Source organism: Neoarius graeffei, chromosome 11 (genome assembly GCF_027579695.1).
Source record: "Neoarius graeffei isolate fNeoGra1 chromosome 11, fNeoGra1.pri, whole genome shotgun sequence".
NCBI classification, from domain to species: Eukaryota; Metazoa; Chordata; class Actinopteri; order Siluriformes; family Ariidae; genus Neoarius; species Neoarius graeffei.
Window position 1 is genome coordinate 18,931,186 of NC_083579.1, and position 72,089 is coordinate 19,003,274.

At 42.7% G+C, this 72,089-nt stretch overlaps 1 protein-coding gene across 3 annotated transcripts; it reads left to right on the plus strand.

The window, feature by feature from the left end:
• Positions 1–9,513: 9,513 nt before the first annotated feature.
• On the plus strand, positions 9,514–25,989 carry LOC132893778 (uncharacterized). Of its 3 annotated transcripts, none has more exons than XM_060932912.1 (5): positions 9,514–9,556; positions 13,768–14,039; positions 17,794–18,357; positions 23,921–24,064; positions 25,186–25,989. In XM_060932912.1, the coding sequence occupies exons 2-5, from the start codon at positions 13,851–13,853 to the stop codon at positions 25,276–25,278; spliced, it is 990 nt and encodes a 329-aa protein (XP_060788895.1). In that variant the 5' UTR covers positions 9,514–9,556; positions 13,768–13,850; the 3' UTR covers positions 25,279–25,989. The 3 variants fall into 3 exon arrangements, with proteins under 3 accessions (XP_060788895.1, XP_060788897.1, XP_060788896.1); XM_060932914.1 differs by having other exon boundaries at positions 17,797–18,357; XM_060932913.1 differs by having other exon boundaries at positions 9,540–9,556; positions 13,837–14,039.
• The last annotated feature ends 46,100 nt before the right edge of the window (positions 25,990–72,089 follow it).

A 72,089-nucleotide genomic window follows, 5' to 3' on the forward strand; every position in this document is an offset into this window, starting at 1 on the left:
TAAAGACGTGTTACTTCTGTGGTAATTAAATTCAGCTTTGCAAACTGTGCAAATTGCCTTAGTTTTGTCCAACGAGCTGTCGGGCAACTTTTTAAAATGAAACTTTCCCCCTAAAAATTCGCCCTTATCCATCTTTCTGCCATAGACTCTCCTTTAGTTAGGATAGCTGTTTCTGCCCGGTTTTCCCGCACACGTAACCAAAGGTTATGGGTCAGCCACCACCGGACATAAAGAAAACCAAGTTAATTGCGTTAATTTTTTTTAATGCATTAAATGTTTAAAATTAATTGCCAAAGTGAACATGTTAACTTTGACAGCACTAATATATATATATATATATATATATATATATATATATATATATATATATATATATATATATATATATATATATATATATCATCTCACTATCTCTAGCTGCTTTATCCTGTTCTACAGGGTCGCAAGCAAGCTGGAGTCTATCCCAGCTGACTACGGTGAAAGGCGGGGTACACCCTGGACAAGTTGCCAGGTCATCACAGGGCTGACACATAGACACAGACAACCATTCACACTCACATTCGCACCTACTGTCAATTTAGAGTCACCAGTTAACCTAACCTGCATGTCTTTGGACTGTGGGTGAAACCGGAGCACCCGGAGGAAACCCACGCGGACATGGGGAGAACATGCAAACTCCGCACAGAAAGGCCCTCGCCGGCCACGGGGCTTGAACCCGGACCTTCTTGCTGTGAGGCGACAGTGCTAACCACTATGAATGAACCCTTTATTATCACTGTACCAGTGAAATTGACCATCAACCTGTCCTTACATACATACATACACATAAGAGGGGAAGTGGACAGGACAGGAAGACAGGGAAAAAAGAAATTTTAGAGAACTTGAGGAAAGGAGAGGAGAAAAAAGCAACCCCCACCCTATGCGAGGAGTACAGTGTGGGAACATTTAAAAAAAACCTCAGCACATAAGCACAAAAAACACAAGTACACTTTACAACATGAAAACACGGGACTTGAGGGGGGAAGAGGGAAAAGGGGGGCGATCAGGGGAGGGGGAAGAGGAGGCGGTAGAGGTAACCCAGCACAAGCAAGCAGCCGTCCGCTCCTGCAGCCATGAGGGCGCTGGTCACGCACCCGCTTGTCACACTGGGGGTGAAAGCGGCGACTGCAGGAAGTGGGGGAAGGAATACGAGGAATGCGAGAGCGTCTCACAGCAGTGACCTTCAGGGGGAGATGTTGTCCCAGCAACGGCCTCGGCCAAGGCTGGTGCTGTCTCAGGGAGCCGAAAGTAGATAAGATTGGGATTGTTTGGTCTTGGGGCGAGCAGACGCATTTTTTGCACTCTATTCATCCATTTCTGTCCATTCTGTCCATTTTATCCAATTTGGTCTCTGAAATACTTTTTCTTTGCAAAGCCGAAAGCTTCTCCAGGATGTCATCCATGTTGTGGATCAAGTTCTGAATAGCCACAGTCTGAGTGCCAACAGCTCTGCCCACCACTTCAATCATATCAGGCAGCTTTATGGGGCTTTGTCTGATTGTCACCGTTTTGTCACTGTTGTCTGATTTCCTCGATAAACCAGGGCAATGCCTAATCCAATCAGCAAAAGTCCTGTAATCATGGTTCCGAATAGGTAGATGTCTTCAATGTCCTCCACAGAAAGAATCGCCTGGCACACGACCCGCCACCGCTCCCACGCATCCATCATGTAACCAGCCGCAAACGTTCCGGCAGGACAGGTGGGTTCCCCCGAACCCAGACTTCTTGTCGAGAAAACTGTGTCAATTTCGTTAGGAGACCAGTTTATCAATTCTATGATTTTTTTTTTAGTTTAGAGAGCAATGCGGAGAGAGTCTCTCAAAAGTATAGACAGACGAGATGAAACAAAGGAGCACAAGCAGAGAAAAAAAGGAGGGAGAGGGAGAGCAGAGAAAAATGCGACCGCCTTCCGTGAAAGCACAGAGAAGAGCTGTGGTTTCACCACTGTGCCGGCCCCTGTGTGTGTGTGTGTGTGTGTGTGTGTGTGTATATATATATATATATATATATATATATATATATATATATATATATATATATAATCTCATCTCTAGCTGCTTTTTCCTGTTATATATATATATATAAAATCAGCTGGATAGTACAGTGGTAATGCTCACTGACTACGATGCGGGAGATCGGAGTTCGAATCCCGGTCGGGGCAAAACATCATCCAGTAAGGGTCCTTAGGCAAGACCCCTCATGATATATCAGCCTACCTCAGGAATGAGTGAAGACATAACTGATAGAGTCATACTGGCTCAGACGTCGCCCGGGTCAACAACGCCTGTGTACCAGTTGCTAGGGAACCAGGGCAAACTGATGAGAAATGGGCTACTGGAACAAGACATCGATGGACGAGGACAGAAAATACGGATTTGCTGGAATGCTACTATACAAGCAATCCCAGAGAGAGGGGATACATGCAGCGAATGTGGGACCATTGGATACTTTGAAACCCACAATCAAGGCTAACAAAGAAACAGCTATTAGCCCAGTGTTCCAACATACTATCACAACTAGAGATTAATGAAATACGGCAAGGGGGAGCCAGGAAGACAGGTCAGCGGGGAGATGTCATCATCATCCCCACAACCAGAGATTGGGTATCAGGCCCCAACAGCTAACAGCCTCAACACAAGAGCTGCTGACCTGAGAAGGAAGATCGTGACCCAACTGGAAACCTGGAGCCCCCGACGAATACAGAAGCTGAGTTGCCAAGTACCTTCAGAAGATCTACTAGTAGATCTACTCTGATCAATCTCCACAAGAACAATCTCCACAAGAACCATCACTGAGACCAACAAGCTGATACACAGTACAGCAGTAATCATGGAGATGCTTGGACACAAGCTCGGGACATAAACATAACATGGAAGAGATGATTAGAGGCCAAGATAAAGGCAGCATGGAGAGAAGTTAGCCAGCTAGCTGAACTACAGAAAGGGAACATGGTGAATAAAGGGGCACCCAGGAAGTACAACTCACTCGAAACTGCCAAACAGCGACTAACAGCTCTGGCCACCCGGTTGAAGAGATACACCAAGGAGGGAGAGGCCAGGAGAATAAACAAGCTGTTCTCCACTGAACCAGCCAAGGTGTACTCTCAGTGGCAGGGGAACAACAACCGGTCAGACCCACCAAGAGTTGAGGTGGAAAAATACTGGAAAGACATATGGGAAAGAAAGGCATCACACAACACCGATGCCCAATGGTTAATGGACCTAACAGCTGACCACAGCAACCTCCCAGAACAAGAACCAGTAACCATCTCAATGGCAGACGTCCAAGAGTGTCAAAGATGAAGAGCTGGACAGCACCAGGCCCCGATATGATCCATACGTACTGGCTGAAGAAGCTAACTGCACTCCATGAACACCTAGCAGCACAGATGAACCAGCTGCTGAGGGATGAGACCCACCCAGAATGGCTAACCCAAGGCAGGACAGTCCTAATCATGAAGGACCCCCAGAAGGGACCCATCCCATCCAACTACCGGCCAATTACCTGCACAACATGGAAGGCCCTGTCAGGCATCATTGCGACAAAAATGAGTAAGCATGTGGCTCAATACATGAGCGAGGCACAGAAAGGGATTGGCAGTAACACCAGAGGAGCCAAGCACCAGCTACTGGTCGATAGAACAGTCGCCCGAGACTGTAAGAAGAGACAGACCAACCTGTGCACTGCCTGGATTGACTACAAGAAAGCCTATGACTCAATGCCACACACATGGATACTGGAACGTCTGGAACTGTACAAGATCAACAGGAACCTAAGGACCTTCATCCAGAACTCAATGGAAATGTGGAAGACAACCCTAGAGGCCAACTCAAAACCCATTGCCCAAGTCAGCATCAAGTGCGGCATATACCAAGGAGATGCGCTATCACCACTGCTGTTGTGCATAGGCCTGAACCCCCTCAGTCGGATCATCACGAAGAGCGGCTACGGGTACCGATTCTGTAGTGGGGCAACAATCAGCCACCTGCTCTACATGGATGACATCAAGCTGTATGCCAGGAACGAGTGAGAAATAGACTCGCTGATCCACACCACCCAGATCTACAGCGATGACATAGGGATGTCATTCGGATTGGACAAGTGTGGCCTGATGGTCTCAAAGAGAGGCAAGATGATCCGGACTGAGGGGATTGACCTACCAGAGGGCAACATAGGTGATATCCAAGACAGCTACAAGTACCTTGGCATCCCACAGGCTAATGGAAACCATGAAGAGGCCACAAGGAAGTCAACCACAGCCAAATACCTCCAGAGAGTAAGGCAGGTCCTGAAAAGTCAGCTGAATGGTAAGAACACAAGGTCCGAGCCATCAACATGTACGCACTACCAGTCATCAGATACCCCGCTGGTATCATAAACTGGCCAAAGGAGGAGATAGAAGCCACAGATATCAAGACTAGAAAGCTCCTCACCATGCATGGAGGGTTCCACCCCAAGTCCAGCACCCAGAGACTATACACTAAGCGGAAAGAGGGAGGCCGAGGGCTAGTGAGCGTCAAGACCACGGTCCAGGATGAAACATCGAAAATCCGAGAATACATCAGAAAGATGGCCCCAAAGGATGAACTGCTAAGTGAATGTCTCAGGCAGCAGAACCCTGATGAGAGCGCAGAGGAGGAGGAGGAACAGACAACCTGGAGGGACAAACCCCTACATGGCATGTACCACCATCAGATAGAGGAAGTGGCTGATATCATGCATGATGTATGATATTAGATTGTCACGTGAATACATCATGATTTGTCACAGAAGTAAGAGGGGTCATTACTGGAGTCCCGCTATCCATTACGGAGGAGGTAATGAAATCATACATGGAAGGTGGCACACTAGAGAAGGCAACTCGATTTAACACTACTATTGAGGGGAAGAAGGTACCATCAACAACAATACTGTTGAGCTTTAGTGATTCATGTCTACCCCAGAGGGTTATGATAGGATTTGTTAGTTACCCTGTTAGGCAGTATGTTCCCGACCCGTTAAGGTGCTTTAAATGCCAGCGACTAGGACATGTGGCTGCAGTGTGTAAATGGAGGAGGAGATGCTGCCGGTGTGGAGGGGATCACGATTACGGGAAATGTGGCGAGGGAGTGGCACCCAAGTGTTGCAACTGTGGAGGGGCACATAGTGCAGCATATAAAGGATGCGTAATTCAACAGCAGGAGCAGGAGGTACAGAAATTTAAGGTGGCTAAAGGGTTATCATACGCAGAGGCAGTTCGACAAGTCAAGAAAGTACAGAGTCCTGGAACAGTCGTGGGAATGACAGAAACTCAGCATAGGACATCAGGGGGAGAGGGACCCCTGAGCAGAGGCCAGGTGGGACCAAACACAATGTTGGTGAATAAAACACATTTCCTTGCATTTCTTGCATATGTGATTAACGTCGGAGCCCTAGTAAAGACCCGTACTGAACGCATTGAAGCAATTGTAGCTGCAGCAAAGACATACCTAGATATGACTGATGTGACAATAGAACAGGTTACAGGAGCTCTGCAGGGGGGGCAAGAAGAAGCTTGCACAGACAGGTGAATGACATCAAAACCATTGACAATATTACAGTGGAACGCAAGGAGTTTGGTGGCTAATGGCCAAGAGTTTAAAAAATTTGTCTATGAACTCCCTGTACTCCCTGACCTCCTATGTATACAAGAAACGTGGCTGGCACCACAATTGCAGTTTAAAATTCCAGGGTATATGGCAGTACGTAAAGATAGAGTAGACGGGCACGGAGGTGGTTGCTGCACATTTATAGGAGAAAGACTGGTATATAGGGAACTGCAAGTGAGGGGCGAGAGTGAATGTGTGGCTGTAGAGGTGGGGTGGACAGGGGGGGTGAATATTGTGGTAATGAACTTCTATAACCCATGTAAAGAACTATCTAGGGAGCTCCTAGAAGGAATAGTTGAAACAGGTAGGGAAAAGGTGGTGTGGTGTGGGGATTTTAATGCGCACAACACGCTGTGGGGGAGTGAAACCACTAATAAGAATGGTGAGGCGGTAGAAGATTTTTTGGATAACCAGGCACTAGTATGTCTGAATGATGGAACGGGCACAAGGATAAATAGCAGCACTGGAGCCCTTACAGCCTTAGACCTCACATGTGTATCAAGTTCAATAGCTGGAGTGTGTGAATGGGAGCTGTTAAGTGAGTCTACAGTTGGTAGCGACCACTTCCCAATAGTGTGTAGAATAGGAGTGGATGTTGGTAAGGAAGACAACTGGTACCCAGGGAGGTGGTGCTGGGAAAAGGCAAACTGGGAAAAATTCAACCAAATGTGTGAGGCACAGGTAGAGAATATCACAGTAGGAGAGCAGGTGGACGAAGTGGCAAGGGCTTTAGCGAATATGTTACTAGCGGCCACATCAGCTGCTGTACCAAGGTCGACAGGGAAACAAAGGAAGAAAGCAGTGCCATGGTGGACACAAGAATGCACCGAAGCCATACAGACGAGAAACAGAGCATTCAAGGTGTTACGAAGGACACTTACTCCAGAGAAAGTTTTAGAGTACCAAAGAACAAGAGCAGTAGCAAGGAAGGTAATCAAGGATGCAAAAAGAAAATGCTGGAAAGAATACTGTTCCCAAATAGGGCAGGAGGTAGAAGTACAAGAAGTGTGGGGCATGATCAAGAGAATGATGGGGGCAAGTAAAACAAAGAAAATGGCAGTGTTAGTAGAAGGGGACAGGGTGGCCAGCTCCACTAAAGAAAAAGCAGAAATGCTAAAAAATGCTTTTGTGAAGGCACATAGCTCCGCCAATTTAGGCGCTAAGTGGGCAACACACCGGCAGACACTAATAAGGCAGTGGGGAGATGTTTGTAAGAAACGAACTGAGTTCGAGAGCCCTTTAGATGCCAAGATAACATTGTTCGAGCTTAAAAGCGCCTTGGCTAGCACAGCTCAGACATCGCCAGGGCAGGATGGTGTGTGCTATGTAATGCTGAAACATGTGTCTGATACAGTGCTAAGGAAGATACTAGAGCTGTACAACAAAGTATGGGTAGAGGGTAGGGTCCCAGTAACATGGAAACATGCACTGATAGTGCCCATAGCCAAGCCAGGGAAGGACTCATCTCAGGCAACTAACTACAGGCCGATTGCACTTACTTTGAACATGTGTAAACTTATGGAGAGGATACTGGTAAATAGGCTGTCATACTATATGGAGAGTAAGGGTTTGTTTTCCAGCTATCAGTGCGGATTCAGGAAAGGATGGTCAACCATAGATGCAATGGTAAGACTAGAAACCGATATTAAGAAAGCACTGGCTATGAAAGAAGTGATAGTGGCAGTATTCTTTGACATACAAAAAGCATACGATATGCTATGGAAAGAAGGACTCATGATGCAGTTAAATAGGCTTGGGGTGGGGGGGCGCATGTACAACTGGATACTGAGCTTTTTGTTTGGACGCACAATGCAGGTCAGGGTAGGATCAGATCTATCATCGGTTGTAGAGGTAGAAAATGGAACTCCACAAGGCAGCGTCATTAGCCCAGTATTGTTCAACATCATGATAAATGACATTTTTAAAAATGTAGGTTCAGATATAGTGGTCTCACTCTACACAGACGATGGAGCACTGTGGAGAAGGGGAGGAAATGTTAACCTGGTAGTTAACAAAATCCAACAGGCTATAATGGAGGTGGAGAAATGGGCAGGGGAATGGGGGTTTAAGTTCTCCATATCAAAAACGTGCTGTGAATTTTTCACCAATAAGAAGGTGGGCAGCAATGTGAAGCTGTATTTGTATGGCAAGCCACTGGAAAGAGTGGAGGTTGTGAGATATTTGGGGCTATGGTTTGACAAAAAGCTGACATGGAGAATCCATATAAAGAAAGTTGAGACAAAATGCAAAAGGGTAATAAATGTCATCAGATGTTTAAGTGGACTGGACTGGGGGGCCAATAGAGCCTCCCTGATGACTATGTATTATGCATTGGTACGTTCAACAATTGATTACGGGTGCATGGTTTATGGATCAGCAGTGACCACACAGCTGAAAATACTAGACAGAGTCCAATCTCAGGCACTTAGGCTTTGCAGTGGAGCACTGAGGACCTCCCCTGTGGTCAGCCTACAGGTGGAACTGGGGGAAACACCATTGGCATTAAGAAGGAAGAAGCTAGCCCTAGCTTATTGGGCAAATCTGGGGGGGCCATGAGAGGGAACACATTGCACAGACAGTCCTGGAGCAGTGCTGGGAGTATGTTGCAAAACGGGGCTGGGGATTTGGGTGGAGCATAGGATCCTGGGTACAAGAGTCAGGGCTCCAAAGAGAAATAATTGCCCCAACGGTTCCAATATCTCCAGTCCCGCCATGGTTCTTTCCTCAACCAACAGTTGACATGGCAATACTGCAGTATGTGCATGAGGGGACAGAGATGGAAGTAGAGTCCTTGGCAGGATATGTCAATCAGTACATTAAAGACACACACCATCCTTGCACTGAAATCTACACAGATGGCTCTAAGGACCCAGTAACAGGGCGAGCAGGGGCCTCCATGGTCATCAGGAGAAGGGGAATTAGCCTGATGTGGAGACTGACAGATGAGCTGTCAGTCTATGCCACGGAAATGACAGCAATAATTAAAGTGCTAGAGTGGGTGGAAGAGGCCAGGCCAGGAAAGGTAGTTATATGTTCAGATTCTGCTGCGGTGATAAACAGCATACAGTCATCTAAGTCATGTAGGATGGACTTATTGTATGAAGTGTATATGGGTTTATACCGTTTGGAAAGATATGAAATCACTGTAATATTCATGTGGATTCCAGCACATGTTGGAGTGTGGGGCAATGAAAGGGCTGACAACATGGCCAAAGAAGCGCTAGAGAGACCAGAACCCGACATAACAGTCCACTTGGGCCGGGGGGAAATGAAAGTGCTAATTAAGAGGGCAGTGATGAAGCAGTGGCAGATGATATGGGACAGGGAGAGTAAGGGAAGGCACTTGTACAATATCCAAAGGGAGGTGGGGAAAGGAGTTAAGGTGAGTGGTAGCAGGAGAGATGAGGTGGTGATAACTAGATTACGGATAGGCCACTCTTTACTGAACAGCACTCAGTTCAGATTTGAAAGAGTGGCATCAGGGCAGTGTGAAGGCTGTACCTTGGAGGAGGAAACAGTCCAACATGTTTTGTTTGAATGCCTAGCATATGAGCAGGAAAGGAAACATTGGAAAGATGAGCTTCTTAGAGAGGGTAGAGCTGACTTTAATCAGGCCGCAGTACTGGGAAGGGAAGCCAAAATAAGGGCAATTCTGAGATATTTAACAACAACAGGGCTATATGCCCGCATTTAAGTAGTAGAGGGTAGCAGAGTCTCCCAGGAACCAGTAGGTGGAGGTATGCGCAAACTAAGCGTAACCCTCCAGTAAACCCAAAAGAAGAAGAAGAAGAACCAGCCAATCAGGAGACTTAATCAAACGCATCCCCGCCCACTTGTGTCCGCGTCTGAGACGTTGAATTTCCATAGAAGGAGGGAAGAAGTTGACTGAGGTAAGACTGTGTGATAAATTAACGAACGAATAAGAGAGGAATTTCAACATATAGGGCTTAAGTTTGTTACCGTTAAATAAGCATTGCTTGTACAGTAGCGTTATGTCGTTACAACATTGACCCACTTTTAACGTGCCGAGTACCGACTGTAGCCGCTAACATGCTAATTAGCTTGCTGTCAAGTTTTTCCTTTGTCGAGCTTTAAGCGTAAGGTCATGGATACTACTGCTTGTTCCTGCTGTAATATGATACGTGATATGAACCTAACTATAAGGCACTCACTGACCGTGTTCAGTCACAGCCATCACATTGACTCGAGTTGGGTGATGAACTGTAACCTCTGTAGCATGACAGCAGTCACTGGTAGTAGTATCACTGCAAGTTCATATTTGTCTTTATTGTGTATGTATGGTTAAAGAAAATCAGTTCATGTTGAATTGAAGTTGTCATTTTGTCACTTAAGTTACAATTTGTGATATCACTGTTGTGTTGTAATTTCAGTTGACAATTTCCATTTTATGTTGCTGTGAAATTAATTAATTTAGTGTTACAATACAAACAAGACAGTGCAACTGATGTTAACAGTTCAGCTTTCTCATAACAATATTATTCGTTGATATTAATAACAATCTGAGTCATTGGTGGTTCATTCATTCTGCTCACTACAGATATAGGCCTATATATTTTTTGTGTATAGTTAATTTCCATTGTATGTTGTACTGAAATTAAGTAATTTAGTCAGCTCTCACAAGAAATTAAAAAGTTGGACCAGGGTCTAAAATCTTATTCAGTTAAAATTAGGCTAAATAAAAAGCCTCAACTTGAAACAGTCTAGTCTGGATTTATTTTTCTGTCAATGCTTCAAGGGGTAGATCTTGCTTGCCATCTAGGCAGAGGTTAGGGATCTCGGGCATAAAAAGGTTGGTGACCACTGCCATACAACGTTTGGTTCCCTCTGGTGGATATATGGAACCATTGACAGCAGAGATAGTAAGATTGACAGTGTAGCTGCTGGCTGCTATTATAATATTCAACGGCGTTCCGTTACAAACTGCTAGCTGCTACACTGTCAGTGGATGGAACCGATGGCTGGGCAATCTGGTTGCTAAGGAACGTGACTCCCGGGCTTTTCCTCAGATAGGTGTGTTCATTTATCAACTTGCTGAATTTCATCTACTAGTGTGTATTTCTTTGGAGCCTCAGTGACTGGGAGTAAACGATCAGCATTGAAGTGGAAGTCATTTACTCGTCTACAATCAAAGTGTAAGTGTTAAAATAATTGTGCATATATATATATATATATATATATATATATATATATATATATATATATATATATATATTAACTTTGTCTCTCGTAACCTAGCCTCCTTCATCTAACCATATTAGCCATGACCTATCCTTGGGGTAAAAAACGCCTGAAAAACGTAATGTTATTTGAGGAGTTGCATGATGACTGTATACAGTGGTGGGCAAAAGTTTACATACCCCAACAGAATGTTTCATTTCTTGCCTATTTCTAAGAGAAATTGAATGATAATACACAAAAACCTTTATTTCACTTGTGGTTAATGGTTGGCTGAAGCTATTTATTGCATTCATTACTGCGTTTACTCTTTGAAAACAACAAAAACTACCTAAATGACCCTGATCAAAAGTTTACATACCCCTGTGAATTGGCCTGAAAACCTGTACACAATTTGACATAAACAGGACTGAATGGCAATTAAAGGCAACTACCTTCACCTGTGATCTGTTTTCTTCTAATTAGTGGGTGAAAATAAAAGTCAGTAAATTGCTGGACTTTTGAGAGAACCTTTTATTCCTCATCCAGTGCTGCGCGTCATCTTTGAGATTGAGCCATGGGAAAATCAAAGGAATTGTCAAAGGACCTGCGTGAAAAGGTAGTTGAACTTTATAAATCAGGGAAGGGATATAAGAAAATATCAAAGCAATTAAAAATGTCAGTCAGCACTGTTCAAACAATAATCAAGAAGTGGAAAGTCAGGGGCTCTGTAGACACCAAAGCCCGTTCAGGTAGACCAAGAAAAATTTCACCCACCACTGCTAGAAGAATTGTGCGTGACGTAAAGAAGAAGCCCCAAATAACATCTGTTGAACTTCGAGATTCTCTGAAACAAGTTGATGTGGATGTTTCAAAGAGTACAATTAGGAGACTCTTGAGAAGAAATGGGCTGCATGGAAGAGTTGCCAGAAGAAAGCCCCTTCTACGCAAATGCCACAAAGAAGCCCGTCTACAATATGCCAGACTGCACAGAGACACACCCCAAACCTTATGGCAAAAAGTTGTGTGGAGTGATGAGACCAAAATTGAACTTTTTGGGCACAACACTAAACGCTACATCTGGCGAGGAATCAACAAGGCCTATGATGAAAAGTACACCATTCCCACAGTGAAACATGGTGGTGGATCTCTGTTTTGGGGATGTGTGAACTACAAAGGCACTGGAAATTTGGTAAGAGTTGATGGCAGGATGAATGCAGTCACTTATCAAAAAATACTGCAGGAAAATCTACACGCCTCAGCCCGGAAGCTGCGCATAGGACGAACTTGGACATTCCAGCACGACAATGATCCAAAACACAAGGCCAAATCAACTTGTCAGTGGCTACAACAGCATAAAGTGAAGGTTTTAGAGTGGCCATCTCAGTCTCCTGACCTCAACATTATTGAGCCATTCTGGGGAGACCTCAAACGTGCAGTCCATGCAAGACAGCCCCAGACTTTACAGGAACTGGAGGCTTTTTGCCAAGAAGAATGGGCAGCTTTACCATCTGAAAATATAAAGAGACTCATTGACAACTATCACAAAAGACTTCAAGCTGTTATTGATGTTAAAGAGGGAAATACACAGTGTTAAGAATTGGGGTATGTAAACTTTTGATCAGGGTCATTTGTGTAGTTTTTTTTGTTGTCATAATGGTTTAACCCTTTGGTGACTGACCCCTTGAAAATGGTTCCTCCAGGAACCATGACGTTTCAGTTGTCAAGACAACGGAAAAACTAAAATACAAATACAAGAGCATTTTGTTTTGTGCACAAGAGCATTGTGACGTATCTTTCTGTTTTTGTATTTTAGTTTTTCCGTTGTCTTGACAACTGAAACATCATCATTCCTGGAGGAACCATTTTCAAGGGGTCAGTCACCAAAGGGTTAAAAAGAGTTAACATTTTCTTGACAATAAATGGCTTCAGCCAACCATTAACCACAAGTGAAATAAAGGTTTTTGTGTATTATCATTCAATTTCTCTTAGAAATAGCCAAGAAACAAAACATTCTGTTGGGGTATGTAAACTTTTGCCCACCACTGTATGTTCTCAACGTAGTGTCTACATGGGTTAATGACTATTGTTTTTTGTTCCTAGATAATATTTAAGTGCCGTAATACCGTTCTATACGTGCAAGAATTGGTCTTATTAAAGCTTGTTGCTGTCTGGCTTAGTTAAAATGCTAACCGTTAGCACCCGACTAGCTGCCATTTTAGAACATCGAGTGATCAAATGGTAATGTGTAACCCATGTGTGTGTTATGAGTTTGTGGTGCATACATCCATCCGTGTTAGCCACAACATTACAGTCACTTAGGCTGTCTAAATTAAGCAAAAACATTGCTCTTCAGGAAGTGCCAAAGAAAAGGAAGAAAAAGGAGTAAATATGGACTGACTTTGGGGTGGGGAACTGAAGATGGATTGGGAACTGAATTAATAATAAGTAATAGTAATTAATAAATGTTCTGTTTTGTTGAAACTGTTGTCTGACTGATATTTTGTGTGTGGGGGGGGAGGGGTCCGCGTCGCCGCGCTACCTCACTCTTTTTTGACCATGGTTGTTTGCATCCCTTATATATATATATATATAATATTCTCTCTCTCATATATATATATATATATATATATATGTATGTATGTATGTATGTGTGTATGTATGTGTGTTTTATTTTGCCCTGCAAGCTTCATATCTGATCTACAAGGAAGTAAATTCATACTTGTGTACCTTGTTGTGTCATGTGTGATCTCAGTCCTGCTGCACACCTCTAGTTTTAAGTTGATGCTCAGTGAACTTTTCTGGCAGTCTTTGTTAGGATAATCTTTATACAGTACTAATGTACTGTATATGGTCTTAGATATACACACAATACATACACACACTTGGGCCTCATTTCTTCCTATTGTGTGTTCTCTACTCCCAGACTGTGAAGTTTGCAAATCTTTCTTCCTCAACAAATGTGAGGTTCATGGCCCGCCCCTTTTCATCCCAGATACTCCTGTTCCCATGGGAGTCCCTGACCGAGCCAGACAAACTCTTCCTCTTGGGCTAGAAATCCAGAAGTCTAGTATTCCTGACGCAGGCCTGGGAGTGTTTAATAAGGGGGAGACTGTTCCAGTCGGTGCACACTTTGGATCCTATCAGGGAGAGCTGGTCGATGGAGAGGAAGACGGGAACGGTGGATACTCCTTGGTTGTGAGTTTGTCATGTGTTTTATTATAAAGAATGCATATTTTTAAGTAACAAAATGTTACTACTAGATGAAGGTAGCTCCAATTAATATCAGTTTCTTCTTGCCAATGATATTGGAGTAGTGGTATAACCACAAGTTTGATCACAATGCAATCCTATAACCTTTCTTTTAGCTAGTGTAGTAGAAATTTACCTGTCAATAATAGAAACATGAGAAACACCTGAATAATGCTTAAGCAAATATTTCTTTATTGCATAATCTAATTATTCATGGCAAAATCACACTGTGGTACTCTTGTTTGGCGTGGTGGGACACTGAGTCACTGGGACAGGTGGGTATGGTACAACCCCAATTCCAAAAAGTTGGGACACTGTAAAACACAAATAACGAGAAGACCGAGTCATCTATATCCCCCACCCTGTATACCAAGTTTCAAGATATTATTTGTCACATTTTTCAAGTTTTGCTGCAGGAAACCAACCTCTTTACACTGACCTCAGCAGCCCATGACATAAGCCCACTGGACCTTTGGTCCAGGTGAGCTAAAAATTAAAATTTCTCACATTTCTTCATATCAAAAGGCACATGTACCAACTTTCAAGACCATACCACTCATAGTTTAAGTTCTGCTCCAGAAACAAAACCTACCCTTAAGACTGAGAATGAGAATCTGAGAAATTAAAATTTTTCATGTTACCATGGAAACAATTTCAGACTTGGTCTATCAGGGTTTTTTTTGTGTGTGTGTCAGGGCTTTTCATTAGCACCCACCAAATGCGGGTAAAATTCGGCTTTGACGGGTAATAACTTTAGTCTCACTAGCCACTTTGGCGGGTGGTTTATTCTGTGGTATGACAATATATTTAAATTGTAGTCTTCTCTGAAGGCATATGATATAATAAATGCATTGTAATGTAATATTACGCGCCTACAACTCCCATGAGCACCTCAGGGTCCTTAAAGTCTTTAAATTGAAAAAGTTAAATTTAAGGCCTCAAAAAGTCTTTAAAACACCCATATTTTTGTCCTTGGTCTTAAATTTTATTTAGTCAAGTCTTAAACTTACATTCTTTCATTCCCGCAAAGTGTTGTCCGCAGAAAATAAAATATTAAACACCATAGAACTAATCATAAGTTGGTTGTATTTTTCTACGTGGTGATAACGCAATGGGATTTGTAGTTTTATCACTGCAGGTAGGCAATGGCCCAGTTTGTCCACTAGGCTACCTGCCCGCTGAATGTGGGCAGTAGCAAGTCAAGGTTGTCAAGCACGTAGGCTAGGCTACATTAGTCTCAAAGAACATGGGGAAGTGTGTGTTCAACAAAACTTGGCTCGATAACGGTGAGTTTTGCAGCTGGTTACAAGCTGTCCCCAGCAGTAAATATGAAGCTCGCTGCAAAGTATGCAAGAAGATATTACAGTTAGGAACATTGGGTGTGAAGGCGCTTGAGTCTCATGCCAAAGCGGACAAACACCAACTTGCCATGAAAAGCCTTCAGCAGAGTCAAAGCATCACACAGTTTTGTTCCCCATCCCAGCCGTCTACATCATCGTTGATGCTTGGCCCCTCCGGACTCCAGGGCAATAATGTTACAGCTTTGTCAAGTAGGCCTAGGCCTAATGATCTTCGGTCTACTTTCGGGTCCACCAAGACCTCAAAATCGGAGGTACTTTGGATTCTCCACACAGTGATAAGACATATGTCATATAACAGTAACAAAAATATCAGTGACCTTTCCCAGGCGATGTTCCCCGACTCGAACATTGCGAAAACGTTTACGTGCGGACCGAACAAAATCGCTTACATAGCAAGATTTGGTATAGCGGACTTCATTAAGAGAGAACTAATAAACGCCATTAGCGGACAGTATGTCTTGATGTTTGACGAAAGCTTCAACTCATCCACCAAATCCAAGCAGCTGGACTTCCATGTTCGTTTCTGGAGCAATGGAGAGGTGTGGTCGAGATACATGGGATCTCAGTATATGGGACAGCGCAGGACCTACTGAAGCGCATCGAAGTAAGTCATGGCCTACTTTATGGGCCTTGGATTTTTACTGAGCAATTTGTAGATAGTAGGGATGTCCCGATCAGGTTTTTTTGCCCTCCGATCCGATACCGATCATTTGATTTTGAGTATCTGCCGATACCAAGTCCCGATCCGATACTTCTTATAATCCATAAAAAATAAAGACGAGGAAAGAAACGGATCCAGGATGTTCCTCATTTTTTATTTAACACCTTATTTTAACATCCAACAACTCCGTTAGCAAACAGAGCACTTACGTGAGGCAGTTTGAACAATAAATAACAAATTTAAAAAAATAACCTTAAAATAACTGGCAGGAATGTAAACAAATAAAAAATAATAAAGTGCCACAGTGCCGGTAATTTGCTTTTAAGAACGCATCTCACAGTGGTGTACAGTAATTTCAATTAAGGAAATGAACATTTTTCTTGATGAAAACAAGCATTTCTACCCTTTCAGGTTTGAGCCCGTTTCTTTTGTCATCCAACTAAAAAAAAAAATGATCTCATGCTTTGCTTTCCACTTCGAACTGCTTCCGTGTTCAACTTTGCCGGCAACAGGCAGCCAATAACCAATAGCGTCTCCGCTACAAAGTGATGTCATGCCGCACGCGTTGATGTTGCTGTGTTGAGACAAGAGGTCTGGTCTCACTCTGTGCCAACGCATAGCTATTGATGTGTTAAAAATGAGAATATATTATATAGATATATATCCGATCCCTGATCGGGAGGCAATGCCCGATTCCGATCGAGTCTGAAACCATGTGATCGGGCCCGATTTCCGATCACGTGATCGGATCGGGACATCCCTAGTAGATAGGCTAATGCAATAAAAATAATGTTAAACCTGCATTTGAACATCATGTCAAAGGCTACCCATCTAGAGGAATATCTCATCTCATTCTCATTATCTCAAGCCGCTTTATCCTTCTACAGGGTCGCAGGCAAGCTGGAGCCTATCCCAGCTGACTACGGGCGAAAGGCGGGGTACACCCTGGACAAGTCGCCAGGTCATCACAGGGCTGACACATAGACACAGACAACCATTCACACCTACGGTCAATTTAGAGTCACCAGTTAACCTAACCTGCATGTCTTTGGACTGTGGGGGAAACTGGAGCACCCAGAGGAAACCCACGCGGACACGGGGAGAACATGCAAACTCCACACAGAAAGGCCCTCGCCGGCCCCGGGGCTCGAACCCAGGACCTTCTTGCTGTGAGGCGACAGCGCTAACCACTACACCACCGTGCCGCCTATCTAGAGGAATATACCATTACAAAATTGAATGAGCTATAGTCTATTGTAATGTGCATGTCCTGTGATCAGCTATTTTCTACCCTACGGAAATGAAAGCCTAACGTTAATGATTTTTCAGTTGGCATATTGTCCACACATGGGGTGAAAATGAGTAGCCTATTGCATTCCAGATTCACATTCAAATTTGACATGTTGGTTCCATTGGGATAATAATTAATTAATTAACTAGATAATGTAGAGGGAGGTTCAAATAGGCTAATTTAAAATAGTTTTGATATGACACCTGTGGAGAGAAACTCCTCAGCCTCTCTAAAATTTGTTAATTTTGTGTTTTAATTTATTTCAGTAATGTAGACTAGCCATTGTTGAATGTCTGTTTTATCAGCTGCATCAGCTCCATAATAGAAGCAAGGTTGCTGTTTAATGTATGTTTGATTTGAATCTTTTTATTTCTTATTTTCCATAAGGAGGCATTGCATCAATTGGACCACAGCAGGCTAATTTCAGTCTCCATGGATGGGCCCAATGTCAATTGGAAGCTTTTGGACCTACTCCAACAAGACCATGCACAACTGGTGTCCGTAGGCAGCTGCGGACTCCACACACTTCATAACTCCTTCAAGGCTGGATTTTCGATGTGGAATGTGGATAAAATTTTAAAGGCCATGCACACTCTTTTCCATAACGTTCCTGCAAGGAGGGAGGACTACGAACAAGTCACAAAATCTACATGGTTTCCCAAGCCATTTTGTGGCCACAGGTGGCTTGAAAATCTCCCAGTTATTGAACAGGCTCTGGAAGTCTGGCCATCTCTCATGCTGTATATGGATGCTGTGCACAAGAAACAGCTCCCAAACCCCAAGATGTCATCTTTTGACACCATCGAGGCAGCCATTAAGGATCCACTTATGACTGCAAAGATGCACTTTTTCATGACTGTGGCCAGGACCTTCCACCCATTCATGAAGAAATACCAGACCGATGAACCTATGATGCCATTCCTTGCCAAAGATTTAGCTGAGTTGATCAAGGTAACTATTTTACTGTATATGCATATTATGATTTGTTGGAATGAGCTTCTCATTGTATTTGTTTATTAATGCATCTGTGAGGCTTTTATCCAAAATAACAAAGTACTGTATTTTTGGGACTATAAGGCGCACTTAAAATCCTTAAATTTTCTCAAAAATTGACAGTGCGCTTTATAATCCAGCGCGCCTTATGTATGATTACTTGTTGTGCTTACTGACCGATTTTATGTGGTACAATGAGCTCAAAAATTTGTCGAAATGTTTAAGTACTGCCACCTTATTGTGGTGGAGGGGTTTGTGTGCTTGAATGATCCTAGGAGCTATGTTGTCGGGGGCATTATGCCCCTGTTAGGGTTTCCCAAGGCAGACAGGTCCTAGGTGACAGGCCAGACCAAGAGCAGTTCACCAAAACCCTTATGGAGAATAATCAATCAAGGACCATGACGTCGCCCGGTATGGCGCAGCCGGGCCCCCACCCTGGAGCCAAGCCCGGGGTTGGGGCTCTATGCGAGCGCTTGGTGGCCGGGCCTTTGCCCACGGGGCCCGGCTGGGCTCAGCCTGAAGCAGTGACGTGGGCCCGACCTCCTGTGGGTTCACCACCCACAGAGGTAGCTGTAGGGGGCCGGTGCAGTGTGGATTGGGCGGCAGTTGAAGGCAGGGGCCTCGACGACCTGATCTCCGAACGCAGCGGCTAGCTGTTTGGACATGGAATGTCACTTCACTTGGGGGGGGAGCCTGAGCTTGTGCGGGAGGTTGAGAGGTACCGGCTAGAGATAGTCGGGCTCACCTCCACGCACAGCTTGGGCTCTGGAACCCAGCTCCTCGAGAGGGGCTGGACTCTCCACTTTTCTGGAGTTGGCCATGGTGAGCGGCGGTGGGCTGGTGTGGGCTTGCTTATAGCTCCCCAGCTCAGCCGCCTTGTGTTGGAGTTTACCCCAGTGAACGAGAGGGTCGCCTCTCTGCGCCTTCGGACTGGGGAGAGGGCTCTTGCTGCTGTTTGTGCCTACGGGCCGAATAGCAGTATCTGGCCTTCTTGGAGTCCCTGGAAGAGGTATTGAGAGGTGCTCAGACTGGGGACTCCATTGTTCTACTGGGGGACTTCAATGCTCACGTGGGCGACAACAGTGACACCTGGAGGGGCGTGGTTGGGAGGAACAGCCTCCCCGATCTGAAATCGAGTGGTGTTTTGTTATTGGACTTCTGTGCTAGTCACGGTTTGTCCATAACGAACACCATGTTCGAGCATAGGGGTGTTCATAAGTGCACGTGGCACCAGGACACCTTAGGTCAGAGGTCAATGATCGACTTTGTTGTCGTTTCATCTGATCTCCGGCCCTATGTCTTGGACACTCGGGTGAAGAGAGGGGCTGAGCTGTCAACTGATCACCACCTGGTGGTGAGTTGGAGCCGCTGGCGGAGGAGGAAGCCAGACAGACCTGGCAGGCCCAAACATATGGTGAGGGTCTGCTGGGAACGTCTGGCCAAGCACTCTGTCGGGGAGGTCTTTAACTCCCACCTCCGGGAGAGCTTCTCCCAGCTTCCAAGGGAGGCGGGGGACATTGAGTCTGAGTGGACCATGTTCTCTACCTCCATTGTAGACGCAGCTGGTCGGAGCTGTGGCCGCAAGGTCTCCGGTGCCTGTCGTGGCAGCAATCCCCGAACCCGGTGGTGGACACCGGAAGTAAGGGATGCCGTCAAGCTGAAGAAGGAGTCCTATCGGGCCATGTTGACCTCCGGGACTCCTGAGGCAGCTGACAGGTATAAGCAGGCCAGGTGTGCCGCAGCTCGGGCAGTTGCGGAGGCAAAAACTCAGAACTGGGAAGAGTTCGGGGAGGTCATGGAGAAGGACTATCGGTCGGCCTCGAAGAAATTCTGGCAAACCGTCCGGCGCCTCAGGAGGGGGAAGCAGTACTCTGCCAACACTGTTTACAGTGCGGGTGGGGAGCTGTTGACCTCGACTGGGGACATTGTCAGGCGGTGGAAGGAATACGTTGAGGATCTCCTCAATCCCACCGTCATGTCTTCCATTGAGGAGGCGTAAGATGAGGACTCGTCCATTACCCAAGCCGAAGTCACTGAGGTGGTTTGCAAGCTCCTCGGTGGCAAGGCACCGGGGGTGGATGAGATCCGCCCTGAGTATCTCAAGTCTCTGGATGTTGTGGGGCTGTCTTGGCTGACACGCCTCTGCAACATCGCGTGGCAGTCAGGGACAGTGCCTCTGGAGTGGCAGACTGGGGTGGTGGTCCCTCTTTTTAAGAAAGTTGGAGTGTGCTCCAATTATAGGGGAATCACACTTCTCAGCCTCCCAGGAAAGGTTTACTCCAGGGTACTGGAGAGGAGAATTCGGCCGATAGTCGAACCTCGGATCCAGGAGGAACAATGCGGTTTTCGTCCTGGTCGCGGAACACTGGACCAGCTCTATACCCTTCGTAGGGTGCTTGAGGGTTCATGGGAGTTTGCCCAACCAGTCCACATATGCTTTGTGGATCTGGAGAAGGCATTCGACCGTGTCCCTCGTGGTATTCTGTGGGGGGTGCTTCGGGAGTATGGGGTTTGGGGCTCTTTGCTAAGGGCTGTCCTGTATGAATGGAGCAGGAGTCTGGTTCGCATTGCCGGCAGTAAGTCAGACATGTTCCCAGTGCATGTTGAACTCTGGCAGGGCTGCCCTTTGTCACCGGTTCTGTTCATAATTTTTATGGACAGAATTTCTAGGCGCAGCCAGGGGCCGGAAGGAATCCTGTTTGGGAACCACAGGATTTCATCTCTGCTTTTTGCAGATGATGTTGTCCTGTTGGCTTCTTCAAACCAGGACCTTCAACATGCACTGGGGTGGTTTGCAGCCGAGTGTGAAGCGGCTGGGATGAGAATCAGCACCTCCAAGTCCGAGGCCATGGTTCTCGACCGGAAAAGGATGGCTTGCCCTCTCCAGGTTGGTGAAGTCCTGCCTCAAGTGGAGGAGTTTAAGTATCTCAGGATCTTGTTCACGAGTGAGGGAAGGATAGAGCATGAGGTTGACAGGCAGCTCGGTGCAGCCTCCGCAGTGATGCGGTCGCTTTACCAGTCCGTTGTGGTGAAGAAGGAGCTGAGCCAAAAGGCGAAGCTCTCGATTTACTGGTCGATCTACGTTCCGACTCTCACCTATGGTCATGAGCTTTGGGTAATGACCGAAAGAACAAGATCGCGGATACAAGTGGCCGAAATGAGTTTCCTTCGCAGGGTGGCTGGGTGCTCCCTTAGAGATAAGGTGAGAAGCACAGTCACTCAGGAGGAGCTTGGAGTAGAGCTGCTGCTCCTCCACATTGAGAGGAATCAGCTGTGGTGGCTCGGGCATCTCTTTCGGATGCCTCCTGGACGCCTCCCTGGGGAGGTGTTCCAGGCATGTCCCCCCAGGAGAAGACCCAGGACACGCTGGAGGGACTGTGTCTCTTGTCTGGCCTGGGAACTCCTCGGTGTTCTTCCCGAGGAGCTGGTCGAGGTGTCTGGGGAAAGGGAAGTTTGGGCTTCCATGCTCAGACTGCTGCCTCTGCGACCCAGCCCTGGATAAGCGGATGAAGACGAGACGAGTTTAAGTACGACTTTGGTAAGCAACGAAGCCGCTCTGCTCAATGGATATTCGGAGCATTACGGTACGCTGTGTACCATACTACCTGATCGGCCCCGTAACAGGACCCCTGAGCAGTCTGCAAGACTGCCTGACTGTAATGTTATGTTTCAATTATATGCACCAACTAGGTCTCTAAGATCACAAGAGAAAAACTTGCTAGTAATACCAGCTGTCAAAACGAAGTGTGGTGAAGCAGCCTTTAGTTGCTATGCTGCTAAGCTTTGGAACCAACTTCCAGATGATATCAAAAATGCTCCTACTGTTGTTAGTTTTAAATCCAGCCTCAAGACAAAGCTGTTTTCAGATGCTTTCACTTGATTAATTTTTACCTAAGTAATTAATTTCCTTTAACATAATTTCTTTTAATTTTGATTTTAATGATTTTACTTTCTTTATTTTAATTTCTTTTTAATCTTGGATTTTAATGATTTTACTTTTACTTTAATTCTTTGTTACTGTGATCCTCGTAGATTTTGTCTGCGGGATGATTTTTGGTGATCCTCGTAGATTTTGTCTGCGGGACGATTTTATTTGGTGATCCTCGTAGATTGTGTCTGCGGGACGATTTTTGGTGATCCTCGTGGAAGAGCCACGGGAAGAGCGCGCTTTATGTGATATTTGTGATCCTTGTAGATTTTGTCTGCGGGATGATTTTTGGTGATCCTCGTGGAAGAACCACGGGAAGAGCGCGCATTATGAGTTAAACCCATAATAATAATTAATCTCGAGGCTGATTAACTTTATTTCATTTTATTAATTTCATTTCTACTATTGTTTAATTCTTATTATTTTTCTTCCCCAATTATTTTATGTAATTTTGTTTTCTATTGTTTACTGTTCTGCTTTTACTTCTGTAAAGCACATTGAACTGCCACTGTGTATGAAATGTGCTATATAAATAAACTTGCCTTGCCTTGCCTAATGTCTAAACTAGAAGTGCATATTCATGTAAGGCAGCCTGGGCCCAGAGTACACACTAGCAACAGTAAACCAATCAGAGAACAGTATTTAGTACGCTTACCCCCGCCACTTTTTATACGTAATACGTACTGTGCTTCAACATTATATTACAGTACATTTGTGTGTACGTAAAAGGACCCCCAAAATGGCACCTGTTAAGAGGCATGCTTACGAAGCAAGTTTCAAACTCCAAGCTATCAGCTACGCAGCAGAACATTGGAATGAAGCAACCGCGAAAGAATTCAACATCAATGAATCAATGGTATGGAAGTGGAGGATAAAAAAAAGAAAATAGGTCTGCACACTGCTGGATACGCTCCAAAAAATAAACTTTATTTAATTAAAACAAGCAACGTTTTATGCCTGATGAAGATCCAGGGTGATCGAAACGTTGCTTGTTTTAATTAAATAAAGTTTATTTTTGGAGCGTATCCAGCAGTGTGCAGACCTATTTTCTTTTATTGTCTGACATTTTTGTCTGGCACCTGCAAAGAGTTTTTGGATGTGCGCACCCTACTCAAACGATGGAAGTGGAGGAAACAAGAAGATGAATTGCGGCAAGTAAAGAAGACCAAACAGAGCTTCCGCGGGAACAAAGCAAGATGGCCACAGTTAGAGGACAAAATTGAACAGTGGGTTATTGAACAGAGAACAGCAGGTATTTGTTGTTACAACTGAGTGGAATAAAGTTTGATTTACCAGACTGTGTTGTTTTGCTTAATGCGCCTTACAATCCGGTGTGCCTTATGTGTGAACATAGACACGTTAATTCACAGTGCGCCATATAATCCGGTGCGCCTTATTGCCCGAAAAATACGGTATTTGTCACATTTTGGGGATCGCATGTAAAAGTTGTAGGGTTAGTCTCCTAATGTATTTCCAGGATAATTGCAGTCTTAAATTCACAAAATCCTAATGAATTAGATTAGAATTATGATGTGATTGTGTGCAAAATAAAAGGAAATTAAATGGGCTAATGGTACTTTTGCTTACTGACAGAGTCTATTGAGACGCTGTGTGAAGAGAGAGGTCCTCCAGTACATCACTCCCCTTCAGCTCACCAAGCTTGATTTGTCCAACAAGACCTTGCTCCTCCTTCCCCACAAGACTGATATCGGCTTGGGTGCTGAGACAGCAGTCAAGGTATCATAGTTTTGTTTATTAATTATGATCAGTATGTACGCTGCAAGTATAATTTTGCTAAGCATACTAAACAAAGTTGTGAACTGTTTGATTTTATTTGAAAATACTGGACTGCTTATAAAATGTATAACTGAAGAGGTTTTTTTTCTATTCTGTGCATTTCCAAGGTTGTGCGTACAGACCAATATGGAACCTATATTTTTTATTCCTTTCTCCTTTAAAGCAATGCATTTTGGATAGTGATTCCCTATAATGAAGTGTAGGTTCACATAGATCATGTGACGCACAGCAAATAAGAAATTGTATGACCTCATTGCATGAAGTTACATAATTGGCCAACGCTTTGACTTCATGCCATGTGGTAATTAAACTCCATTTTGATGTTACTGATGTGACTCTTTTATTGTCCAGGACAGTAAAAGTGCAGAACTAAGGGTCCTTGAATTTAGAAGGGATTGTATGCAAACATCGTAAGAAAAGCACAGGAGAAGAGCCCCTTGAAATATGCAACAGTTAGGCAGATGGAGTGTCTGGACCCGTCTCTCATGTTCAGGGACCCAGACAGATGCAAAAATCAGATGAAGGCTCTTGTCCAGACATTCCTGAAGAGCAAGCACCTGACAGGAGGTGTACCTGCTGGTAGGAGTAGTTTTGGAAGGGGTTATGATCCAAAGTTTGAATACCATGCTCAACTATACTTTGTTGAATTTTTTAATTGGACTTTATTCAGAACATTATTTGCAGACATTTAACACTTTTCCTATGTCCTTTCAGGGTATTAGTTGGGCATGGATGTTTTACTTTTGTCATTCCCTCTTCTGATGGTCCTGTACCTGTTCTGTGTGCAGTGGCTCAGATGCATTGAATAAGTTCCATCATGTTATACATAGGAATTTGTTGTTATTGCAGACATTTAGAGATAGTCTTTACCTACTGTAACACAGTGATTTACAACCATGGGCAAAAATATTGCCACCCCTACATATTTACAATTGTTTTTTGGTTAAATACAATTGGTTTTGGTAAAATACAAAAATGCAGAGAAAACAAGACAGAAGTGCCAATATTTTCAGTCATGACTGCATATTTGACTGACCTTATTTTCTTGCACTTTGTTGTAGGGGATGCCATCGTCCAACAATTTGAATCTTTCCTGTGTGTTGAGGCAAGGAATGAAGAATTTATTGCCTTCCAACCATTTGAAAGACGCTTAGACACCTTCCTGCTTGAGAGATTAAGCCATCCCTACCCTGCTGCTTGGGATTTTTGCCAGAAGTTATTGCTGCTTTCACATGGCCAGACCTCTGTTGAAAGGGGTTTTTCTGTCAACAAGGAGGTGGAGACCGAAAACGTGCAAGAGGACACAATTGTTGCACAGAGGCTCATATGTGACTTTGTTGCAATGCATGGGGGTGTCACTCAGGTTCCCCTCACCAAGGAACTAATGGCATCTGTGGGTGCAGCCCGGTCAAAATATTCTTTCTCGATCAGGAGCACATCAGAAAAGAAAAGGAATCCCAGAGCCAGAAAAGAAAACTGGCTGAGCAGTCTGTGGAGGACTTGAAGAAAAGGAAGACAAGCTTAGATGTGTCTCCCTGTCTTGCCAGGGAAGCAGATGCACTTGCAGAAGAAGCTGAGAGCAAGGCTGGCTCCAAGATGGCTCAGCTTCTTTCCAAGTCCAATGCCCTGAGAAGGGCATACAAAGACAAACTTGCTGAACTGAAAGCCCTTGAAACTGAGATCGGTGCTAAAGGGGATGAACTCGGACATATGTAGGGTTAGGATGTATATAGCCTACTAGTGTTGTGTTGCAAATATGGATGTCAGGAAGTTCTGTTATCACCAATCCATAAGTACTTTATCTGTTTTATGAGTTTATTTGATATTTTTCTATAACTGAATCAATAAATGGAATGTTTTGAGAATATCTGGGATAATTTGAATGTTTCTAGTAATGCGTCGTGTTGGTCTTAAATTTTTACGCATAATGGTCTCAAAAAGTCTTAAAAAGGTCTTAAATTTAACTTACTGAAACCTGCAAGAACCCTGATATAGCCCTGATATCTTTAATCTTAAAGAAAGACAAGGACTGCAGTAGTTATAGACCACTCAGTTTATTAAATGCAGATCTTAAAATATATGCAAAAGTGCTGGCCCAACGCATTCAGAATCACATGCCAACATTAGTCAGCTGCGATCAAACTGTATTTATAAAGTATAGGCTAGCTGCGGACAATGTCAGACGACTCCTCCATGTAATTGATGCTGCAGTAGGCAAAACAGCCCCAGCTGCAGTTCTGTTCCTTGATGCTATGAAAGCCTTTGACAGGCTGGAGTGGTCCTTTTTGTGGGCAATTTTAGAAAAAATGAGTTTTGGTGGAAACTTTATGATTAAGGTTCTGTACTCAAATCTCTCAGCCCTGGTACTCACTGGCCAACTAGCCTCTGTGCTTTTCCAGTCGCTAGGTCATCCCTGCAGGGCTGTCCCCTGAGCCCAGCACTTTTTGCACTTTCTCTTGAGCCACTTGCTCAGATGATTCGTCAGTCCCCCAATGTGCATCCTATTTCAGTTCGCAACACTCATCACCACTTGTCTTTATATGCCGATGACGTTTTGGTCTTTATGGAGAAACCACTACAATCTATACCTAACTTGCTATCCATTTGTGAAGAATTTAGTTTTGTCTCTGGTTTTAAGATCAACTGGACCAAGTCCTCATTACTTCCTCTTAATGGTTCGGCTAGGAGATTGCAATTTGCAGCTGGCATTCCAGTTGTCCAGGACTTTAAGTATCTCGGGATACAAATCTTCCCATCCTTGAATCGCATTGTAACGCACAATTACTCAGACACACTGAATAAAATTAAAGCAGATTTGGACAGGTGGATTGGTCTCCCCAACTCTCTCAGAGCCTGTCTCTATAGTCAAAATGAATATTTTGGCCAGAATAAATTTGATCAGTTCAATGATCCCCCCGTCAATTATTGGAACAAATAACATTCTAGCATTTCACGGTTTATTTGGAACAGGAAGCGTCCGCACCTCAAACTGTCAACTATACAAAGAGGAGTGGCCAGTGGTGGCTTATTGGTACCTAACTAAGTTTTATTTCTGGTCATTCATGCTTAGGCCATTACTTGTATGGCATGACTCTAATGCCTCAGTTTCCTGGCGTAGGCTAGAGGAAAATTGTGTGAGACCCTGGAACTTGCAGGAGGTTCTCTTTGCTAATATATCCAATAAGCAATGTCGGTTGCATTTTGGCCCAATAGTTTCACAACTTGTTCAGACATGGTGTGTGGCTGAACTTTAATGCAAAAATTTATAATGAAATTTTTAAACCATTATATGGTTTCACCTCTCAATGTTCAATTTGGAGAGTTCCTACTTCAAAATCGCTATCGCTTTCAGACATTTTACACAACCTCTCATGACCAAAGTCCGTACACATGTGGTCGGTTCGCAAGTAAACACAGAACTGCTCCCAGTCTGTTTGCCTTGAATGGCATCACGACGACTGTCCCCTGGCGGTAAAAGTGCGCATTAGACATCAGGAAGATTGAATTCACTTTTTGGGTCGTTCTTCTAGAAAATAAAGTTGATATTCTACGTTCCACCTCCAACCCTTGCTTATGACCTTTAATCTCCTTGTTTCCCGTGTGTGTGTGTGTGCGGGGGGGGGGGGGGGGGGGGGGGTACGCGTTACAGATGTACAATCTATAGGATGTGTATCTCTAATGCATATATAGACTTGAGTGCACGTACCTAATGAGTGTAGTGCTAGGGTGAGGGTGGGAGGTAGTGCCCTTTTCTTCCTTTTTTTTTTTTTTTAATTTTTTACCCCCTCATGTCCTTTTGATTTTATTTGTTTGCACCTTATTTACGTGCAAGATGGGTGGTGGTTGTTGTTGTTGTTGGTGGTGGTAGTAGTAATTACTTGTTATGGTCAAGTCTTGTACTGTCTTTATTGTCCAATTAAGAAGTTGTGTTTTCGGTTGCAACTCGTGTTCTTGTTCAAATAAAACATTTGGTCACAAAAAAAATATATTTTATTAGACCTGTTGGTTGGCTCAACTAGCAGCATGTTTATGTACTCTTAATGTAGACTTGGCTAAAAACCATAAAATATGTGGGTGGTAAAAGAGAGCAACTGGACTTGCTTGAAGATATCTTGAAGACATCAAGCAAATCCAGTTGCCCTCTTTTACCACCCACAGTTTACTATGACCTGGATGACTGAGAATCTTCACAGACACCATAAAATATGTGAGCTCTGGCTTGTTTATTACTGTTAGAAGTCAACATTTGAGCTTACCTTTGTCATAATAAGGTATTTTTCTTTATCGGGAATTTCCCATAACATTCCAGCATGCACGAAACCTGCCTCGAAATATTGGTAGGCATCTGTACTTTTGTCTCCCTTTAGCATCTCCAGTGGATTTAGAAGTCCCAAATACTAAATGGTTCAGAATGTCGTAGTGTCCCAAATCCAGTATCTGGTCTGCCATATACTTTGCAAGTGGAATAAATAGAATGGTGGGTAAATTTAAGAACAAGGCTTTATTTATTTATTTAATTAATTAATTAAATTGTCAAATATAAACTCAAGCACAGCGAAATTCCTCCTCTGCATTTAACCCATCTGAAGCGGTGAACATGCATGCACGCACGTACACACACACACACACACACACAGAGAGAAAGCAGTGGGCAGAATAAATAAATACATTTGTGGGTAAATTATATGGCTCTGTGATGCCTGCATATTTTAGCTTCTGAATGTAATACATACATGAAAATCTCTCACCTTTCGGCGAAATTCGCCGTTTTGAAACCAAAATGGGTGACCTACGTGACTCGTGTAGATCTGATGAGAAAAAAAAATTGGGGGGTGTTTGATATTGACCCAAAGGGCAAGGAGGTTGCTTCGCACTCATAGACAGTTCGTGCCGGTTTGCGCCTCCTCCTCCTGCTTTGATATTGACGCCATAGCGACGAGTACATCTCGCTGCGAAGAGCAAGCAGCATCATTTCGCGCCTCTTCTGCTGGCCAGAGCGTGCACACATCAGTCAGAGTGCAGACCAGACCACCAGAAGCTGGAAGCTGGATTGAGTCATCGGACTGAATTTCCTACTTTTTTCAAACTTTCCTGATTGCTATCAAAACAAACAAAACTTCCGGCTTGATTACGTCAGCATTCGAAAGAGGGCGCGTGCGTCTTTTGACAACCCCTGTGTCCAAAATTGCTCGCTACTCACTATATGGAGCACTTGCATGTGACATCACAGCCGATCCAGATTGTGACAGACGCCATCTTGTCAGTCAAACGCCATATTTCCGCCTTCTACTTCTGGTTCTACTTCTGCCTTTTCTTCTGGAAAACCCTACTATATACAATTCTACTACAACGGCTGCGGCTACAAGCTCTCCCTACCTGTGCACGTTTTTTATGGTTTTTGTGTGTATTTTTGCGTGTTGTTCGTCTGTACCGGACTTCAATATCCACTACAACCGTATGGACTTACTGGACATTGGTTTCCAGCAGAAAATGACGGTTTGTAGCGATTTCCATCGCATGCACAACATTCCGGACGAGATAGCGAGACCAGCGGGATCTCCGTGGATTGTTATCGGAAGCAAAGCGAAGGAGGCGGCGCCGGGAGTGGAAGCAAAAGCGAGGCTGCAGAGCCGGCCTGTTGACTAAGCTCAGAAAACAGCTACTCGAACCTCCACTGTTGAGCCTTTACCTCTCCAACGCCAGATCCATGTAAACAGCACGGACGATTTGGAATTACAGCTGGAATTACCTTATTCTATTCTATAATCGGCTGGTCAGTGCTATACTCAATACTTAAGTGACTTACCCGTCCAATGAGGATTCTTGTTTACAAGATGCCACATCTGAGTCGCTGACAAATCCTGAATTTCTGTAAAGATAACTGTCCAGAGATTTATAGGCACGCAGTGCTTCACCACTGAACAGCGAGGGAAAGTTAATGAGGTAATTATACATGTCTGGGTATTCCGCTGGCAGTTCAAAATCCGGTCGTGAAAACTCCGTCCGGTAAGCCATAAGTGTCACTAATCTGTAGAGCATTTATTTTAGACATATATCTAGTTATCTGTTCATTAGAAAAATGAGCTGTGTAGTCCGTCGGTTGAAATTGATCCATTCTGTACACGAGTGCAGCAGTATTCAGCGGTGTTGTTGACCGACAAGATGGCGGCTGTGTACTTTCCGGTCACGTGACTGCAAGATCTCTATTGGGCACTGTATAGTGGAAACGACATTTTGTAGTGCTGTCCGTGCTGAAAGAAATCAAATTAAAAGTCTCAAATTTGATTTAATAAAAGACAGCAGCAAAGAAGAAAGTATTCAGCCTTGATTTAAAAAGAACTGAAAGCTGCAGGTACTTCCATATCTTGGCAGGCTGAGTGGTATGCTGGGGCACCTCTTGCCAGCAGACCAGGATATCCAGAGGGAACTTGTGCGGTTCAGTGTTGACCTGACCATCCTGTTGACCTGACCATCCCCAGCTTCAAGGAGAGAGAGAGTATCGTGGAGTGGTGGGGTCATGTCTTCAACAAACCAGACAAGTATCCCTCCCTGGGTGCACTGGTTAAGTGTTGCCTCTCCATCTTTCATGGACCTAGAGTCAAGGCCTCATTTAGTCTGATGAATGATGTAATTGATCAAAGGAGTGGCAACATGAATGTGGAAACATTTAATGCAATACAGATGGTCAAGTACACGCTGATGTCCATAGGGAAGACAGCTATGCAGCTCTTTAGAAGGGAGGACGTGAAGTTTGGGGAAGTGGACAGAACATTGTGCAAGAACATTAACTCTGCAGCAGCCACATACAAACACCAGCAGAGGGTGAACAAGGAGGAAAAGCAGCAGAGCAAGTATGACTCAAAAGCAACTTGCAGTGCTCAGCAGGCCAAGAAACAGACTGCTGAAGGGGAGAAGCGGGCAAGGCTGAAACATGTGGCAACTCAGCGAAAGCGGGCCATGGAAACACTGGTGGTCCAGGCAAATAAAAGGAAAAAATGATCACTATTCCTCCACTTTCTTCGTTCTATTATTCGCATTTTTTTCCAGGGTATAATTTCACTATAACTACATGTATTTGAATTTGTATTTGTACTGTATGTCCTTGTGCAAATGTCAGTACAGTATACTTAGTAAGGAGGCTATAATATTTATTCTGGGGGAGGACCCCCCAAACAAAATAAAACCACACCAGAGGCCACATCACCACTCATGCACCCTTCTCACCTTTTTCACCCCTGACCCGTTTTCATGCCTGGTAATATGAACATCTGGTATAAAATAAAATTTTAATTGTTTGAGAGATTGTACTGACTGCAGTCATCTGTTTTCATTAACGTTCACAGCTTTTTTTTGTTTACCCAGCAGTATGGTAGATGCTGCATGAAAAAATCTGTGACGTCACTGAAAGTCCTCTATGTTCTATTCCAGATTAAACACTCGCAAAGAATGACTGACTGACTGACTGACTGACTGACTGAAAAACCTTTAACTCCGTGGATTGTCAGTGGAAAACATGGCAAGATTGTGGCCACACATTGCGATTTATTAATTTATTTGGGGCCCACAAAAAATGCCAGGGACTCCAATTTGGTCGGTCATGTGGATCCCTTGGACCCAAAATGAAAAATCCTAGTGCCATCCCTGCCGACAGTATTGATTGGATGAGCGATGCGCAATTAATATTCATAGGTAACTTCTACAAAAATGGCAGAGCCTTCAAGCAGGGTATGAGTGAGCAAAACACTGACAGATTGCAGCTTAATTACAGTTTTTCTCACACACACAAAAAAAAGCCGAAAACAACACTGGCAGACCATAGTTGTGAGACCGCAACAGCCAGTTTGCTGCATGTTATTGACCAAATTTTGCCAAATGCCTGGTCATCTGATGGTTTTTTTTCCCTCTATTTTATCATTGTTTATTGTTCACTTCAGTCTTTAGTATTAGATATTTAGTCATCTGAAGTATTGCAAAAATTTAATGATCAGTCTTTTGAACAACTTGTGCCATGTTGCATCACTATTTACTTTTGTTTGGTGTAAAATAAACTGCAGTCTCCTTTGGAACAGTACACTGCTTGTGAGATGCAAGTGGGTATTGTATTGACTTTTTATTTTTAGGGTGGGAGTTCAGGAAAATTAAGTAAAATATAGGAAATTAGATCATTTCAACTATATTCAAGAAATTCTAACTAAAGATATAATTTTTGCATTGTACCTGAATTGTTGGCTAGATGGTATTCCCACTCCTCCATGTCTCAACAACCCCAAGGACATCTAGTTAAATAGCTGGTTGTACTCTATCGTTTATACATTTTAACTTATTGTTAAAACAATATCTGAAGCGTTATTATTTCTCATTATCTCATTATCTCTAGCCGCTTTATCCTTCTACAGGGTCGCAGGCAAGCTGGAGCCTATCCCAGCTGACTATGGGCGAAAGGCGGGGTACACCCTGGACAAGTCGCCAGGTCATCACAGGGCTGACACATAGACACAGACAACCATTCACACTCACATTCACACCTACGGTCAATTTAGAGTCACCAGTTAACCTAACCTGCATGTCTTTGGACTGTGGGGGAAACCGGAGCACCCGGAGGAAACCCACGCGGACATGGGGAGAACATGCAAACTCCGCACAGAAAGGCCCTCGCCGGCCCCGGGGCTCGAACCCAGGACCTTCTTGCTGTGAGGTGACAGCGCTAACCACTACACCACCGTGCCGCCCCGCGTTATTATTTGGAAAATAAAATATCTTGCTCTAGACTTTCAAACAATTCATATTGTAAGATTTTACCTAATAGTGGATGGTACAATAATTACAAATGCTAACAATCAGCCCATTCCAGTTGTAGCTATAGTCATTTAGTAACTATAATCACCTTTGCAATAATAATTTCATTAAATGGTTAATGTTCAGTTCCCTCTTAATTTATTCTCTATTCAAAAGGCACAACTGAGTCACACAGGTTAAGTGTGCAACTGACAGTAACAATTTTGTCCAAAATAGTTTTTCCTGCCTTTAGTTGATTTATTTCCACTTCACATGCATGCAGCTGTTCTAAAGTTCAGTCTGTTTGTATAGAACACTCTCGAACTGGAGGTTCATTACTACACTCTGGTTTCATGATGATATGGAACAGGACTTGGGTTCCTTTGATAACCGAAACAAAGCTTCAGTGCTCTCTGCTCTTAATTTTTTCTGTTCTTTCAGGATATCATGCATATCGCTTGTCGAGTTATGTCTGAGTTGTTTGCTTGGTGCCCAATCTGGGTTTTCCGTGTTGAATAAGGAAGCTGGTTCGCCTGTAAGAAAATCAAACACTTTCATGAAGACACTAACTCAAATGTGAACAGAAATAAAAGGAGATTGTTCTGCAAACTCTTCCATACTCACAACTTTCTATTTTTTTTTTAAATAGAAGTTCTTACCTGAAATAAAATGATCACTACAAACATGGGTATTCATGAATTCCTCTGGGGTATGTATGACGACATTCACTAGATTTTGAGAAACAGATCGCATTTATTTTTAGCAAATTTTATAAACAAAAACTTCTGATAAAATTATTTCCGCTTAGAATGTAAACAAACCAGTGAAATGACAGTAGCAATTTGTGAAATGCAATAATTCTTGGGGGGGGTGGAAGATATGTTCTTACCATCAAATTCACTTACCATTCCATATTTTGTTGCTTTTTTGTATTTTGGGGGGGTTTCTTCTACTTTAGGGTTTTTTTGGCGGTTGGCAAACCAACTTAAAGGTGCATTACCATCACCGACTGGGCTGGAGTATGGAACAGAAGATATTTGGGGAGGAATAATTCCCCCCCCCCCCCCCCCCCCGCACTTTTCCTGCTTCTTTTAAATACTTGATAATTTTGGAGGTTTTGTTTTTGAGCAGTTTTTAATTTCGTCCTCGGTTGGTTCAGCAACACACTCCACCACAATTTTTCTCTACTCACAGTATATGAGCTGATAGCCTAGTAAAAGAGTAGCCAATCAGAGTACATGATTGCTCATATCCAGTGAAATATTGGCCATTCTTTGCAAGTTGTTAACCTGGAATAGAATATAGAGGACTTTCGCTGACGTCATATTTTTATTTTTCATGCAGTAGTTGCCATATCACCAGGTAAACAAAGAAACATCTGTTAATAATGAAAATCTAGAGGACTGTGGTCAGTACAATCACTCTGAAATGATTTAAAAATGTGTTTTATACCAGCAGATCACATTACATCCAAAAGTTGAAACATGCAGGTATCACAAATCCATTTACCCACAAATGTATTTATTTATTCTGCGCTCTCTCTCTCTCTCTCTCTCTCTCTCTCTGTGTGCACACACATGTTCCCTGCTTCTGATGGGTTAAATGCAGAGGAGGAATTTTGCTGTGTTTGAGTTTACAAATGTATTTATTCCACTTGAAAAGTGGACGGCAAACCAGCAACCGGATTTGGGATACTACATCATTTCATATTTGGGACTTCTAAATACACCAATTTAGAATTTGTCCATCTAATGTACATGAACAAAGTCAAAGTTCTAACAGTAAAAATGGTACAAGTCCAAAAAGCCTGAACAACAACCCAACTTACAGTATATACAAGCTATATACAGTGGTGCCTGAAAGTTTGTGAACCCTTTTAGAATGTTCTATATTTCTGCATAAATATGACCTAAAACATCAGATTTTCACACAAGTCCTAAAAGTAGATAAAGAGAACCCAGTTAAACAAATGAGACAAAAATATTATACTTGGTCATTTTATTTATTGAGAAAAATGATCCAATATTACATATCTGTGAGTGGCAAAAGTATGTGAACCTCTAGGATTAGCAGTTAATTTGAAGGTGAAATTAGAGTCAGGTGTTTCCAATCAATGGGATGACAATCAGGTGTGAGTGGGCACCCTGTTTTATTTAAAGAACAGGGATCTATCGAAGTCTGATCTTCACAATACATGTTTGTGGAAGTGTATCATGGCATGAACAAAGGAGATTTCTGAGGACCTCAGAAAAAGCGTTGTTGCTGCTCATCAGGCTGAGAAAGGTTACAAAACCATCTCTAAAGAGTTTGGACTCCTCCAATCCACAGTCAGACAGATTGTGTACAAATGGAGGAAATTCAAGACCATTGTTACCCTCCCCAGGAGTGGTTGGCCAACAAAGATCACCCCAAGAGCAAGGCGTGTAATAGTCTGCGAGGTCACAAAGGACCCCGGGGTAACTTCTAAGCAACTGCAACGCTCACTAACCTGCTCTAAAGCCTGGACACGTGCTTCTAGTGGTTTTCCCGAGTCACTAGCCACAATTTTGTTGCCAGGAAATCGCAGTTTTTTCTTCACCGTGATGTTAAAGTACGGAAGATCTAGATTTAATTATGAATGGCAGCGTATAATGTATCTCTACAGTAGCACTCAAATATTCAGTGCTGTTAAGGTAGCTCCCTATATGAAAACATGCAACCATCTCATCTCATCTCATTATCTCTAGCCGCTTTATCCTTCTACAGGGTCGCAGGCAAGCTGGAGCCTATCCCAGCTGACTACGGGCGAAAGGCGGGGTACACCCTGGACAAGTCGCCAGGTCATCACAGGGCTGACACATAGACACAGACAACCATTCACACTCACATTCACACCTACGGTCAATTTAGAGTCACCAGTTAACCTAATCTGCATGTCTTTGGACTGTGGGGGAAACCGGAGCACCCGGAGGAAACCCACGCGGACACGGGGAGAACATGCAAACTCCACACAGAAAGGCCCTCGCCGGCCCTGGGGCTCGAACCCAGGACCTTCTTGCTGTGAGGCGACAGCGCTAACCACTACACCACCGTGCCGCCCAACATGCAACCAATTCAGACAAAAATATAAACAGAGTATTCTGTTTATTGAACTCAAATTCAAGCCCCTTATAATAAGAGAGAGAGAGCATGTGAGAGAGGCACTTCCTGCTTCCTGAGTTGTTCGCGCCGAGTCCTTTTTCCCGCGAGTGCCGGCGTTAATTACTAATCCTTTTTTAACTTTTTTTCTACAAATAAATTTCCAGTATCCTCTTCATTTTTATTGTACTGTCGCTTTCATTTTTGTACTTTTCACTTTCGCTTTCCTTTCTCCGTTTTTTTTCCCGTTTTTTTTCTCTTTCTTTTTTCGGAAGAACGCCGAGACCGGAAGCTTTCTTTTTCTCTCCTCCTGTGTAAAGACCACAAGCGGAGGCCATCCACATCTGATCTGTTTTAATATCAACAGATCTTCATTTAACGTACGTGAATCTTTTCATCATGGCACACCTTCAGCCTGTTCAGTGTGCTGAGTGCAGGATGTTTAGTCATTCTTCCTCCGTCACTAGCGATAGCTCTATTAGCTTTACTTGTGATAAGTGCAGATTAGTTAGCTCTCTGACGGAGAAGATTACAGTGCTAGAAGCGCGTGTCCAGGCTTTAGAGCAGGTTAGTGAGCGTGAGAACAGTGTAGTTTCTGTTAGGGAAAGTCTGGACGCCCTAGGTGGAGTTAGCAATCCCCCAACTCCGGCATTAGAGCCCTTACAGCGGGGCGAATGGGTGACGGCTCGGCGGCATAAGCGTAGAGCCAAAGCTACCGCTGAGGCTTGCCCACGGGAGCACCACTCCTCTCCGCGTCACGTGTTGCTCTCCTTAGTGATGCACCCACTGAGAAACCTGAAAGAGCTCTGGTTATAGGGGACTCTATCATACGGCACGTGAAATTAGCTCGGCCTTTAGGGGCACCAGCAGCTTTAGTCAGGTGTATACCAGGAGCCAGGGCGCCGGACATAGCAGGTAATCTGAGGGTCCTAGGCAAGCACAGGTTCTCATAGTTATCCATGCAGGAGCTAATGATATACGCCTTTGTCAGTCTGAGGTTACTAAGAGTAACTTTGTAGAGGTGTTTAAATTAGCGAAGGTGATGTCCGATGCTGTAGTATGCTCTGGCCCCATCCCAATGCGGCGTGGCGATGTAGCTTACAGCAGGTTATGGTCGCTGAACTGCTCTGAGAACAGTGTGGGCTTTATAGATAATTGGGCTAATTTTGAGGGCACTGCTGGCCTGCTTCCCACTCGGGAAGGTGCTGCTCTCATTTCCTGCAGCATAGGTCATAGTCTCAGAAGAGGCCTAGTTAATTTCTGACAATCCAGAGCCAAGGCCAGGGAGCAGACGAACAGGCTAAACCGACTGTCTGCTAGCTGCACAGAGTCGTCACTCAGGGCCCACTACATCGAGACTGTGTCTGTTCCCCGAGCTCAACAAAAAGGTAGAAATTTTCAGAGAGTTTGTTCCAGTAACCTAATCAATATAAAATTAGATCAGACTGACTGTACAGCTGCTGCCAGCACCTTTGATCTAAAGGTGGGGCTATTAAATATTAGATCTCTTACATCTAAAGCGCTAATGGTTAATGAACTCGTTACTGATCAGGAGTTTAATGTACTGTGTTTAACAGAAACATGGATTAAGCCAAATGAATATATAGCATTAAATGAAGCGAGTCCTCCTGGATACAGTTATATACACCAGCCTCATCTAACTGGCAGAGGAGGAGGCGTCGCGGTTATTTATAACGATTATCTAGGTGTAACACAAAAACCTGGTTATAAATTTAATACATTTGAAGTTCTTCATACTCATAATGTATGTAGCCTCGAAAAATAAGTCTACCCAGTTAATTCCATTGCTTATTATTTACAGGCCCCCGGGGCCATATTCTGAGTTTCTTTCTGAATTTGCAGATTTTATCTCAGATCTGGTTATTTCCTTAGACAAAGCTTTAGTTGTCGGAGATTTTAATATTCACTTCGATAACCCAGAAGACCCTTTAAAAACAGCGTTTGCGTCCATCTTAGATTCAGTCGGGATTAAGCAGAATGTCATAGGACCGACCCATAATGGTGGTCACACCCTTGATCTAATACTAACATTCAGATTAAACATAGACAATATAGTCATACTTCCACAGTCTGAAGTTATCTCAGATCATTGTCTCATCTCATTCAAAATATGTCTGAGTAATAATATATGCACCTCACCACGCTACTGTATTAAACGTACTTTCACGTCAACTACTGCACAGAGCTTTATAAATGATCTCCCAGAGCTGTCAACTTTGATTGGGTCACTGTCAGCCCCTGCAGAACTTGATCAGGCAACTGAATGCTTAGAGTCAACATTCCGCCATACTTTAGATAATGTAGCTCCTCTAAAAAGGAAAATGGTCAGAGACAAAAAATTAGCACCCTGGTATAATGATGACACTCGCACATTAAAACAGACCACTCGAAAATTGGAACGTAAATGGCGTCAAACAAAATTGGTAGTGTTCAAATTAGCTTGGAAGGAGAGCTTCCTGATGTATAGAAAAGCTCTTAGTGCTGCGAGATCAACATATTTCTCCTCCCTAATAGAAGATAACAAAAATAATCCTAGATTCCTATTTAATACTGTCGCAAAATTAACCAGGAATAAGTCCACTATAGACACATGCACACCTGCAGTATGTAGTAGCAACGACTTCATGAATTTTTTTAATGACAAAATTGAGAATATCCGACAAAAAATTCAAACTACTAATTTAAGGTTAGACAATGAAAGTGACCTTGTAGTTAACAATTTAACTATCAGATCATCAGTTAGAATGTTTTACTCCCCTAAAAGAAACTGAATTACTTTCATTAATCTCTACATCAAAAGCCTCAACTTGCGTACTAGATCCCTTACCGACACATCTATTCAAACAGATAATGCCTGGAGTAATTGAACCGCTTCTAAAAATAATAAATTCTTCTCTTATGATTGGCTATGTACCCAAATCCTTTAAACTAGCAGTTATCAAACCCCCGATTAAAAAACCTGACCTTGATCCCTGTCAGCTGTCCAATTATCGGCCAATATCAAACCTCCCCTTTATCTCCAAGATCCTTGAAAAAGCTGTGGCACAACAGTTATGCTCATATTTACATAGGAATAACATCCATGAAATGTATCAGTCAGGATTTAGACCTCATCATAGCACAGAGACAGCACTGGTTAAAGTAGTAAACGACCTACTGTTGGCGTCTGATCAGGGCTGTGTCTCGCTACTTGTGTTGCTTGACCTTAGTGCAGCATTTGATACCATTGATCATTCCATTCTTCTGGATAGACTAGAAAATGTTGTGGGAGTTAAGGGAATGGCCCTCTCCTGGCTCAGGTCTTATCTAACTGATCGTTATCAGTATGTCGATATAAATGGTGATATTTCTAGACGTACCGAGGTAAAGTTTGGTGTTCCACAAGGTTCTGTCTTGGGTCCACTGCTTTTTTCTCTATATATGTTACCTCTGGGCGATATTATTTGTAAACATTGTATTAGTTTCCACTGTTATGCTGATGACACACAGTTGTATGTCTCTGCAAAACCTGATGAGAGACACCAGCTTAATAGAATTGAGGAATGTGTTAAGGACATTAGGCACTGGATGCTTATTAATTTCCTTCTGCTTAACTCTGACAAGACTGAAGTACTTGTGCTAGGACCACATACAGCTAGAAGTAAGTTTTCTGATTACACAGTAACTCTGGATGGCCTTTCTGTTTCTTCACGTGCAGCAGTAAAAGACCTCGGAGTGATTATTGACCCCAGTCTTTCATTTGAAACTCACATTGATAACATCACCCGGATAGCTTTCTTTCATCTCAGAAATATTGCAAAGATAAGAAATTTAATGTCATTGCATGATGCAGAAAAACTAGTCCATGTTTTTGTTACCTCCAGGTTGGATTATTGTAATGCCTTACTGTCTGGATGCTCCAATAAGTGCATAAACAAGCTCCAGTTAGTTCAAAATGCAGCAGCAAGAGTCCTTACTAGAACTAGAAAATATGACCACATCACGCCTGTCTTATCCACACTGCATTGGCTCCCAATCAAATTTCGTATTGATTATAAAATACTACTATTGACCTTTAAAGCACTAAATGGTCTCGCACCACAGTACCTGAGTGAACTTCTGGTCCTCTATGACCCGCCACGCCTACTTAGATCAAAAGGTGCAGGCTATCTGCTGGTACCTCGTATAGTGAAGGCTACATCAGGGGGCAGAGCCTTTTCTTACAAAGCCCCACAGTTATGGAACAGCCTTCCAAGTAATGTTCGGGAATCAGACACAGTCTCAGCATTTAAGTCTAGGCTGAAAACATATCTGTTTAGTCAAGCCTTTTGTTAATGGTGTTTATGAGGTGAAGAAGTAGATCTGGAGGGTCCTCAGACATAGAGTGTTTTGGTAAACTGGGATGTATGGATGCTGTCAGTCCCCACTCGCTTGCTCACTCGAGTTTGTTGACGGTGTAGTGGCTGGCTGCTTTATGTCCCGGGGCTCCCTCATGCCTGTGTTACCTTCTGGCTTTCTCCTTTTAGTTATGCTGTCATAGTTAGTTGCCGGAGTCCCTGCTTGTACTCGGTGCAATATGTATACTGCTCCTACTTATTCAGGTGACATTGGGCATACCTAACAACCTGTGTTTTCTTTCCCTCCCCCCCACCCCAAATCTGTCCCTCTGAGTTACATGGAGTCAACAGGAAATCTTTTGGTGGAGAGGGTGGAGACCTCGACTGGCTATCGTAGCCTGCAGGGAATCGGCCGTCAGACATTCTGTCGCATGTCCCAGACCCGGTGAAATGTAACTGAATTGTCTTGGCCAGCCCTAAGGGTCCCATCTGCATCTCATCATTGCTGAGGAGTGTGCTCCCATCACCCAATCAAGCATCCAGCCAGAGCAGGTCATGATATTTTTTACCATATTAACATGACATTGTTGTGTGTTATGCCTGATGTAAAGACTCTCGTCTCTGCGAGCCTACCACACAGATTTAATACTTGTCATTTTTAGGGCATACCTAACAACCTGTTTTCTTTCTCTTTCCTCCCCCCCAATCTGTCCCTCTGAGTTACATGTTGATCCTGGGATTGAGATGCTGGCCTCTTCTGCCCCTCGGACCTGCTTGATCCATCCTGGTGCCCTGTGTCTGGTCGGAGTTTTATCGCACCGCTCCTGTGAAGGACGGCCCCATGAGGACAGTTGAGGGTTATACCTGTTAAAACTGTTAATATTATAGTCAGGCTGTCTGTTGTTGCCCAAATGAGGATGGGTTCCCTTTTGAGTCTGGTTCCTCTCGAGGTTTCTTCCTCATGTCGTCTGAGGGAGTTTTTCCTTGCCACCGTTGCCACAGGCTTGCTCATTGGGGATAGATTAGGGATAAAATTAGCTCATGTTTTAAGTCGTTCAAATTCTGTAAAGCTGCTTTGCGACAATGTTTTTTGTTAAAAGCGCTATACAAATAAACTTGATTTGATTTAGAGAAGCTATAAAACTGACCTTCCTTTGAGCAGATTGAGTTTCTGGAGCATCACATTTGTGGGGTCGATTAAATGCTCAAAATGGCCAGAAAAATGTCTTGACTATATTTTCTATTCATTTTACAACTTATGGTGGTAAATAAAAGTGTGACTTTTCATGGAAAACACAAAATTGTCTGGGTGACCCCAAACTTTTGAACGGTAGTGTGTATACATGTTATTTCACCTCCCTCACTGCCATCACCAGGAACTACCTGCAGGCCAGGACAATGATAACATTTTAACATAGCCTATGGAAATCCAGAGTTTACACATTATCATCACGCAAAGAAATTGCAAAACTGCAAAACTAGTTTTAAAACCGCTAAGTTCCAACTGTTAAACATAGCGAGAGGCTGGGCTACGTGTGTGTGTGTAAAGTGTAAACCAATGCATCCTGACTTTCTAACTATGCCTGTGTGTTGCGTGAGCGGCAGTCAGTCAACAACTCTTCACAAAGTTTCCTTATGAAACAATATGCTCGCTGAAATTATGGCAGGGAACACCATTAAACATTAAAACTGCCTTCTGAGCACTGTATCTACAGGCTACCACCGAAAGAAGGAGGCTACCAGAAAGGCTTCTCTACTCCGTACGATTTTACCTTCACTACGACATTACTTTGAACAGACTATCAAAAAATTGCAAGGTGATATGATAAAGTAAGGCACAGTTTACTTACAGTCGTGTTTTTTTTTTAAAAACAATGCAATTGTTTTCTGCCTTTTGGCACCCTTCATCATGCCGTGTTGGGGTCCTGAACTAGGAGGAGCTGTCCCCGATATGCCTGTCAAACTTGTTGTGGGTAGCCATAGCAACCAAGCTCGAGCTCGCAACCTGTGCAGTCTGCGCAGTTGCAACTATGTATGTACTGCTGTGCACCTCAATAAACCGAATGGTAATTAGTCTTTTGATTTTTCCGTGAGGTTTGCCTTATGCAAAGAAAGACAGCATAGACGTTTTTTTCCTCCCTATAAGTGGGGGGGACCGAACGAGGTGAATTTAAATCTGGGTGGGACGAATCCCCCCCGTCCCCCCCTCTATCCTGGCCCGTAGCCAGGGGGGATCGGAGGGTTCGTTCGATCCCCCCCGCGACACCGCCCCCCGGACACACACGCCCCTCAAGATTACTCAAGATTTATTAATTTGTTCATGTCCAATGAATATACATTGATTCACATTTAAATTTACAATATCAAATCCAGACTAATCAAAAAAGAAAAGTAGACTAAGTGAGGACGAGTTAGAAAAACGGGTTAATTTCTCCTATGTTTACGTTTACACGTTTTGTTCAGACTGCTTTACACCCCAATCCAGTGGGTGGCGGTAATGCCCCCATTAGACCCCTTTCACTGACGTCACCCGAAACCGGAAGTAAACAAACCCTGCGCCATATTGGAAGACCAACAAACTTGTGATTGGGGGAAATAACGGCAGTGCGCAGTATGTGAACCCACGAGGCACTTGGTTCATCAAAAACCTACAATGGTAAACTTTTGTGCTGTGTTAGGGTGTTCCAACAAAGCTGATGGGAAAGGTGAAAAGAAGTCTTTCTACAGAATACCAGCTGTGATTGAGACACAAGCAAACCAAGGAGCTTTCTGCCAGGAGACAGAGAGAGTATTTAGCTGCTTTATGCAGAGCAGATCTGAATACTTCAAGTCTATTTTGTTACTGGTAAGTCACTAGGCTAGAGTGTTGTAGAACATTTTTTAAAATGTTTACTGAATAAAAACATCCTTAATTTTATCAAATATTCTCTACTCTATATTTCATTTCTTTCTTTTGTTTTAATTTTCCTCCCTCCATCCCTCTTTGGATTTTAAATATAGTTTTTCCCCATGTCCAAATAATTCAAATATATATAAATAAAAACAGATAAGTAGTAAATTAAAAATAAATTATGAAATAAAAAAAAATCCATTCTCCCTTGCCCCAAGTCTTATCATATGGGTCAAACCCATCAATCACAGCCAGTTTCTCCACATACCGTGCCCTTTCTGCAGCTAGTAATGTACTCACATAAGCAGAATTATCAGCCATCGTGTCACTTTACTCTCGCTCGTACTTTGTTTTATATTGTGAGTATGTATGTATGCATGTACTTGGTCTTCCAATATGGCGCCCTAGCACAATTTCGCGATACAGTGACGTCACGCGGTAGCCCTGGATAGAAGAGAAAATGGGGAAAAAAGAAGATAAAGACAGAAAACTCAAGAAATCTGCTGCTACTTTGTCCCAAAATATTGGCACCATGTTCCAAAAAAGGACCAAAATGGGTAAGGTGCTGAGTGCAGGACTTTGTTTTTCTTTTGTTTACAACAGTAGTGGTAGATCGATCTGTCAGAGTGATCAGTGGGGGGTAGCGTCAGCCCGTCCGTCAGTCTATGTGTGTCAGTGACACGCACACACAGAGATGAGTTAGGTGGCTAGGTACTAGTAGCGTCGGACCTGGGGCTGCTTTTATTTTTTTTTCAGCTTGGGAAATCGGAGCTGTGGTGTGGTGTGAAGACAGTAAAATGCGAGACTTTAAGAGCACGTGTTTTTCAGTCGTCATGGTAACATGGCATCATGGTAACATGACGCCCTGTCAGTGGTTTGGCATTTGGATCAGAGTGAAAAGAAACGTGTGCACGAGCTGAAAAATGAAAATGTTCAGACCAGTGTGTGTGAAAACACCCACTGTTGCTGCATTTGGGCAATTTTAAATTAATTGTCCTTATAGGGCTGTGCGACATTATTTCAATCTCAGGATTACTTGAAACATTTATCTCAATTAGAAATTATTGTTGTTTTTTATGCTAAAGCATGGGCAGATCAGGGCCCTGTACTACGAAGCGGGTTTTCTGGCTTACCAGGGTAACTTCGAGAGTAACTTGATCACGTGCAGCGTAACTTCCCAATTAATCCATACTATGAAAGTTGGCTATGTTCAAACCGAGGTATGCTGCCATGGCAACTTGCGCTGCATCTCATACCTGCTCGTCTCAGGTTATGTTCTTGGTTAACCCGAGGTTTCTGATTAACCACACCCTTTTTAAACACCACCTCTCCACCGATATTTCCTCTAGAGACAATGCCAGCGTACCTGGATGACCCGTGCGATATCGGAGCACAGATTAGAGATGGGATTTATGGCTCTTTGATGGGATCCACATCTTTGTGATCCGTTCTTTGAAAAGAGCCGTTCAAAAGACTGGCTCATTTGGCTCTTTTTAAATATTTATTCAGTTTTAAGAAGACGGCGTCTAAAGAAGCCAGATCCCTCTGCTTAGACAGTGACAATATTTCTGGACATACCTTTTATATAAAGCAACCTAGACTTACATTATTGTAACCCCTAAACGCTCATAAATAACCATTAAAAAACAATGAGGGCTTCAATGAATGTCCATGCAGAACGGCTTTTCTGTAAAAAAAAAAAGAACCCACTCAAGAACATAGTTATCAAGAACGCAAGAATATTTTATAGAAAAACACTTGTTTTACAAAAATATTTAAGTCTGAGATATAAAATAGATACAACTACAATAAATATAACACAAGAACATTTTAATAGAAAAAAAACTTATATTAAAAATATTGAAATTGTAACAAAAATAGATACAATTAAACAGTCAGATAAATAGATAAAGTTATAACAAGAACACGATTATTTTAATAGGAAAACACAATTAATGCAAAAAATATATTATTAGAAAAATAGATACAACTAGACAAACAGATAAATAAATAAAATACACAAAAATAGAACAAACAAAATGACGATAGAATAAATTAAATGAACGTCCGTGCAAAGTAGTTTTCCCACAATATTATCATTAATATCACACAACTACATTATAAACTATATACAAAACAATTTGAACTATTAGGCAAAAAGATAAAACTTGAATAAATAAAAGGCAAATGCTGTTTAGCCTACTTCTTGTCCTTGGGCAAAAGCTTTTTCATCTGAAACACAGTACAGAAAAAGAACGACACACACACACTTACCATTATGAATGATGTCTGTGAATATTCTCAGTCATCCAGGTCATAGTAACTATGGGTGGTAAAAGAGAGCAACTGGACTTGCTTGAAAATTCTTGAAGACGTTTCACCTCTCATCCGAAAGGCTTCTTCAGTTCTGTCTGCCTGGTAGGGAGTATCAGGTATTTATCCTCTCATGGATGAAAAGCTCATCTAAGGTGTCGTTGAGTCATCCTGTTGGCGTGGGTCACTGGGGGCTGAATGTGAATGGCCTCGAGAGTCGTTAGGGTGATCAATGGATTGCCCGTTAAGGTGATCAATGGAATGCTGATTCTCTCTGTCCTCCTGTGAGCCACTGAAAACAGCTGGGTTTTGGTGTGCATTCAGTTGTCTGGGAAGTGTGCCAAGGACTGCATTGTAGGTGGCTGATAAATTATGTCTTAGACCCCCACCTCTGTTCAGTGATGGCCGTTCCAGGTTGACAAAAATGGCTTCTTTAACTCCTCGCTCATACCAACGATCCTCTCTGGCTAAAATGCGTACGTTGGAATCCTGAAATGAGTGTCCTTTGTTGTTAAGATGAAGGTAGACAGCAGAGTCCTGGCCTGAGGAACTGGCTCTCCTGTGTTGAGCCATACGCCTGTGAAGCGGTTGCTTGGTTTCACCAATATACGAGTCCGTGCATTGCTCACTGCACTGATACCTGATACTCCCTACCAGGCAGACAGAACTGAAGAAGCCTTTCGGATGAGAGGTGAAACGTCTTCAAGAATTTTCAAGCAAGTCCAGTTGCTCTCTTTTACCACCCATAGTCATTATGAATGATGTTTTTATATTTCAGTTTCACCTGTTGCCAGGTGCTTTTGGCACTGCTGTTGCTTCTGAAATGTTCACAGGACATACACCAACTTAGTCAAAGGGACTGAACAGTCAGTCATCCTAATTCATGTGACTCTGTGCACATATCAACTTAAGTAGGCTACTCCATGAATTTACCATACCAAATTTTATTCAGGATTTTTTGGACATTAAACAAGCTATATATTGCCGCTTTTCCACTACAAACGCGGCTGAGTTGGGCTGAGCCGTGCCGTGCTGAGTCGAGCTGAGCGGGGCTGTTGGAGTTGCATTTCGACTACAAGCGCGCTGAACCGTGCTGGCTGGAAGTGGGTGGACACATTGGGTGGAATTAGCGAAAGTGGGTGGACGTCACGTGATGTCGTTAAGCAGCGCAAACAGTGACATCAGTGACCTTTTAAGCGGTAGTCTCACGACCCGAATAGTAAACAATAAACATGGAGGACATGGAGTCGTTAGTGTTGCTGGTCTTGGTGCTGTGGCTTGTTGTCACCGACAACGCCAACAGATACTGGCAAGAGCGTATAGATGAGGCGAGGCGCATAAGGCTTCATAATTCTCGTAATTCTTCTCCTTCCGGGTTTACGGTGTTTACAGATCCCAGCGTGCTCGCGGGGCGTGTGTGGGCATGTGAGGACACTCCTCCTCACCAATCAGTGCACAGGGGAGTGTCTGCTCACGCCCCCAGCCTCACTCGGCACGGTTTGGCTCGCTTCAGCCCCACTCCAAAACGGTGCGAGTTTTAGGGGCTAAGCAGGGCTGAAGCGAGCTGAGTCGTGCTGTTTTTTGGTAGTCGAAACGCGAGCCGTGTCGGGCTGAAGTGAGCTGAAGCGAGCTGAAGTGAGCTGAAAAAGGGTAGTGGAAAAGGGCCATAAGACTGGGGCCACGTCGAAGGACCATTTTCTGTGACTTGTGATTGATCATGAAGCTTTCTCTCATCCTATACTTCTGTTCTGGAACATGTAGAAGGGAGAATGTACTTGCGCATTTACCCGATCGGCAATTCGTTGCCAACATGCTTGCCGCTCCTTATTGGCAGCCGCTGTGTTAGATTTTGCTCTTAATGTTGTTTTGAACTCCTCGTAGCTTTGCATTATGACAGCGCATTCTTCCTCCGTGAAGTACGGCGACCGTGCCATTGTGAACAGTGGTGATTTGCGCTGATAACCTCCCCTTTAACGTGAACACGCATTAATCCTGATTACGTTAAACCAGGTTCAACAAATCAACTTCATAACTGGCGTCGTAGTACTGTTTAACCCCAAACAAGATAACCAGGTTTTGTCAACCCTGGTTTAGTGGGGGAACCCTGGGTTACTTCTGGGTAGGTTAACCTCCGTTCGTAGTACAGGGCCCAGGAGTGTTCTGATGCCATAAACAACAACTGAAGTGAGCAACAGAGACAGACAACAACAGACAGACAATGAAGGAGAGCAACAGAGACAGACAATGAAGGAGAGCAACAGAGACAGACAATGAAGGAGAGCAACAACAGACAATGAAGGAGAGCAACAACAGACAGACAATGAAGGAGAGCAACAACAAACAGACAATGAAGGAGAGCAACAGAGACCGACAATGAAGGAGAGCAACAACAGAGACAGACAATGAAGGAGAGCAACAACAGAGACAGACAATGAAGGAGAGCAACAACAGACAGACAATGAAGGAGAGCAACAACAGACAGGCAATGGAAGAGAGAAACAACAGATAGACAATAAAGGAGAGCAACAGAGACAGACACTTGACTACGTTTACATGCACATCCAAATCGAGCTGCTGTCGGTAATCGAGCTGAAGGTCCCAGCAGGGTGCCAGAGAAATCCAATCGTACATGCACACAACTGAAATCGGGCTATTGTGTGAGGTGCATTGTACACCTGAGCCACAGGTGGCGCAACACGCCCCATCGTGTTGGTACACTTCCGGTTGTCGTCATGAAGAAGAGCTATTCAAGAGTGTAAACAAAGTTATCAGTTCCATGTTCTCCATTGCGCGTTTTTCTCCCGTCCATGAATTTTAATATATTCAACTCCTTAAGCTGAATGAGCATGAACTCTGTCTCCTCATTGCTCCAGAAGTGCACGTTTCTGCTTGCCTGTGGCAGTGGGGGCATGGTCAAGCGCCGGTCTGTGACAGGAGGGCGGAGCCAGGAAAGGTGAGTGGCAGAATCACTACACCTGATGGTAATTAACCTGTGTTTGTGTGTCTTCCCAGTAACCGCGCCCTATTTAAGGAGGCAGAGGGAGAGCAGAGGGGACAGCTCATCCCGGGACTAGAACACAGCGCGCGCGCGTGCGTGTGTGTTTTTCTCTCAAGAATAAAAGTAGGCTGTTAAACTGAAAAGTCTGACAATAAAAAGCCTATTAGTACCAGAAGCTTTGTCCTGCCGTCCTCTGTGCTCCACCCACACTTCAGAGAGCGCTACATCGCCATTTTCTCTTCTTTGTTTGTTCCTCCTGACCTCTTCTGCTGCTCGCTACTACTGTTGTCATGCCGACCGAGGCTATTGTGTTTCCCGCTTGTGGTCTCGTCACTCGTCACTTCCGGAAGTAGCTCGACAACTAGCTCGATAGGGTATACATGCACAAAGTAGCTCGGCAGAAATCGCATAAACTACGTACGTTTACATGCACATAGAGAGAATCGAATTTCTGCCATTGCTCGACTGAAATCGAAGTTCAAAATGCCATGTATACACCTTAATTCGGCTGAAATTGAACCGAACTTGATTTCTCGGAATCGAGCTACACGACCTAGATTATGCGATTTCTGCCGAGCTACTTAGTGCATGTATACCCTATCGAGCTAGTAGTCGAGCTACTTACTGCCCCTTCCGGAAGTGACGAGTGAAGAGACCACAAGCGGGAAACACAACAGCCTCGGTCAGCATGACAACAGTAGTAGCGAGCAGCAGAAGAGGTCAGGAGGAACAAACAAAGAAGAGAAAATGGCGATGTAGAGCTCTCTGAAGTGTGGGTGGAGCACAGAGGATGGCAGGACAAAGCTTCTGGTACTAATAGGCTTTTTATTGTCAGACTTTTCAGTTTAACAGCCTACTTTTATTCTTGAGAGAAGCGCGCGCTGTGTTCTAGTCCCGGGATGAGCTCTCCCCTCTGCCTCCTTAAATAGGGCACGGTTACTGGGAAGACACACAAACACAGGTTAATTACCGTCAGGTGTAGTGATTCTGCCACTCACCTTCCCTGGCTCCGCCCTCCTGTCACAGACCGGCACTTGACCACGCCCCCACTGCCACAGGCAAGCAGAAACGTGCACTTCTGGAGCAATGAGGAGACAGAGTTCATGCTCATTCAGCTTAAGGAGTTGAATATATTAAAATTCATGGACGGGAGAAAAACGCGCAATGGAGAACACGGAACTGATAACTTTGTTTACACTCTTGAATAGCTCTTCTTCATGATGACAACCGGAAGTGTACCAACACGATGGGGCGTGTAGCGCCACCTGTGGCTCGGGTGCACAATGCACCTCACACAATAGCCCGATTTCATTGTGTGCATGTAGGATTGGATTTCTCTGGCACCCTGCTGGGACCTTCAGCTCGATTACCGACAGCAGCTCGATTTGGATGTGCATGTAAACGTAGTCACTGACTCACTACGTTTACATGCACATAGAGAGAATCGAATTTCTGCCGTTGCTCAACTGAAATCGAAGTTCAAAATGCCATGTATACACCTTAATTCGGCTGAAATTGAACCGAACTTGATTTCTCGGAATCGAGCTACACGACCTAGTTTATGCGATTTCTGCCGAGCTACTTTGTGCATGTATACCCTATCGAGCTAGTTGTCGAGCTCCTTCCGGAAGTGACGAGTGACGAGACCACAAGCAGGAAACACAACAGCCTCGGTCGGCATGACAACAGTAGTAGCGAGCAGCAGAAGAGGTCAGGAGGAACAAACGAAGAAGAGAAAATGGCGATGTAGAGCTCTCTGAAGTGTGGGTGGAGCACAGAGGACGGCAGGACAAAGCTTCTGGTACTAATAGGCTTTTTATTGTCAGACTTTTCAGTTTAACAGCCTACTTTTATTCTTGAGAGAAAAACACACACGCGCGCGCACGCACGCGCACTGTGTTCTAGTCCCGGGATGAGCTGTCCCCTCTGCTCTCCCTCTGCCTCCTTAAATAGGGCACGGTTACTGGGAAGACACACAAACACAGGTTAATTACCGTCAGGTGAAGTGATTCTGCCACTCACCTTCCCTGGCTCCGCCCTCCTGTCACAGACCGGCACTTGACCACGCCCCCACTGCCACAGGCAAGCAGAGATGTGCACTTCTGGAGCAATGAGGAGACAGAGTTCATGCTCATTCAGCTTAAGGAGTTGAATATATTAAAATTCATGGACGGGAGAAAAACGCGCAATGGAGAACACGGAACTGATAACTTTGTTTACACTCTTGAATAGCTCTTCTTCATGACGACAACCAGAAGTGTACCAACACGATGGGGCGTGTTGCGCCACCTGTGGCTCGGGTGCACAATGCACCTCACACAATAGCCCGATTTCATTGTGTGCATGTAGGATTGGATTTCTCTGGCACCCTGCTGGGACCTTCAGCTCGATTACCAACAGCAGCTCGATTTGGATGTGCATGTAAACGTAGTCACTGAAAGAGAGCAACAACAGATAACTGAGGTGAGCAACAGAGACAGACAATGAAGTCACAGCACAGTTGTAGGAAGATAATAAGTTAGACAACAGAGAAGCTATAATGAATAAAAAAATGTCTAAATTAGAAGATTTGAAGTGTGCTTGTGTATTTGGGGGGGTACGGGAGTAGGGGGCCAGATGAAGTCCACTTTTGGGGAAAAAAGATCCCCCCCCTCCACAATGCTGGCTACGGGCCTGCTATCTGCGCCCGTGATTTGAAGATCCATTCTGCCCAGTAAGTTTATTAATGTGTTGTTATTTGGTGATAGCAGCTAAACTCCTCGTTAGCCAATGTTAGCCACAAGAGTGAGCGGTAGGAGGATTTTAGCCGTTGCAGATGTAGCTAGGGATTCAGTTTATTATTGTGAAATTCTTATGTGAATGCTGGTAAGCAATGTAGTTACGTCAAGTTTAATGATATTGTATATCAGTAGTAGTAAGTTGATTGTGCACTTTGCAGTCGTGATGCTGAATAACATAAGCAGCTTCCTACCCTGTTGTTCTGTTTCAGGGTTAAACTAATGGTCAGCTTGTGAACATGTACACGTTCATGAGCAGTACAAATTCGTGTAAGTGTGTTCGTGTACATTAGCCAGACTGTCCATAGGGCATAGAGGCAGGGGAGTTTATCATAGCCGTTTGAAATAGCAGTGCAGCAACCTGCACATTTTTTTCGTCACACTACCCGATCAAAAAAGAAAAGAAAACTCCGTCCCACTGCCTATCATGCACTATTGAAAAAAGCGCCACGATTTGGATACACCGGCATGCCACTCGCTCTTTGAATACAGGCTAGCAGCAATACTAAACTCTGCAAAATAGGCTGACTGTGCGCGGGAGTCTCGGTTCCCGCTGTAACACAGTGTTACGAAAATAAATTGTGCAGTCATCCAAACCATGAATTTACATTTAGTATATCAGGCTACCAGGCCGCCAAAACAATGGTTTGAATGACTACAATTTAGAGAGCACAACTCTGTAACTGAACAGGTGCATTGGATATTTCCCAGTGAGGTAATTTAAAAGGTCTCTGGGTAATTGTTCAAGGAAAGATGAATCCCGCGCACTGTCCTTTCCGTATTGTTCCCGAAACGTTGCACTTGTGGTAAGGAGGACAGTGCGTTAGCCACGACCGAAACGTTGTGAGCAAAGTTCCTGTGGAAAGGAATGCGCGGGATGCATATTTCATTTAACATTTATTTTCGTAACAATCTATTATAGCGGGAACCAAGACTCCCACCCCAAAGTCGTTCTATATGTCCACGCTCCGCACAGGCTGAGGCAGCCTCGGAGAGGGAGAGAGCGCTTTTGCACACACCTCTGTAGCTTGTCATATGGGGTAAGATGATGTCACTTTTGCACGGGCGAACAGGTCTTCTTTTTGAGACCTAAATTATGTCTGACACATTTCTCTATCCTTTGGGTTTTTTTTTTTTACTGGCGCAAACATACATCGAAGTCACTTCAGGTTTCTCCACGTGTATCTTATTAATAATAATCATCTCAGCTGACGTGATTAGAGATTGGAGGAGCTCATGCCCCTGTTAACCCAAGGTGTCGTCCTACCCTCTTTTAACTACGCACATAACAGAATGCCAATTCTCTGTTTATTTTTCTTGTTGGCTGATGACAATGTGAGAAACTTAGTTGGCTTTCAATCTTGCAATCAATTTTGCCATCAATAAATAACTTTGTGACATTATTACTGTTTTGTTTTATGTATTTTACAGAACATGAGTATTTAAAATGCAAATATTTAACAGGTTGGGCACATGTACCAGGGATGTTTACTGACATTTACTTATGTATTGCCTTTTCAACGTATTAAATTCATATTCTGCTGCTAAAATTACGCCAATACGCCTAAGGTGACTTGACTTGGACTTGACTTGACTTATTATAGGACTTGACATAGCCTGTGACTTGACTTGACTTGACTTGCCCAAGACAAAAAAGACTTGGGACTTACTTGGGACTTGAAGGTTAAGACTTGAGACTTACTTGAGACTTGCACGTGTGTGACTTGGTGAGACATTCTTCATATTCGATAATCAACTTTTAATTTGGTGTGCCTTGATGTTCTGGTTTGACCTTTAGATGTGCCTCAGCCCCAACAAGCTTGTATATACCAGAGGTTTACAACAGTCAGTTATGGTTGGGCAAGTTACAGCAGTTTTAAATGAACATGCAGCCTAGCCTATAGCTATGTTTTAATGTCTATCTTAAGCTTTTCAGTCTGCTCCTCGAAAATAGCATTGCAGGCTAGTTCAGGATGCTGATGCCCAAACAGTATGTTAGTTTTTTACATTTGGAAGCCTATGCCTCTAATGCCTGCTTTTTTTTTTTTTTGCTTTTTTTTTCTTCCCCTCAATTTTTTTGTCCCCTCCTTTACTTTGACATTTTCTTGTCCATGGCTTTTGTTTCACTGCTGCACACTGCTTCTGTATTAGTGTAGAATGTTAATGCACATTAGCTAACTTGGTTGTGATTTGACCAGTGAGAACACGCATGCAGCATGCTGTTATGTGAACCTGAAATGACAGGCACATGGAGAGGGCCGGTAAAAAGACAGCAAGACAAAATCTCTGTTCATTACGCCCTAATGAATAAAGATGAGCCAAAATAGCTGGTGCTGTTTGGATAGACATCTCAAGGGAACTCTTGCTTGATTCACAGCGCAGCTTTGCTGTGTCAAACACACAAACCTTTCCTTAGCCTAAATTCTGATGAAAAGCCTTGCCTGCATTTTCCTATAGTTACTAAATTAATCTCGGAGCTGTTATGTAATGTCAGCTGTTTTGTTAATCGAAAGATACAGTCAAGAACCTTTAATTCAGCCTTCATGATGCTTAATATAATATTGGCATAAGCCATCATTCTCATTTCTGTATACCCCTATTAATTTAGATTTAGGCATAGATTAATTTAGTGAAGAAAATGTAAACATGTTGTTTTTCTACAGATATACAGGAGCATGCGGTGTGAAGAATACATAGATGCCAAAAGAGAGATGCATGTGAATTGGATGAGGTGAGGAATACACCAGTTGTTAGGTCTTTTTAATGATTCATTTTATTGCTCCTCATTTGTTGGAAAAACTTTATCTTCCTGCTGTCACTGCTTTCTCTGCAGATATCTCTGCCATGCTTTCTCTAAGTCTGTAACTCTGATCTGATTTTTACTTTTTCTGGAAAATTGCCTCATTCTTTTAGGTATGTGAATTGTGCCCGTAAAGATGAAGAACCTAATCTTGTGGCATTTCAGTATCGAGGGAGAATTCTATATCGTTGCTGTCGACCCATTATCCCAGGACAGGAGCTCTTGGTGTGGTATGAAGAGGAGTATGCCAAAGAACTCAGTCCTGTGCCTACAGGAACAACCAGACAGAAAGGTGTTACTATAGTCGAAGAGATTATAGAGGTTATTTTCTGCATCAGGGGTGGCACGGTGGTGTTGTGGTTAGCACTGTCCCATCACAGCAATAAGGTTCTGGGTTCAAGCCCAGTGGCCAACGGGGGCCTTTCTGTGTGGAGTTTGCATGGGTCTGCGTGGGTTTTCTCCGGGTGCTCTTGGTTTCCCCCACAGTCCAAAGACATGCAGATTAGGCTAATTGGTGGCTCTAAATTGACCGTAGGTGTGAAATGTGAGTGTGAAATGGTTGTTTGTCTCTATGTGTCAGCTCTGTTATGATCTGGCGACTTGTCCAGGGCGTACCCTGCCTCTCGCCCATAGTCAGCTGGGATGGGCTCCAGCTTGCCCACAACCCTGCACAGCATAAGCGGTTATATCAGGGGTCACCAAACTACGGCCCGCGGGCCAGATCCGGCCCGCCACCCCCCTTTGACCGGCTCCCAGCCCCTCTGCCCCTCATCACTTGAACCGGCCCTATGAGGCAATCCCCAAAAGTGGTCATGGCCTATTTTTTTAAATTGCTTTTTGGCAAATAATAACATGTCTGCATCTTGTATTTTGTTGATTTTATCAATTAAAATTGATATTTAGTTATAAAATGAACTATTCATATTTTCCGAATTTTCGTCATATGCTCGCGATCAAGCAGTGACAGGCAGCGCATGCGCAAAGAACTGTCAGTGTTCAGGACAGCAAAATGGCGAGCGGTCAGCGAAAAGCTGACAGAGTGTGCAGAGTTTTTAAAGAACAGTGGACCACCGATTATTTTTTCGTTCAGTGTAAGGACCGTGCAGTTTGTCTTGTATGTAAAGAAAGTGTGCCGGTTTTCAAAGAATATAATCTGCGTCGTCATTATGAAACCCGCCACAAAGCAGAGTTCGAATTATAAATTTGACCCTATGGGGGTCTCTATTTAAAAAAAAAAAGCAATGCATACTCGCTCTCCTGGACCAGCGCACTTTTGCGCACTCGGTGCACAGCTTTCACACACAGGCGCGCACATGCACGCACGCACGCACGCACGCACGCACACACACACACACACGGTGTTGCATATATATATATATATATATATATATATATATATATATATATATATATATATATATATATATATATATACAACCCGAATTCCAAAAAAGTTGGGATAAAGTACAAATTGTAAATAAAAACGGAATGCAATAATTTGCAAATCTCAAAAACTGATATTGTATTCACAATAGAACATAGACAACATATCAAATGTCGAAAGTGAGACATTTTGAAATTTCATGCCAAATACTGGCTCATTTGAAATTTCATGACAGCAACACATCTCAAAAAAGTTGGGACAGGGGCAATAAGAGGCTGGAAAAGTTAAAGGTCCAAAAAAGGAACAGCTGGAGGACCAAATTGCAACTCATTAGGTCAATTGGCAAAAGGTCATTAACATGACTGGGTATAAAAAGAGCATCTTGGAGTGACAGTGGCTCTCAGATGTAAAGATGGGAAGAGGATCACCAATCCCCCTAATTCTGCACCGACAAATAGTGGAGCAATATCAGAAAGGAGTTCGACAGTGTAAAATTGCAAAGAGTTTGAACATATCATCATCTACAGTGCATAATATCATCAAAAGATTCAGAGAATCTGGAAGAATCTCTGTGCGTAAGGGTCAAGGCTGGAAAACCATACTGGGTGCCCGTGATCTTCGGGCCCTTAGACGGCACTGCATCACATACAGGCATGCTTCTGTATTGGAAATCACAAAATGGGCTCACGAATATTTCCAGAGAACATTATCTGTGAACATAATTCACCGTGCCATCCGCCGTTGCCAGCTAAAACTCTATAGTTCAAAGAAGAAGCCGTATCTAAACATGATCCAGAAGCATAGATGTCTTCTCTGGGCCAAGGCTCATTTAAAATGGACTGTGGCAAAGTGGAAAACTGTTCTGTGGTCAGACGAATCAAAATTTGAAGTTCTTTATGGAAATCAGGGACGCCGTGTCATTCGGACTAAAGAGGAGAAGGACGACCCAAGTTGTTATCAGCGCTCAGTTCAGAAGCCTGCATCTCTGATGGTATGGGCTTGCATTAGTGCATGTGGCATGGGCAGCTTATACATCTGGAAAGACACCATCAATGTTGAAAGGTATATCCAGGTTCTAGAGCAACATATGCTCCCAACCAGACAACATCTCTTTCAGGGAAGACCTTGCATTTTCCAACATGACAATGCCAAACCACATACTGCATCAATTACAGCATCATGGCTACGTAGAAGAAGGGTCCGGGTACTGAACTGGCCAGCCTGCAGTCCAGAGCTTTCACCCATAGAAAATATTTGGTGCATCATAAAACGGAAGATACGACAAAAAAGATCTAAGACAGTTGAGCAACTAGAATCCTACATTAGACAAGAATGGGTTAACATTCCTATCCCTAAACTTGAGCAACTTGTCTCCTCAGTCCCCAGACGTTTACAGACTGTTGTAAAGAGAAAAGGGGATGTCTCACAGTGGTAAACATGGCCTTGTCCCAACTTTTTTGAGATGTGTTGTTGTCATGAAATTTAAAATCACCTAATTTTTCTCTTTAAATGATACATTTTCTCAGTTAAACATTTGATATGCCATCTATGTTCTATTCTGAATAAAATATGGAATTTTGAAACATCCACATCATTGCATTCCGTTTTTATTTACAATTTGTACTTTGTCCCAACTTTTTTGGAATCGGGGTTGTAGTTAAACAAATATATATATATATATATATATATATATATTGTTAAACAAAGGAAGATCGTTGTGAGATAGAGGACAAGTCTTCTTCGGACTTAACTTCACATTCGATTTCGCAGGCTGCAAATTTCAGTTTGCGCGCATAGTGGTGTGGTGGTGAAGTACAGCCGTACATGTTGCGGTTTAATAACACGTTCAATACAAAGTTATGGCTGCATGGTGATCGGAAATGAAATGAGTTTTATTTATATTTATATGGTGATATAGGCTATTCAAGCTTATTATGGTGATATATGACGTATTTGAGAGACTTCCACAGAAAATTAAGTTTGCTTCTTTCATGGGAGCCTGAGGGAATGGGAGCTCAGCTCCCATTGGCTCCCACGTAATTCGAACTATGTCACAAAGAGTATGCTAGTTTGCGAGGGCAAACAAGAGAAGACAGGATTCGGAGGATGAAATGCGGACTGGCTGCACAACAGAATGTATTCCTTCGCCAAACCCAGATCAACCAGGCTGCTGTCCGAGCTAGCTATAAGGTAGCTCACCTACTAGCTACCCATGGAAAGCCGTTTACTGATGGGGACTTTGTTAAAGTATGCATGCTTGCTGTGGCCGAGGAGGTGTGTCCCGACAAGAAGGATGCGCTCAACACGGTGAGTCTCTCCGCACCTACTATGACCAGGCGAACCGAAGATTTGGGGGACACGTGTATGACCAGCTGAATGAGAAAGCGTCAGAATTCGAGTTTTTTGCTTTGGCCATGGATGAGAGCAATGACGTGCAGGACACAGCACAACTGCTGTGATCTATTGATCTATTGCTCATATTATTATAATTTCACTGTTTTTAAAAATGTATTTATTTTATCGGCCTATTTATTTGACCTTTATTAAGTGCTGCATACAATTATTATTAATATTATTAATAATATCAACAGGCTTACCTACAATTTATAATTTTCCACTCACCTTTGCCAGTGTCAATCACCTCAAATAGGCAGATGTTTCTTACCTTGACAGCTTTGATATTATTTTTATTAGAAAATAAATAAATGGAATATCAGTGGTATTTCAAATTAAAACAAAGTGTGAAGACTTGATTACTACTTTTGCAAACCACTAGTAAAGATAAACAAATATGTGCCAGGAATCAAGTGTTGATATAGTAGTATGGATATAGTAGTGTGGATGGCTGTGCCAGGCTAGTAATCTCTACTACACAATGAGGCCTGCTGGTGGTCATATTTGTCTGGGTTATACAATTCTATGTGATATAGCTGACCCGACCCCGGCCCCCCATCACAGTCAGGAACGACAATGTGGCCCCCAGAGAAAAAAGTTTGGTGACCCCTGGGTTACATAATGGATGGATGGATTTTCTGCATCATCTAGTAACATATTTCTTAACCTAACAATGTTTCTGGGATTGTTGTACAATGGAGTCTACAATAACCAGAGCACTCCCCCAGAAAACTTTTTTTGGCCAGTTCCACCAACCAGGTAGGTCTTTTCTATCATATGACAATGACCAACCAGAGAGGGTGAAGTCTACGGGTATCTGCTTTCTCTGAGACATGTGAAGTCAGCCCACTGCATCTCTTGCTATTGCTAGTCCTCTGTAAAGTCTGACTCTTCTCCATAAGGGTGTTAATTAATTTACTGTACATTTCTCACAAGTAAAACTAATACTGATGACAGAAGCTAATATAGCTAAACATCTTCCACTCAACATTACTGAATAAACTCAATGCAGGTTATTCTGAAATACTGGATATCTGCATTTCAAATCATTTCCTGATGAGGACTGTGAAGAACATGGTGTCCTGTCTTTAACCAAAATTGTTATTTGAAAAAGAAATGTAGCAGCAGGTGAAAAACGAAGGACAAAATAATGGTTAATAACCAGTAAATGCACTGTTTTCTTGAAATAATTTGTGGATGAGATCAAGAAATATTTGTGAATAAGATGGGCACTGGTTTTAAACAGTCTGGTTACATTGGGCCTTTAACATTTTATGAAGTGTTGGAAAAGCTTTGCTAAAAATGCCAGATTTACAAAAGGCTGATTTGCTTTGGATTCATGTGCATGCTGATGAATGCAAATCTCACACACAAATTAGCAGGTGTGGGCACACCCCAGCTGAGTTGCATTTGGTGAAGCCCACAAAACTAAAATGGAACAAAAAGGTCATGATTGTGGGCACCACGCACAGCACACAGGGAAGCTTTGTTTGTTTGTTTGTTTCCTCCCTCCCCAAAGCAAGGAAAAGAAAAGTTGCATAAACAAATTGAATTTTTTTTAAACATATCTTTATTGAATTTTCCATTAGACATGTATAGACATAGGACACCCCATTTCCCCATTTTAGAACATGTGGCAGTAACTGAAATACAATAGCAACCAATAATAAATATAATTAAGGGAAAATTAAGACAGTTCCAAATAAAACAATATATATCAAGAATAAATACAACACATTAAACCAAAGGTATGATAAAATAAATACATAATACATTACACACAAAAAATAAAAATATAACAAAAATAAATTAAATAAATACAAAATTTAAAAAGTGGGTTGACAGTTTGCATGCATATACATGCTTTGGTATGTAATTGTTGGTTGGTTACTTTACACCGTTACGTCTCCAGTGCCTCTCCAACGTCACCAGTCTTAAGTCAAGAAATTTGTCCCAGATGTTACGAAACTCAGAAGCCTTCCCTCTCACCACATAAGTCAGTTTCTCAAGGGCCATGCTTGAAGTTAAGTTTTTCAACCATTGACCAAGGGAGGGACAGCTAACCTGTCTCCAGTAAAGGGCGATAGAGCACCTAGCCTGTAGAAGACAAAGATCTACCATTTTTCTTTCTCTGTTTGCAAGAGAACAATTGTCAGGGTATAAACCTAGTATACACAGTTTAGGGCTTAAGGGGGTCAATACAGATGTAATTTGAGAGATATATCACAGACTTCCAAAATTTTTGAATTTCCTCACATTCCTATAGGCAGTGGTACAAAGTACCTTTGATAAATATTGCACTTCTAGCATTGGTCTGGAATATTAGGGTCAAATTTGTTTAATTTCACTGGAGTGATGCAAGTACTCATTATCCAATTATATTGAATTAATCTCAATCAGGTATTGATGGTTTGAGTTGGTGTCTTTGAACAGATTTTGGCCCAATCACCCTGGGCCAAACTGGTGGCCCAGGGTGACCATAAAGACCTCTTGGAAACACAAGTCTCCTACTTTCAGAGCTGTCTTTATGGTTTTCCATCAATATATAGTTTCGTGACCAAACTTTTGCCGAAAACATTTTGTGAAAAATGTCTCAAGGGTGGACATTGGGGGTAGTTGCATTGAGTTTTTTAAGCTAGTCAGAATAAAGCTTCTACATTGCAAGTATTTGAAGAAATGTTTCTGTGGGACATCATACTTCAATTTCAGCATATCAAATGACATTATAATGTCCTCATAAAGATCCATTATTTTAGTTATGCTTTTATTAAAACATGCTTTAAATCCTTTGCCCTTTTTTGCTGGGATGAAGTGATCATTGCCCCAAATTGGAGAGAAAGGAGACAATAACGGAGAATCCCCCATATATTTATGCACTTTGTGCCAAATAGAGTATTTTTCACATGGGGTTTAAGAGTATTTTTTTCTTTAATTTCTTAAATGGTGCAGAGTATAAAAAGCTATTCAGCGTCAGACCATTTGCAGATAGCAGTTCAATTTGTAGCCATGGCAAAGCAGCCTTTTCAGAAAACCAAAACATTGCAGCCCAATAATACCACTTTAGGTTAGGAAGTTGTAACCCTCCTCTATCGTAGGGTAAATGTAGAAGGGAGAGTCTGAGTCTTGGCTTCCTGTTCATCCAGATAAAATTTGAAAGCAGCTTTCTGGTTTTGAGGAAAAAAATTGGGGTGGAGGGGCTAATGGGACTAATTGGAAAATATATATAAAAAAATAGGTAATTTCTTAATTTTAATTATATTAATTATCCCCAAAATGGAGACTGGCAAAGCTGACCATCTATTAAGATTAATTAATAGATCTCATCTCATCTCTAGCCGCTTTATCCTTCTACAGGGTCGCAGGCAAGCTGGAGCCTATCCCAGCTGACTACGGGCGAAAGGCGGGGTACACCCTGGACAAGTCGCCAGGTCATCACAGGGCTGACACATAGACACAGACAACCATTCACACTCACATTCACACCTACGGTCAATTTAGAGTCACCAGTTAACCTAACCTGCATGTCTTTGGACTGTGGGGGAAACCGGAGCACCCGGAGGAAACCCACGCGGACACGGGGAGAACATGCAAACTCCACACAGAAAGGCCCTCGCCGGCCCCGGGGCTCGAACCCAGGACCTTCTTGCTGTGAGGCGACAGCGCTAACCACTACACCACCGTGCCGCCCCGGGTGCGCAAGATAAAAAATGTAATGGCGATTTTTAACTCTTCTTCTACGCCGTAACGGTTCTGCAGTAGTTTGTGGCTTCATTAATTCATTCGTTCATTCGCGATGCTCAACTGGTTGAAATCGGCAAAACTAAATGCCGATCGGCAACTAAACATCGGCAAAGACTGGGAGATGTTGAGAAAGATTTGAGGCTGAGACTGTCTTCAATTACCCCAAACATCGGAGGGCTCTGTGCCAAGATGCAGGCCCATCCGTCGCATTAATATTGGTATGTATTTGGCCAAATGGCATTGATCTTGCTAAAAATATATACTGCTACTGAAAATAGGACCTATATAGCCTACTGACCCACTCACCGTCTGTCTGTCTCTCTCTCTCTCTCGCTGCAGACTGAGCCACCAGCGCTGCACTTCACAATCAGATGGATCCTCTTTATCTGTTCCTGATATGCTCCTTAATTGTTGTATCTCTTTAAAATGCATATGTTCATAATTAGAATTGCTATTTTTACTGTTATTATATGTTAACTTTTTTGCAAATTAAATTCATTCTCATAACCTTGTAATGACAGGGTTGTGTTGCTAGTGTTTTAAACACGGATGAAAATCATATTTTCCCCATATCTGGCTGCATGCCTCGATGTGATCTCCCTTTGTAATGAATTTGCGCATTTACCGTGTTGCAACGTTTTAAAACTGTTACATTTCAATCAAATTCTGTCAAATTCAAATACGAGAGCGCATATGTTAATGTGATTCGATGTTCTCATTCGAGCATGATGTGCTGCCTTTGTAAGAAAGCTTTGGTGGTTTTTTTTTTTTCCACTTTTGTGGTTTCCTGCAGGTGTGGCAAACGATGTTTGTTATCATTTAGCACGATTAAAGATGCTTCCCTTATAAGAAAGCGTGTGTTTTTTTTGGAACTGGGGGTGCGTCAACCTGGTTGGAGTATAGAAGGGGGTGCGAGGCCAAAAAAGTTTGGGAACCGCTGGTCTAGGTCATTCATTCTCTGAGTTTATTGTTCTTGGTGTTAGTGTAGCTAATCATTTGACCCCTAATATAAGCTTTAAGGGCTTCCCATTTGATGGTTGCAGAGGTTTGGTTTAGGTTTATCGCAAAATAAAGATCAATATGTTCCTCCACAAATTTTAAAATGTCTGGGTTCTGTAGCCATCTAGGGTGTAAGTGCCATCTGGAGGAGCCTTTAACTAATCAAATATCTACCTGCAGCATCAGAAATAGTATCTTGCACCTGGAATGGCACAGATTTATGAATCAACACCCCCCTAGAATGGGGGCCCATCAGAGAAGAATCAGTCTTCTCTGATTAGATGGGTCTCTTGGATAAAGACAATCAGGGGTCACCAAACTTTTTTTCTCTGGGGGCCACATTGTTGTTTCTGACTGTGATGGGGGGGGGGGGGGGGGCTGGGATCAGGTCAGCTATATAACATAGAATTGTATGACCCAGACAAATATGACCACCAGCAGGCCTCATTTTGTAGTAGAGATTACTAGCCTGGCACAGCCATCCACACTACTATTATCAACACTTGATTCCTGGCACATATTTGTTTATCTTTACTAGTGGTTTGCAAAAGTAGTAATCGAGTCTTCACGCTTTGTTTTAATTTGAAATACCACAGATATTCCATTTATTTATTTTCTAATAAAAATAACATCAAAGCTGTCAAGGTAAGAAACATCTGCCTAGTTGAGGTGATTGACACTGGCAAAGGTGAGTGGAAAATTATAAATTGTAGGTAGGCCTGTTGATAATATTAATAATAATTTTGTGCAGCACTTAATAAAGGTCAAATAAATAGGTCTATAAAATAGATACATTTAAAAAAACAGTGAAATTATAATATGAGCAATAGATCACAGCAGTTGTGCTGTATCCTGCACGTCATTGCTCTCATCCGTGGCCAAAGCAAAAAACTCGAATTCTGACACTTTCTCATTCAGCTGGTCATACACGTTGTCCCCCAAATCTTCGGTTCGCCTGGTCATAGTAGGTGCGGAGAGACTCGCCGCGTTGAGCGCATCCTTCTTGTCGGGACACACCTCCTCGGCCACAGCAAGCATGCATACTTTAACAAAGTCCCCATCAGGAAACGGCTTTCCATGGGTAGCTAGTAGGTGAGCTACCTTATAGCTAGCTCGGACAGCAGCCTGGTTGATCTGGGTTTGGCGAAGGAATGCATTCTGTTGTGCAGCCAGTCTGCATTTCATCCTCTGAATCCCGTCTTCTCTTGTTTGCCCTTGCAAACTAGCATACTCTTTGTGGCAGGTTTCGTAGTGACAACGCAGATTATATTCTTTGAAAATCGACACACTTTCTTTACATACAAGACAAACTGCACAGTCCTTACACTGAACGAAAAAATAATCGGTGGTCCACTGTTCTTTAAAAATTCTGCACTCTCTGTCAACTTTTCGCTTACCGCTAGCCATTTTGCTGTCCTGAACACTGACAGTTCTCTGTGCGTGCACTGCCTGTCACTGCTTGATCAAGAGCATATGACGAAAATTTGGAAAATATGAATAGTTAATTTTATAACTAAATATCAATTTTAATTGATAAAATCAACAAAATACAAGATGCAGACATGTTATTATCTGCCAAAAAGCAATTTAAAAAAATAGGCCATGGCCACTTTTGCCTCATAGGGCCGGTTCAAGTGGTGGGGGGCAGAGGGGCTGGGGGGCCGGTCAAAGGGGGGTGGCGGGCCGGAGTCGGCCCATGGGCCGTAGTTTGATGACCCCTGCAATAGATGAATCCAGCTGTTTGACCCTTGTAAGAACCTGTTTTAATTTTGACAATCTAACCATTCCCCTTACATTCCAAGAAGTGATCTTAAGTTTCTTTATCGGTGTAATACTAATTTAGTGTTGGACCAAACTGTGCAGTATTTTAACCAGCTTCATATTGTAAATGCTCAGATTGTAGCACTCTGACAGTAACCATAGCAGCATATCAATATAGAGCAATATGTTGTATGAAATACAAATAAACACGCACGCAAAACAAACAAACAAAAAACACCCTTGGCCATCTTCCTGAACATGACAGCCACACTATTTGTCCCGCCCTTCCCCACATCCTAAGGTGAAGTTGACTGCACTAATGGATCCAGTGCAAGCAAGGGAGCAGTTGAAACCTAACCAAACTCACAGCTTATAACTATTAAAACAAAACCAAAATATAGGAATTTGTGTCTCCCAGCAAAAATCTAAATAAAAATATTTATGGACACAAAATAGTGACCTAGCAAAAGGAAATAAAAACTCTCTTGCAAAATATGCAATTCTCAGATTTCTTCCTAAAATCAAACTAAATGAAACGAAAACACCCTCAGTATAAGTAACCTTTATTTCTTTTCACATGTGAACATTAGGCAAGTGAATATTGTGAACATCAAAACATATTCAGGAAGGGTGTATCTCTAGCAAATCCGCCTCATAAGGATAAGCAGCATTTAGGAGAAAATAGAGTCCTTAGATGAATTTGCATAAATTACAACATAGCATGGTCCTGGATCACTTCTCATAATCCTACACAAATGTACACATCACATATGGTTAACTCAAAGGTTAGGAGTTATCATAAAATACCAACAATAAGAAAAGGAAAAAGCATTACCCATTTTAGTCTCCTCTGTTATGAGACCACCAGCCAAACAAAGTCATTACTTCTAGGACGATGAATAACAGTTGGCCACATTATCAGTTTCAATTTAGCGATTCTGTGCAACCTCTGTAGGATTCAGGTTCTTCACAAACTTCTCAGCTGCTTTTGGGGACTCGAACACTCATGGTTTTTGTCCATCAATAGTGAGGCACAACTTGGCGGGGAATATTAGTCCACACGGGATGTTCAGTTGATGTTGTATCCCATCGAAGCGCCTCCTCTGCCGGTGTAGTTCTGTCGCTAGATCTGGGAAGAACATGACTTCTTGTCCACCATACAGCACCTTGCCTTTGGCCCTGGCTGCTCACATTACTCAAATCTTATCTTGGAATTTCAGAAACTTCATAATGAGGGTTTTGGTGGGGAGTTTCGGTTGGGTTGCACCCGGCTGAGTAGCCTGTGTGCTCTCTCGATGATAGGTGTGGGAAAGACTGTGGGTCCCAGTGCTTTGGGTCACCATTTTTCGAGAAACACCACCACGTCGGCACGGTGGCGTAGTGGTTAGCGCTGTCGCCTCACAGCAAGAAGGTCCGGGTTCGAGCCCCGTGGCCGGTGAGGGTTTCCTCCAGGTGCTCCGGTTTCCCTCACGGTCCAAAAACATGCAGGTTAGGTTAACTGGTGACTCTAAATTGACCGTGAGTGTGAATGGTTGTCTGTGTCTATGTGTCAGCCCTGTGATGACCTGGTGACTTGTCCAGGGTGTACCCCGCCTTTTGCCCAAAGTCAACTGGGATAGGCTCCAGCTTGCCTGCGACCCTGTAGAACAGGATAAAGTGGCTAGAGATAATGAGATGAGACACCACCACGTCATTCTTTTCCACTTTTTCAGGCAGGTTTATCAGTCTGAGGTTGGATCTCCGTGAGTGGTTCTTGAACTCAAGTTTGTGTGTAAGGTCCGCCACTTGCTTGGATGGCTCCTCGGTCTTAGCTTTCTGTGTCCTCTATGCTGCTAATGCGGCCCGAAAAGTCCCGCACATCTCTCTTAACATCCTGTATTGCCTTTAAAACACCCTCAATCGTCGTGGCAAAGTCATTTCCCATAAGCTTTTGTATTATGTCCAAGTTTTGTGCTGACTCAGCAGAATCCATCGCTGCTTGGCGAGTGGGGCTAGCGTGAGTGGGCCTGTTGAGCTAGCCGTGCTATTAGCATCGACTTTAGCATAGTAATGAAGGTGAACCCACTGTAGAGTTATTGCGAATGATTGATTGGAATTCAAGTCCGTTATTTTAAAGGATAATGAACAGGAGATTAGATTAAATTTGCCAGGAGCTCATAAAAAGATGTGTGCCCAGGTTAGCGCATAGCCACGCACCCCCTAATTGATTTATTTTATATTTTAATGACTATTTGAAAATCATAACCCATCTCTTGTTTTAATTGATTGAAACTGAAAATATAGTGAACCACAAAATACTGTTGCGGTTTTGTTCATCATACACGACTTAATCAGAAGTAGCATAAAATGCCCTCTGGACCCCAAGTGGCACAGCAGAAAAGTGTTCTCCCCATCATCCAGAGATTGTCACATTCGAATCCTGATGATGCCACAGCCATCTGTGGTTGGGAGCTCAAGAAAGCAAAATTGGCTGGGTTCTCTTGGGAAGGAGGGGTAGCATGCTCTCTCCCCATCATTTTATACTAGTCATGGGTGTCCGTGCGCTCATGCATATGGAAGTGAGTGGCTTAGGCTTTCCTCCAAGTATGTTATGCTGCCCCCTGACATTGTATGAGCAAAAGATGCAGTCAACTGGTGTTATTTGCCTCGGTTACTAGCCTTAGCCCTCACTGGTTGGTAGCTGTTGTATGATACGGGAGAGCAATCTGATAGGTGGGAATTGGCTATGGGTAAATTAGGGAGAAAATCAGGGAGGAAAAAATACCCATGCCCTATCATAACAAACACACAATATAGGATAATGCTGTCAGATCTCCCCATATTATAGAAACACGCAAGGGCGAAAACAATGTTAACAACCTGTAAACAACCTTCAGTGCAATACAAGCAACTGGCTGGATAGAAGTTAGTTAAACACACACTAGTGCAGCATGTCTAAACTACGTGAACTTGTTAATTGGCTAATACAGATATCAGTCAAACCCATCAAGCATTATATAAATCAATTAGAACACATTTGCTTGATTTCAGGAGTATATGTGATGATAATATAACTATCAACCAATTTAACAAACATTATTCTTAGTACTGAATTCAATAATTCCACGAGTCATGTCATGCAGAAATATTTTTGTTTTTATTTTTAACTCAAACACTTGCAGCTCAAGAATTTCAACATGTTAAGGGACAAGAATTCTTGTATGTCTTAATTTATGGATGTTGGCTTGCTTTCTGTCATTAGTTATATTAATATGAATCAACTGGGTTTCACAAAATTTAATTTCATTAAATTTGTATGTAATTGAAATTAAGCATTTTAAATGTAACAACCTAATCCATATGTAAAATCCATATGTAAACACACAGACTTTCTTATGTAAATGATAATAGAAACTATTTACAAATAATCTTTTAATGTCTGGTTTGATAAATAAGGCCCATTGTTGTATCTTTTAGAACCTTGAATGCTAGGGATGAGTCTCCTTATCAATCCTGGATGAACTGTAAATAAGGCTAGGCTTGCCTAGACTTAACCTTATATCAAACAGAAACCAACAACTCCCTCTTAGTTGCTCAGACCCACGGGGCTATGACTGATGCTGTGCATAGCTGCTGTTCCAGCACCTTATTGAATCTACCAGTATTCTTAGCTAAAGACTGCTATATTTTAGTCCTCAAACTTTTTGTGTGGTCTCAGTCTTCATTCATGTAGAATCTTGAATGTTTGAGGTTCAGTAAAAATGCTCCCTTACATTGGCTTGGTATCCTTACATTTTATAATATTGTTGCATTTCATGTTCTATTTATGTATTTATTTTGCCCTTTCACTTCACCAGACGTAAAGAACATTCTGCAAGTCTTTTCCTACTCCACATGTCCTCTTTCCTCTGCATCTCAAATTTACCAACACAAACACATCCAGAGATGCCACTACGAAGAGGATGTGAGAATGTGGGAATCAGGAGAGATTAAATATAAACTTAAAATCCCCTCCAAGTGCTCCAGTAGTCAGCGAACATCAACTGACACACTCAGTTCTGACTCTTCTCATAATGATGTACAGAAGGAAATTCACCACTGCTCAGACTGTGGAAAAAGTTTTGGTCATCAGAATGCACTCAAGACACACCAGTGCAGTCACACAGGAGGAAAGCCACATTACTGCTCACAGTGTGGAAAGAGTTTTACTCGTCAGAGTGCTCTCCAAATACACCAGCGCGTTCACACAGGCGAGAAGCCGTATCATTGCTCACAGTGTGGAAAGAGTTTTACTCAACAGAGTAATCTCCAACGACACCAGCGCATTCACACAGGAGAGAAACCATATCACTGCTCACAGTGTGGAAAGTGTTTCTATCAACAGAGTGATCTCCTAAAACACCAGCGCATTCACACAGGAGAGAAACCGTATCACTGCTCACAGTGTGGAAAGAGTTTTACTTGTCGCAGTACTCTCCAATTACACCAGCGTGTTCACACAGGAGAGAAGCCATATCACTGCTCACAGTGTGGAAAGAGTTTTACTCAACAGAGTAATCTCCAACGACATCGGCGCATTCACACGGGAGAGAAGCCATATCAGTGCTCACAGTGTGGACAGATGTTTACTTATTCAGTTACATTTAAGACCCATAAGTGCATTAACTCAGACACTGCATGATTTATTGATGTCAAATTAAATATGGTTTAGTTTTTACTGAAAATTATCTGTACTCTGAATTTTATTGTTCATATTATACGACTGTTTTTAAAGTATGTGATTTTTATAGTGATGCTTAATAACTACATAATGACTTCTAACTGGTAGAGGAGAAGGCATCACAGTAGTCACTAATAGACAAGCTATTAGTGCTACTAGATCAGTGTTTCTCTCCACCTGAGTAGAAGATGATAAAAATAATCCTAGATTCTTATGTAATACTTTAGCAAAATGAACTAGGAATAAAATCACCACAGAAACATGCACACCAATATGCAGCAACTTTGTGGTTTTTTTTCCAAAGGCAAAATTGAAAATATCATGCACAAATATCAAACTATTAATTTAAAGCTGGACAATTTGATAACTATTCCTGTAGAGAACAATATAACTACATCAGAGCAATGGTTCGTTTTACTCCCCTTAGATAAACCAAGCTAATTTCACTTATTTCCTCATCAAAATCTTCAACATTACATCCCTTACTTACATGATTCTTCAAACAGAACACCAGAATCAATCAAACCTTTTCTAAAAATAATCTGTTCTTTATTAATCAGTTAATAATCAGCTCCAGTTTCCCCCACAGTTCAGAGACATGCGGTTAGGTTGCCATAGGGCGGCCTTAGGCTGAGGTGCCCTTGAGCAAGGCACCTAATCCCTGACTGCTCCCCAGGCGCTGTTAGCATGTCTGCCCACTGCTCTGTGTGCGCGCATGTATGTGTTTACTGCTTCAAATGGGTTAAATGCAGAGAGGAATTTCACAGGTGTATGTGTGATGAATACAGTTGTTATTATTCTTTTAGCAGTGGCTATGTACCTAAATCTTTGATTAAAAAAAAACCTTGATCAAAAAAACCTAACCACAACCCCTGTCAACTGTCCAATTATAAGCCAATATCAAACCTCCCCTTCTGCTCCAAGATCCTAGAAAAAACTGTGGCACAGCAGTTATGCTCATATCTACATAGGAATAACATCCATGAAATGTATCAATCAGGATTTAGACCTCACCAGAGACCGCACTGGTTAAAGTAGTAAATGACCTACTACTGGCCCCTGAGCAGGGTTGTGTCTCCTTGGCTTGTGCTGCTTGACCTTGGTGCAGCTTTTGATATCAATGATCATACTATTCTCCTTGATAGACTAGAAAATGTCATTGGAGTTAAAGGAATGGCCTCCTCCTGGCTCAGGTATTATTTAATGGATCCTTAATCATTTGTACATGTGACTTCTCAATGCATACTAAAGTAAAGTTTGGTGTTCTACAAGGTTCTGTCTATGGTCCACTGCTTTTTTCTTTATATATGCTCTCTCTGGGTAATGCAAGCATGATATTAGCTTCCACTGTTATGCTGATGACACAAGTTGAATATTTCTACAAAGCCAGATGAGGGACCCCAGCTTAATAAAACTGAGTAATGTGAAAAGGACATTAGACAATGGATGCTTATTAACTTCATTCTACTTAATTCTGACAAGACAGAAATACTTGTACTTGGACCACATACAGTTACAGTAGAAGTTTTCTGATTACATAACTCTGGATGGCCTTTCTGTTTTATCATGTGCAACAGTAAAAGCCTTTGGTGGGATTATTGGTTCCAGTCTATCATTTGAATCTCATGTAGATAACATTAGGAGGATAGCCTTCTTTCATCTAAAAAAATTGCAAAGATAAGAAATATTATGACACTACACAATGCAGAAAAACTAGTTCATGTTTTTGTTACCTCTAGGTTGAATTATTGTAATGCCTTACTGTCTAGAAGTTCCAATAAGTGCATAAACAAGCCCCAGTTAGTTCAAAATGCAGCAAGAGTCCTTACAAAAAGATATGACCACATTACCCCATCTTGTGATACTCTAGGTATCATACAAAAACCTGAACAAAAATTCAATATGTTGAAATTCTTTATACTAAGATATGTAGGGGGAAAAGTCTACCCAGTTGATTCAGCTAATTATTATTTACAGACCCCTGGTCTATACTCTGAATTCCTTTGTGAATTTGCTTTACACATTTCGTCTCAAACCTGGTTGTTTCTTTAGAGAAAGCATTAATTGTTGGAGACTTTAATATTAATTTTGATAACCTGGAAGTCTCTCTGAGAACAGCATTTGTGTCTCTTCAATAGGGGTTAATCAGAACATCATAGAACCCACTCATAATGGTGGTCACACTCTCAATCTAATACTTGCATTTATATTAAATATAGAAAGTATAGTCACACTTCCACAGTCTGAAGCTACCTCAGATCATTACCTCCCCTCATGTGAAATGTCTTAGCAATGATATATGCACCTTTCCATGCCATCACATCAAAAGTACATTCATATCAACTACTGCACAAAGTTTTATCAATAGCCTCCCAGAGTTACCAACTTTGACTGGATCACCGTCAGACCCCACAGAACTTGATCAGGCAACTGAATGCTTAGAGTCAACATTCTGCTATACTTTAATGTAGCTACATTTATAAATTTTTACACCATTTTTATAATTTTAGGTATTAAAATGTGTGTTATACCAGGGTGCTACTTTTTTTCCCCTCTTGAATAATTTTCTTTTAGTGTTCCAACTAGCATGGACCAAGAGCCTGTTGAATTATATAGACAAGCTATTAGTGGTGCTAGATCAGTGTTTCTCTCCACCTGAGTAGAAGAAGATCCTTCATGTCTGTATTACAGTCTGGCTCTCCCTTTTAAATATGTTGCCATAGTTAGTTTTGCCAGAGTCCCTGCTTGCACTCTGCGCAAAATGTTCTTACTCATTAGGTAACTTTTTTTTTTTGGAATGGGGGCGGGTAGAGAAACCACACGTTCTTGGATATGCCCAAACATTGGTTAATGTTCTGAATATATAAATTTATTTACTGTACCTCTGCTTTGGACCAATTTCCCATCTACATAAGTAGTGAAGGCATTGGGCAACTGATTGAAAGGTCATGAGTTCAAATCTGAGCATTATCAAGCTGAG

Bases quoted from the DNA above. Each gene is read 5' to 3' on its own strand.
- LOC132893778 (XM_060932912.1), top strand. From the start codon at position 13,851: ATGGGAGTCCCTGACCGAGCCAGACAAACTCTTCCTCTTGGGCTAGAA. The intron at 14,040-17,793 runs GTGAGTTTGTCA...ATTTTCCATAAG, and splicing joins ACGGTGGATACTCCTTGGTT to GAGGCATTGCATCAATTGGA. The intron at 24,065-25,185 runs GTATCATAGTTT...ACTTTGTTGTAG, and splicing joins GTGCTGAGACAGCAGTCAAG to GGGATGCCATCGTCCAACAA.